At 37.5% G+C, this 72,089-nt stretch overlaps 2 protein-coding genes and 1 pseudogene across 4 annotated transcripts in view; 1 reads left to right on the top strand and 2 right to left on the bottom strand.

Moving 5' to 3' along the window:
• Positions 1-16,583: 16,583 nt before the first annotated feature.
• On the top strand, positions 16,584-18,278 carry LOC145780690 (kelch-like protein 25). Its single transcript, XM_082592310.1, has one exon. It carries the CDS (start codon positions 16,584-16,586, stop codon positions 18,276-18,278), a length of 1,695 nt encoding a protein of 564 aa, XP_082448436.1.
• A 6,386-nt stretch (positions 18,279-24,664) lies between these two features.
• On the bottom strand, positions 24,665-56,762 carry LOC145780689 (cytochrome P450 2U1-like; annotated as a pseudogene). The gene is made up of 12 exons (XR_014290667.1): positions 56,614-56,762; positions 55,075-55,220; positions 50,987-51,089; positions 46,161-46,270; positions 45,472-45,593; positions 44,200-44,314; positions 39,502-39,646; positions 33,865-33,953; positions 31,080-31,120; positions 30,593-30,699; positions 26,162-26,325; positions 24,665-25,157 (listed from the first exon to the last, which is right to left on the bottom strand). The product of XR_014290667.1 is annotated as a cytochrome P450 2U1-like (transcript).
• Positions 56,763-69,279: 12,517 nt separating this feature from the next.
• Positions 69,280-72,089, bottom strand: part of LOC145781335 (uncharacterized) — a 3,078-nt gene continuing 268 nt past the window's right edge. The window contains exons 1-3 of one of the 2 annotated variants that reach the window (XM_082593113.1): positions 72,005-72,089; positions 71,522-71,683; positions 69,280-70,860 (exon numbers count right to left, since the gene is read on the bottom strand). The exon at positions 72,005-72,089 is cut by the window's right edge and continues 268 nt beyond it. In XM_082593113.1, the coding sequence (XP_082449239.1) occupies positions 70,694-70,860; positions 71,522-71,666 (312 nt within the window). In that variant the 5' untranslated portion in view covers positions 71,667-71,683; positions 72,005-72,089 and the 3' untranslated portion in view covers positions 69,280-70,693. Of the gene's footprint in view, positions 70,861-71,521; positions 71,894-72,004 lie in introns of those variants that run through there. The other variant, XM_082593112.1, reaches the window with a different exon arrangement.

The following is a 72,089-nucleotide window of genomic DNA, read 5'->3' as shown; positions in this document are numbered from 1 at the left end:
TACTGTAATATGACCAGTTGGGGGCCGCTGACGAGCTGACCAAATGGTCTTTCGCTGCTCCAAGCCAATCAGATTGAATCATTCAACACAGAGCGTACTTATGCGTTCTTATGTTTAAGAGTTGTATGTCATTGCGATATAAGCTTTTTGTGCACCGTACTGTTAAAAGATGATTGGCAAATCAATTTATTTCTCTTTCTCCCTCTCTCTCATCGCAGTGAGATAACCATGATGTTTCACAAGAATTGACAAAACAGGAAAACAGATGTTCCCACGTATTCCATCTAGCTATGCAATTTTCAAAAATTTTAATATCTTGTGTTGCCACAAAGAAGTTGAAATATTAGAAAAAGTGGAAAATTTCCAACAATTTTATTTTTTGCTTTAGTTTTTAATCGCTTGTTAAGAGCGCGGAAAAGTTGTGCACTGACATTGTAAGCACAATGCAAACAAAAAACATTTAAAAATTTTAATATCTTGTGTTGCCCCAAAGAAGTCTAAATATTAGAAAAAGTAAAAAATTTCCAAAAATTTTATTTTTTGTTTTAATTTTTGATCGCTTGTTAAGAGCGCGGAAAAGTTGTGCACTGACATTGTAAGCACAATGCAAAAATAAATTTCCAAAAAAATTAATATCTTGGGGTGCCCCAACAAAGTTTAAAATTCAAAAAAGAAACGCAAATATTTAAAAATTCAATTTTAACACATTTGTAACTGCACTACCTCTCCCGAATCATTGTAAATTACACAGAAAATCAATATTTACAAGTAGAATTACAAGTACATGTAGGATACCAAACCTTTTAAGAACATAATCTAAAATCTTGTTCTGTATTGAGACGGGGCGTGTCTTTCCTGGATTGTAGCCGACTTCTGATGAATCCATCGTGGTTAGCGGCAGCACATACTGCAACAGAGGCCTCCGTGACAACCTTGATACCTCGCTCGTCTGCTTGCGTGTGGCAGGGAAAATTGAGAGAATGTTGGCTTGTGTTGATGTTTTTGAACGACCAAAGTTCTTCTGTTATCATTTTCATAATTATTGGAGGTTCGGTTTTGTCGTTATCGGTTTGCCAGCATATCAACATAACTGACAGCAGTAAAATCGAATTTTGGCAGTTTGAAGCGCCGGATTTCAGCGCAAACGGGAATTTCTCGTGCAAGCAGTGTACACCGTATTCTCAGGTCACGCACATGCGATTCTTTGTCTAACAGGATTGATAAAAGTATGTTTTCGCTGTGGCCAAAAAATTCATTTCTTTGAATAACAGGGTCGAAAATGGCCTTTACTTTATCCGACAGGTAGCGAGATTTGCTAATGGTTTGCCATAGATGAACTGCACCGCTGATACAGAGTGGATTGCACTTTATTTCGAACCACATAGGAGCATATACCTTCATGACAAAGGTAGCCAGCGTTTTTAAATTATCAGAGGGTTCTGTGGTCCCTATATACAATAGGGAGGGCCGTCAATGCACTTTTTTTTGTCAAATCACTTAGCAACTTGGCTCAGACAGGAGGCTTAGGTCACAAACAAATAATCTGAATTTTTTTTTTAGATCGGGCCGCGGGAAAACGCCGAACAAGAAAGTCAATATTACCCAAATAAAATAAAAAACATATTTTCTTAAAAAAAAAAGTTAGATAATTAAAATAATTAAAAAATACACAAAACGAATAAAACATTCAAGAACAATCACAGAACGTAACCTTTTTTTGTCTCAACGCTGTGAGCGAGCAGCAGTTCGCGTCAGCATAAGTTCATGTCTGCTGTCATGGCCGATGACTTCGTTGCTTACTTCGGTGACGAGTTTGATTGCGCGCTCAACTGCTTGTGTGCAGCACGGAAAACTGTCAATCGATATAGGAACATCGGTCTCGACGAAGAGCTCTGTGAGCTGTTGGATGCTGAAATTGCGTAGATTGGCGGCTCAGTGAGTTTCCGCTCGCTCCACCGGAGCAACGAGTTTGTTGTCAAATCTGTGTACCCAAAGTTTAGTTTAGGAATTTCGAAGCGACGTATCCTGTGTACTCATCCCTTGCTTTCTGGATCTCATGAACTGCGACCTTATGCATTGGTTTAGACTCGTCATGCAGAAGGGCCAACACTACATTCTCCGGATGAGCAGCGAAGGCCTTTGTTTGTAGGCAACTGTCGACGACTTTTATTGATTGGCCTGTCAGATAGCGAGTCAGCTTAACCAACCGATGGAAGGACCGAGCAGCAAAGTGACCTTCTTGGTTTGCTTGGTAGTAAACCACATCGGAGCGTAAACTTTAACGATGTACGTCGTCATTTCTATCAGCGCCTCTGTTGGTTTTGGCTCCGAGATATAAAGTCGGTATATCCTTGAAACGAGCGTAAGCCATCGTGCATGACCCTGTTTTCTTGGATCACGGAATCGAATGCTTTATGGAGGCAGACTTCCTTCGATGACCAACACGATATCGAGCAGATACTTTTGATCGCCGCTAATTTCCATCACCTCATCGACTTCCGTCAGATTGGATTTTGTCTTCACGAACTCGACGACTGCAAATTCTCCCATTTTGCACTTATCATTGACGACACGGCTGAAAAATCTTTTGAAGGTTTACGGTCCTGATGATCAGTGTTGGGCGCGATAACTCATTTTTCAGTTAAGCGATAACGATAATCGATAAACGAAAAATGCCTAAAGCGATAACGATAAACGATAAATCAAAAAAAAGTTAAGCGATAACGATAAACGATAAAATTATCGCCGATAATGTCCGATAACGATAATTTTTTTTCTTGGTTAACGCTGCCCTATCCCATGCAGCACGAGCTGTTTTCATCAACATGACGAAAAATCAAATATAATATACTGTAAAGGGACAAAACTTTTAGTAAGGTATGCATGAATAGAATCGCAACAGCGGCAGTGGGTATCGAACCTTCAACCTCTTGATCCAGAATCAAACCACTAAAGTAACCGCCGTGCTTATAATTATACCTTCAGATACCAGTTGGATGCTTTTATCAATTGAGTTACACTGCCGCTTACGTGCAGTAGGCAAAATAATTAAATCAAATGAAAATACCATAAAAAATTCCAAACTTTGTATTTTGCTGCTTAAAGGGGTGTTTACAGCAATGTCATTGTAAATCCACTCGCGATTACCGATTGCAGCAAAGCAACAAGAGAATTGTTGCATGCATTTCATTGCATTGCAATTTGCAACTCTAAAAATTATTGTGCTGTCAGGGCCGTCACTGCAGGGGGGGGCGTGCCCCCTCTCCTGACAACGACCTGTGCACACACATTTCAGGCTCTGTAGAAGAACTGGTTTCAATTTTAGTTTCACCAGGTGGCTAGTAAAAACATTACTTTTCATGTTCTTTCCACTTGTGTGTTGATCCGAAATAAAATTTATCAGCGATTATCGGCGATAATCAAACATTGCCTTTGGCGATAACGATAAACGATAACTAAAAAAATAATTGAGCGATAACGATAAGCGATAAAAATTTATCTCCGATAATTATCGCCGGTAAATTATCGCCGATAATGCCCATCACTGCTGATGATTTCCCGTCAGGAGTTCGTTGAGGTGAAACTGGCAAATCGATTATTGCACCGTACTCCCGACATGTTGCTCGACAATGGTAGTGTGTGCTTACCTGTATTGACAGCAGTTCCGTCGCAGCCAACGACCTGAATGCCTTTCACGTCAGTTCCCTTGACTTCAAGAGCAGCCAACATCGTTTTGGCAATCTTGTTCCCAGTTGAACGCCCTTGAATAGAAACTTGGTCGATATATTCAGATCATGGGTAGGCTATTTCAGCATCATGTAGTACCGTAGTGGGCTTTGATTAATTTTTGACGATAGCTAGTTATGCCATTCAATGTAAGGGTTTTATCCTTTTTGTCGTCAAAGTAAAGGCTATTGTGCCGAGCGAACTGGACGCGAAGTGACTCGTCACTAAACGGAGCCGTTTTCGTGCACGAACGAGCTTGTGTTGTCGACTATCATCGTCGGATTGAAATCATCTTTTGTGTCCAGTAATGTTGCGGTTGCGAGGGCAGCTGCTGCTAGACTCGGAATTCCATACCTTTCCGCCTCACGCGCAACTTTATGCAGATCGAAAGTACATCGCTCCAGCTCTTCTTCGAGTTCGTCTCTGACGATCGAGCACTCTGAAAGGAAGCGCCTTCTAGGAGTTTCTTCTGTATTGTTGTCATCTGAGTAGTGATTACATTCTTCGCGTTCTTCCGCTCGTTTCTCGTTTCTCTCTCGAAAGCAGTTGCTCCTTCCGCTCGTCCCTCTTCTTCTCAGTCTTCACCGCCTCCCAATCCAATAAAACCAATGCGTGCTCCGCGCCGGTCCTTAACGAAATTAACCTCGCGTGAGTGCAGCAATTTATCGTCAACGACGTCGAAAAGACTGTGGAGCTTACGCACGTGGAGGCAAAGACTGGCCTTCAATGAAGTTTTCCATTCAGCCTTCTTTCTCGCCCTGAGGATTTTATTCTTCGTCTTAACCATGATATTCCTTCAGGATCTTCTTGATCACTCCCTCACGCGTAATGATTGCCACTGTGGCAAAATCGCAGACACTTCTTTATTCGTCACTGATTCCGCCAATTCGTGCAGCTCCATTTCCTTCTTGTAATCTCCGGTGTCCTCCTTCTTCCTGATTTTTTTCTTTTACTGGGGCGTAACTTCGGAGAACGTCACCACTGGTGGGGGGTAATATCCCAGAAACGAGGTGATTTACTGATTAGTTGGACCGTGTTGTGCACAGGCCCGGATTTAGGAAGGGAAGAGGGCGCAGTTGCTCCGGAACCCCTTTTGAACGGTCCTCCGACGTGAAAAAATGTGATTTTGTTTTATTATAATTATTTTTTCTCAGCCTTTAAAATTTCTGCAAAATGCATCCTTTTTTTTCAAGGTTAATTTTTAGTCACAAGATGACGACTGAGCTTGGCGTAAAGGCATTAGCAAGGGCGTGGGTGACTTTCACGTTACCTTGTAAAGTTTTACGCGCCCTCGGCGCAAGAAACTTTTTTGCACGGGCCCCTCGATCTAAGAGTGCCCAGGGCTTTCATCAGTTAAACTCACCCCTGTTTGTGCACCGTCTTCCTGGCGTTCAATTAAAAAATGGTTTTCGATTTCGCCATTTACTCGACGAACCTCCCAAGAAACTCGAGTTGCTAAGCGATCTGTTTCCGACAGCCCTCCCTAATATACATCCGCAGAATGCGATTCCCGCAGTTAGCCAGCTTTAGTAATTAAGCTTACCTGGACTTCTTGTGGCGAGTGAACTGGAAATTTCTACTGTACAAACGCAATGACAAATGTCCCAGAGGTATCTTTGGTCTGTGCTTAAATCGGTCACACCCATATGAGGAAAATTACTTGGTATTGATTCAAATCGTCGGATAGGCATTTTATCACATGTAAGTAAAGCCTTTCCAATCTGTCTAGAATACCCACGAGGACCAGTTGTACTGCCATCTAAAAACTCAAAAAGATGCCGCAGGGATAATTCGTTTGCGTGGAGTTGACATACCAATCATTGCAGCGGTTTCGAAACTCTAATTCCAACAGTCGGATAACACCGCCTGCATGACCCGTATTTACCACAGTACCATCACACCTCACGGCTGTTATTAAGCTGGTGTCTGTTCATCTATCATGAGCTGCTGATATTATGGAGTCGGCAATGCTTCCGGCTGTTCCCGCGGTTGGACTTAGGGGAAGGTCGGTACCCATGATCATGGTGGGAGTCATAATCCACCCCCCCCCCCTTATTTTAATGTAAAGTATTCTTTTTGCATATTTTGACGTCAATATATTTTTTTATGCTTGGGTAACTTTCAAACAATCCTTTGGTCAAAATTGTACTGAAAAATGAAGGTGCAATGAGGATTTATCGGTTTAGTGTTAAAAAAGTAAATTTTTTTGACTGAATGTGTTTTAAAATAACTCATTTGTTATGCAAGAAATGTTCATGCACTTTTTTGTAATGGTAGGTGATGTATTTAAGATGAGATTAAGCTGAAAGTTTTTTAGATAGCAATGTTAGTTTTTCAGCTGTTGTTTCATTTCTGAAACATAAGGAAGGAGCCTTGAGTCACCTTGCGTTGGGACCTGCAAGCCATGACAAGTGCCTGTGATAGTAGATGTTAAAGTGTCATATGACATCATTTTTTTGCTATTCACACCTACCCATTAAGATATATCACAATTCTGACTTTTGTTTCGTTTGCAACTATTAATTATGCTATTTCACATGAAAATTCTGACAACTCATCCCAAGGAATCATTTGAAAATTCTTCATCGCTTATTTTAAAATTTAAAGTTTGGAAGCTGGCTTGAAGATTGATTTTACACACAAATAATACAACTATGTTTTAGAATTGTATTTTTGATATGGGGATTTCTTGGCAAAAATACTACCTTTTTTCGTATTGCAATTGTGGCTTATCGCTCCCGACACGTGTCTTATCGCTCCCCACCTGTGAGGTGCGATAAGACGCTTGGCGCGTGTTTATGTTTTTGAGCGTAAATAAAACATTCGCGTAAATAAAACATTCGCGCAAATAAAACATTATGGGAGGGGTGGTGACCATATCGGTCGGGTGAGATACCCCTGGGGTTTTATTGAATACCTTGGGCCCGTAGATGTTTGTTGGGGGTATGGCTAAACTCACAGCAAGCGAGGGCAAATCTTCAAAGAGATCTATATAAGATCTCGAGGAGCCTGGTTTCACTTTAATATCAGCTAGCTCGTCTCCCACAGGTTGCAATGGCCGGGAGCTCGGATGTTCAATTTTTACTTTTCTGTGGTAAAAGTCTCTGAAGTTTGTTGCAGTTGTTGAACGAAAGTCATTTTTGTGCCTCCGAGAGGGCAGCTTTGAGGATAGAAATTGAATTTTCTTCCCTCACTTTGAAAAAGTTTGCGGCTCTAACAAGCTTTCTTTCACTATTTTTAAATAAGCTCATGGTTGAGGAAACATTTTTGGGGCCGTCGGTAAAATTAGAAACTGACTGGTGGATTTCGGGGTGGGGGCGAGGTAGTGCTCACACGTCACTGTCTGTAGCCCTACTTTTGCCAATATTGGATGAGTAATTATCTTAATAAGGCATAGTTGATTTAGAATCTTTATCCTCGGACTGACAAAGCCTTTGATGGGTTAGGGAGTGATTGGCTGACTGACTGACAAAGCTTATTTAAATAGATTCTATTTGAATCAGAACCTTCTGATGATCTCCAATAAAAGGTGAAACAGGCTGTAGCGGTTATAAGAAAATAGAAACTGAATTTGATGTAATTTGATCTGCTTGACATTGAGCACTTCTTGTAGTATCAATAGCATTTATGGTTCAATCAATTCTTTATATTACATTGATCTTAGACTTTTGTAGGCTATTTGATAGACAAACTTTGAAACAAAAAAAGCTTTAGCAATGACAATGAACAGGAATGTCCACACTTTTATAAGCTACAAGTTGAAATAACATGAGCAATGGCCCAGAGGGTGATGTTATTGAATTCACTCATTTGACATGCTGCAAAATAGGTTAATTTGTTGCGATAGCACTGAATTATTATCAACGATTATTGCTACAATCACGCACTAGCAAACGGTTGCCGATGTTCGCACAATGCATAACTGAGAAGTGGTCTGAGATTGCATTCATTTGAATTCCACATGAGTTTTATCTGTTTGCACTTTGGACCATATTTGATCTAAAACTGTTGCACTGGTGTTAGTTATTCTGGTAGGTCTTGTGGGTAGAAAGCCTACAGTGATATTTTCATAGTCCAACAAATTATAATTGAAATCTCCCATTATGTAGCATTGTTTTGATGTCTCTATGCCATGTATGAATTGTTTGTTATTTAGACATGTATTGTTCTAATATGGAAAGGAAACGTTGAAGGAAAATAAAGGTTAGTAAATCAAATGTTATTTTGTGTTGTTTCAATATGCGTTTACTAAAATTTAATTGGGTTACGGTGGTTTTTGTAAATCGTTGTATCAAGCGATTTTGGGTTGCAAAAAAGCTGAAAAACGCTGGTTGAACCCATTCAACTGTTGACGGAAGAGGACTGGTTCAATCATACAGGAATGGTAATTGGAGCCTTTATTGTACTGCGAGGGCGATTCGAAATTAGACAAAAACTAAGTAGTACCCAAGATGTGACCAACTGACCATGTTCTGTACATACAACGTGTTACCAGGTTTTAGTTTGCAATGCAAACTTTATTCGCAGTAGCCCATTCCTTTGACATCCAAAAAGAGATACCGTTGATGTAGTATGATGTGCCTGCTAATTATTTATTTTATCATAAGTAGTACACGAGGGCGAGAAGCTTTAAAAATAATGCCAAGCTTATGGTACGCAACCCTTTCAAAAAATTATGTAGCCTATGTCGCTGGACACAGCCTGCTGTATTACGGATATTTCGCTTTTCGTTTGTTTTTGCTATTGCTTGAAAACAATTAAACGATGTCAAAAGCTAGCTGGTAGCTCAAAGAAAAACGATCAAGCTTCTAAAAAGATTGCTTTGTCTTATACAATGTAATGTAAGCTACAGTATAATGCAAAGTAATGAAATAAACACTCGTTGAAAAAAGTGTTTCTTCAATTCTTATCATATAGCTCAGGGGTCACCAAACTTTTTTTCTGAGGGCCGGATTGCTGTGAGATTAACAGCTGCCGGCCGGATGCAAATTGCGAAAAGATATACAACTATTTAGAATCTCCATTGACTTGAATTGAGCACGATAAATAACAAAGTCAGCGGTGGAATAGCAAAGTTGTGATGAAAATCGAAAGGTTGCTGGAAAAGTTATCCCCTGCTGTGATACACTACAGGGCATCGTGCTCTTGAAAAAACATTACATCTTTTCAAATTTGACCTAGGCTGTCCCCATTTGTGGTGGCCTAATGATGAAAACAGAATTATTAGCAGGTTGCGTGTAGCTCAACAGCAACGTCAGTCCTTTACAAAAAGTTTGGTAACTTTTTTTCCTAACAGTTGTAGTGCAGCTGTTATTTCGGCAGCACGTGGCGGGCCGGATGAAATCAGTTCACGGGCCGGTTCCGGCCCGTGGGCGTAGTTTGGTGACCTCTGTTATAGCTCAATTGCTTAATTCCGCCCCGATAACTCAATTGGTTAGCGCGTCACTTCTGGAATGAAGAAGCTTCAAGATCAAGCTGCGCTGGTTCGACTCTCAGGGTGTGCGCTTGAGCAACGCACGTTAAGGATTGCTCTCCATTCAGCGGCATCTAATGGATGGAATAATTCCCCGGCAACAAGACTTCAACAATCAGAAACTTCACTCTGTCAATTTTGGTGACCGTGCCGCGAAATTATTTTTCTCACGAGATTTCTGTCTCATTTACATATTTTGGTGAAAGTTTGTATTAAAACCTTGTGAATGCAAAATTTTCTCGTTGGCAAAGTTGGTTCAGTGGTTTCATCCTCTGCCTAGTGATCGTGAGAACGGGGATTCGACGCCCATCGAAGTCAAACTTTTTTTTTCTTTAAATTAATTTTTGCTGTGCACAAAAGCTTTTCAAAAAAAGTAGGGTTAGGAAAAGCTTATATTTTATTATCATTGCAGAATTTCATTGGCAAATAGTTATTTCGCAATCTGAATCAACCAATCTCTCAAAACACTTTCGGAAAATCTTACTTTTAGAGTGACTAGAATCAATGAGAAAGAAATCTCGTGGGAAAAAAAATTCGCGACCGGCCTTCGTCAGTGATTCAAAGCCTCTACCTACAAGGATGCGAAACTGCCAGGATGAAGCTCTGCAAGAAGCTTTCCTAGTCCTTTTTTGTTTTAGCTTGATGCTGCGAGTTCTCTGTGGTAATAACCAGAGATGAGCATGATCTTGATCTTGATCTTCAAGATCACTTTTTTTTTGGTGATCTTGATCTTGATCTAAGATCACTTTTTTTTGTGTGATCTTGATCTTGAAGAACAATAAGATTAAGATCACTCTACAATTGAAGTTTACTAACTAGACAGAGTCATTTTTTTAGAACTCGTACTGCACAAAGTAGTTAGTGGTAACTACTAACATTAAGCCACTGTTAATATGATATGTGTCCAACAAAAGACGATTTAAAGTCGCCATCTAATCTGGTCAGTGTTGCCATTTCAAAATTGAAGAAGTTTTCTGTGTTGGTCATAATAAAGAAGTCAACTTCCGTGTACTTTATGTTGACGTATAATAAAAATGATTTAACTTTGTTCACAACTTCCATGTGTGAATTAAAAGAAATGTTTGCTTTCTTTGACCCAATTTTAGATGTTTCAAAAGTCTAGAATGGCGGTGTTAAAAATCTGGACTCCAGCCGACTTTGGTCATGTAAAGTGGTTTATTGCAGCAAATCAACCAGACCAAGACTTGTTTAGGGTCTGAGTATGGAGCGGTTTGTCTGACCGCAAACCTCTGAACTTTTTTGATAGCAGACAACAGTATCAAGGTTGCAAGATGGATAAATCGTGCAATAAACATTGACATATTACAGTGCAAGTTAAAACTACTTAGTAACACATATAAAAATTCCCACATGAACCAGACAAAAATTTGGTAAAATATGATGTAGTTCAAAGTTTACTTATTTTTATTTATTATAAATAAAAAGTATACAACCAATTGCAAATTTTGGATATTTTCAGTAACTTACTACTGTAATTAACCTCGGCCTTGGGTGTGACGTTGCGATTCTACGAATACTACGTCAACAATAATTGATAAGCCTAATAGCAACAGTCACTAACTTATTACAATTCTTAGGCCAGCAATCGAGTAGTTAAAAGTAAAAGTTAGCAATACCAACTATATACCTTTACCCAGGTTGCTTATAGCAATTATTTTTTACTACATCATTGATCAAAAACTTCATTTTTTTTCAAGTACCGGTACACAAAAAGTGATCTTGAAAGTGATCTTGATCTTCAAGATCACGATCTTGATCTTCAAGATAACATAGTTTCGTGATCTTGATCTTCAAGATCACCTATTCTTGGTGATCTTGATCTTCAAGATCACCAATACTGGTGATCTTGCCCATCTCTGGTAATAACGAATTGCACTAGGTTTCGGAACACAGTTACTTAATCATGTGCTATAACGAATGGTGTTGAAGTCAGTGAGTCGTTGTTTAATGCGGCAAAGTTTTGTTTATAGGCTACATAGTTGATTAATAGGCTACATACATTGATAGATTAGGCAGCACGATCCGCCCACTCCACTCCCGCCTGAAAAAATACATCAGCTCAGATAAAAGTTCGGTCTTTGATCAACAACAATAATACCTCGCGGTACAATTACGCTTCAAAGAGGTAGGCTATATGTATGTTTTCATAAGTATACAGAGTCCTAAAATCAACAACCTTGCCGAAAGGGAAGAACTACATCACCTAATCTATTAATCAACTGATTCAACAAAATTGCACAGCAATAACGCCGAACAACACAAAAACTCAACAGCCAGCAGCCTCAAACCAAACAAAAGAGCCGCATTGAACAACGACTCACTGACTTAACACCATTCGTCATAGCACATGACTAGGGCACTGTGTTGAACGAAAAAAAAGCAGGGCTACTAGAATAAGAAGCAGGAATGGTAGCAAAACATACAATGTCCAGGAGCAAGTAGCCTACAATATCTCACTGATAGTGATACTCGGTTGAATAAATAATCAGTTTTGAATTATGTTCTGCTCTTTCTGGTTTTAAACCTATTTTGTAGTTTTTTCCTTGCATAAAAGGTTTATGCGCTACAGAATTTTTGTGCAACGAAAATTGGCCACGAAAGAAAAAAGGTTGAGAACCACTGGTCTAGACTAGGCTGTGGTTGTCAAATTTGTCAAAGAAATGTTTGTTTGCCAACTTCACTATGGAGAGGTTAAGCGGCTGACATGAATGAGCGCCTTGATTCCTGGACAGGAATGCTCGTTTAAAGAGCAAAACTAAGCCTTTATGTGGGAAAGATGATTTGTTTCTAGTGTTTGTCAACCAAAGAATAGAGTGTTTTTTTCGCTACGAAACTTATTTACAAAATAGGGATGGCGAAAGTAAAAAGTTGGAACAGATTGATGGTTCACCAACAGATACTACAAGCAATTTTCGTTACGCAACACCATACCTGCCATAAGATACAAAAAAAGTGGTAGATATTGTAGATCAAAATTAAAAGCAAGTGCTACATAGAAATTTTTCTTGTTTCGTAATGAGTCAGATTTTTTTAAGTTTATAACAGGTTGTAAAAGCCATGTTCGCCCCGATAGCTCAGTTGGTTAGCGTGTGACTTCATGAACGAAGAAGCTTCAAGATCAAGTGGCGCTGGTTCAACTCTCGTGGTGTCAGCTTGAGTAAGGCACGTTGAGCATTGCTTTCCATTGAGTGGCATCTAATAGATATATTAATTCTCCAGCCACAACACTTCAGCAATCAGAAAACTTCAATCTGTCAATCTCGATGCCCGGGCCTGCGTCAGTGGTTCAAAGCCCTACAAGTATGCAAAACTGCCAGGGTTAAGCTCTGTAAGAAGCTTTCCCAATCCCAGTCCAAAGATAAAGATTCAATCAATTCGTAGTGACTACCTCACGTCTGCAGCACGTTTAATTTCATATATTTGGCAATCAATGATGATAGTGGTTGATTTGTTTGTCCATCAGAGTGGGGTGAGCTATAGGCTAGATTAAATTAATTTTGTTTTGACGAAGCATTTCTTAAAAGTGTGCTATTATTGTGACCTTTTTAAAACTACAAACATAATTTTTGTCCGAAGACGCATTTAGTTTGGAGATAAGAATTTGACAGTCTGTCTTTCGGTATACTGTAAGTCGTTGTTTGGTGGTTGTAGGTTAACAGAGAGTCAAAATAAATATATACTGTACCATAGTAGGTATAATAATAAGGAGCCTATAAGTATACTATACTATGGCCTATGCATGGTCATATTATTTTGACGATGACCAGAAAAAGTCTTTAGCTAGCAAATTTTAACAATATATAAAAATTAAGAGTTAAAGTAGACTTAGAGTTTTAACAAATTAAAGTAGATTGTTTACATTATTACAAGAATTGATCAGTAGGCTGTGCCAAAAAATGGCGAGGTTCATGGATTTTTCCTTAACTTTCTGAAAATTTGTAGTGGACTTTTACAAACACAAACGTGAAAAAAAATTGAAAATATGACGTCACACGGTCGCGCTGGGCGTTTCTATGGTTACCAGTACCCATTTTCATGAAAATTGTCATATTTCGAAAACCACTGCAGATAAAAAGATGAAGATTACATCAAAAGCTGCAGAAGTGGCATGTTTATATCTGCTCTAAGAACACTTTTTATTCTAGGACTACTTGAAAAATATTTATAAGCAAAAAACTCAATTTTACTATTTTTTTGTAGTACTGTAAGGGAAATGCAGGCAGGAGTGACTAAAGATGTAAATGCAAAAAAACGTGGGCCAAAAAAAACACGCGTTTTTTTGTTTTTTTTCATATTTTTTTGGAAAAGTTGCAATTTTTTTACAATTTGCAGCTTAGTTTCAGTATAGTGCTCTTGAAAAACATTAAACTAGTAAAAATGGTTTATGGTTGTGCTGAAATTCCTGAGTGTTTGTGCTTGGCACCAGCATATGTTTTTTGCGTAGTCCTACGTTGTTTCGCTTTCTTCTTCATTCTCAGGCATGTTTGTGGCGGTAGACCTGACAAACATTAATGCAATTTGATGCATGACATAGTGTAGATGAGTTAATTTCTTTTTCCTTCTATGGAAGTTAGCCTACGATGTTAGTATACCGGGACTGGTTATTCTGGTACACACTCAATGGGTTGACGAAATTTTGGAAAAAACGAAATGGCAGTGTTCAGAACACACATTACCTTGTTTGTGGTAATTTACTAATGCAAGCTATTGCCAATAGCTTGTTTAAACATGTTTTTTATCAGATAGCTTAACAACGATGTTTATTGTATATGCTTTATAAATGTTGAAACATAAGTATTCTTTTCGTGTGTTGTAATTGTGAAGTCTTAGACATTTTGTCATTGATGCTTCTTGCAGATCATTTGTGACATAATGCAAGAGATCTTATCACTGATATTTTTAGCTGTCAAAAGTAAGTGCATTTGTCAGAAAAGGTTTAGGTTAATGTTCCTTTCAAATGCCCACCACCCATGTTGACTATTGCTAGTAACTACCAACCCTGAATGAAGAAATTTTCCCTTTAAAGTGGAGTTTTTCAGCACTGCTCAGTATTCAAATAGTGAATAAATGCTTCATAATACTTTTCCTGACAAGTGTAAAGTTTTACCCATTGGTTAAAAGAGTAGGGGCTCAATGCGATCCTACAATCCCTCCTCTTCCTGCCTTAACCATGCTTGCAATCGTTTCTGGTATTTTTATTTATTGCGTATGACTTGATTCAGTGAGTTGGGATAAAAGCTGAAATTTTGTACACACTTAATTCTAAACGATTTAACTTAAATCCAAAATCACACAAGTCGCGATTGTGTGATTTAACTTAAATCCAAAATCGCACAAATCAAAAAGCCATAAGCACCAAGTTTGCCTGTCTTGGTTGTAACATGCTCCGTCTAGTGGGAGCGTCAACCCTTGTTAACACTGAGAATCCACACTCACAAACGACAGTGCTTCCACACTCATAAACGACAGTGCGAAATTGTTTAATCATCTCAGCTGTTAACTAAACAAAGCAATTGTAGTTAATTGGGCCTAGGTTGGAACTCTGCAACGGGAAAGATGGGCAAAATCATTTAATTGTAGCTGTTGCTTGAGAATGTTGGGATTTTACCAGGGGGAGCACATTTTTTTTCAGGGGGGGCGAGGCCCCCCTGGCCCCCGGCTGGCTACGGGCCTGGTTATACGAGTTATGAGACTGTTTTTTTGTTGAAAAAGGCGCTATTGCAATGAGTTTACTCTAATTGCTGCATATTGTGACATTTAATGTCAAAATAGGTAAAAAAAAACAATAAAAAAACGAAAAAAAACAAAAAAAACGATAAAAAACAAAAAAAAAACGGACTCGTTTTAAAAACAAAAAAAGTTTTTTTACATCTCTATGCAGGACATATTAGACATTTTTTTTCTTTATGGACAGACATAAAACGGAAAACATTGTTGTCAGCGCTAAAATCTTGCAATTTCAAGCAATTGCAATATGTCTGCCAATAAAGAGTCTACATGAAGCAATACTTCGAAAATGTGTCTGGTATTTGTCACCTCAACTTCAGTTATAATCAACAACGGCAATGGCTTTTTTAGTAACCTGCTCTGATGATGTCGCCAAACTTTCAAACTTTTCTTTCACCCTTTTGAAATGAATCCTTGAAGGATCTATTAAACAGTAGGCCTAACGTCCAAGACCTATTATACAATGAGTTAAGGCACTTGAAGAATTAACTTTTGTACGTTTTAAAAATAAAGCTTACATTTCTAGCAACATTATATTCATGTACGCTCCAAAAGTTATTTCAACAAAAATAGTGAATTTTGGCCGTGGCGGAAAAGAGTTTAACACCCACCTTATGAAGACGTCTCTTACCCAGTTAAAAGCTATTTATGAAACGCTAATTAATCTTACTTTGGCAATTAAAATGTTATAAACACTAAGTATTATTATTTCACATTTTTATGTGCTTGTTTTTGCAATGAAGGTGAAAAAACATGTTATGTTTTTCAATGTTTGCATGTGTAGGCTATAATAGGTCCTGGACAGGACCGATGATACACTCTTCAAAAAAGTTTGTAGCCTATAAGCTTTAGCCTCACAAATTTGAATTCGATTGTCAAGATAGTTACACAGTCAATAAACATTGACCTTGACCGTATTCTCTAAAAAGTTGTCTTATTTTGATATAAGCTAAAGAAATGAGAGCAAAAAAGAAATATATGTCCAATAGGTCCTGCATCTCCCCTACTACAAAAAAATAGTAAAATTGAGGTTTTTGCTTATAAATATTTTTCAAGTAGTCCTAGAATAAAAAGTGTTCTAAGAGCAGATATAAACGTGCCACTTCTGCAGTTTTTGATGTAATTTTCATCATTTTATCTCCAGTGGTTTACGAAATATGACAATTTTTATGAAAATGGGTACTGGTAACCATAGAAACGCCCAGCGCGACCGTGTGACGTCAATATTTTCATTTTTTTCACGTTTGTGTTTGTAAAAGTCTACTACAAATTTTCAGAAAGTTAAGGAAAAATCCATGAACCTCGCCATTTTTTGGCACAGCCTATTGATCAGTTTTCGTCGTTGGATGCTAGTTGTGTTGATACTAGCAGTTTTGAGCTATACCGTATTTTGTACTTGTGTGTACTAAAGCTTCCTAAGCCATTAGTACTATACGCAGCTTATGTATCTCGCTCCTGCCTGTTATGTAGCTTATTTTGGCTGTTTGGATAGTATGTTTTTTTATTCAAAACACGATAGCCACAAAAAATGAATAATATGATATTGTATTTATTTCAGCTTTGGTAAAAAAAGTGTAACTGCTTGTTGCACTGCTACGCAGAAAGTGTTAAGGTTCTCATATCTGTTGAAATATCAATGGAGTTTTCTGTTAACGGTCGATTGGAAGTTAAAGAACTTGAACTCACAAGAGATGCAAGAGTAAGTGTGCTTGATTATGCGAAAATAAAGAGACTTTCAGGATCTTTTAATGATGTACAAGTTTGTTCAAGAAACGTAGCTCTGCCAGCTAATAAAATGGTGTTGTCTTGTTTCTCTCTATTCTTTGAGAAACTTTTCACTGCAGAAATGAAAGAAAAGTATCAAGATGTAGTTTTAATTGATTGTATTGACGGGGATATATTACAGCAGATAATAGATTTCATTTATACTTGGAAAATCTGCGTGAATACTGATAATGTATGTAAGTTACTTGCTGGTGCATATTACCTGAAAGTTGACGAACTGAAAGAAATATGTTTTAACTTCTTGGAAAGTGGAGTTACCCCTGACAATTGCTTTCTTATTTTGAAGATAGCTTTGGTGTATCAAAGTGATGATCTTATGGATACTGTTGAAGTGATGATTGGAGAACGTTTTGATGAAGTGGCAAGAAGTGATGACTTTATGAACTTATCAAAAGAAGATTTGATTGATTTGTTATCTGAGCAAGATCGAAAAATTGTACGAGAGATATCTTTTTACAATGCTGTGATTGGATGGATCAAACATGACTTAGAAAATCGCACTGCTAATTTGTTTCATGTTCTGCAACAAATAAAACTTCATCGACTTTCTACAGACGTTTTAAACGACGTCGTTGTCAAAGAAGACTTAATAACAAATAATCTTGAATGTTCAAAATTGTTAAACCAAGCGTTTGTGCAGCACACAAAGCAGTTGGAAATGAAAGCAACTGGTTCCAGAATACTATGTTTGGGCAGGATGCGTTCGTCATCAAAAGTAAACGAAGTTCTCAACTGCTTAAGTGAACCTTTTGAAAACTATCCTGACTTACCTTGCGAATGTTATGCAAGTTGTTGTGTCAATTTAAACAATGTTCTGTATTTTATTGGTGGAAGAAATGCAATAAGTAAAGAATCTAGCAATTTGGTTTGGAAGATGAGTTTGAAACAAAGCAAGCTTGAATGGAATGAGTTTACTCCTATGATCAGTCGGCGTGAAAGTGCAGGTGCCACTGCTTTTAATGACTGTGTGGTGGTGTATGGAGGCTGTGATGAAAAGCAAACCCTTCCATCTGGAGAATACTACTCGGCAGTTACGAAGATGTGGCGAACAATGCCTATGATGAATCAGAGTAGAGCTTGGCATTCATTAGTGACTTGTAGTGATCGCTTGTACGCAATCGGTGGGATCAATGAGGGTAATTATGAATCGGCTCGAAATTATTGTGAGTGTTTCGAAGCTGGATGGACAAATTGGGAATACATTGCATCAACGCTCACACCAAGAAGAAAAATGGCTGCCGTGAGCCACAATGGATTCATTTACGTGATGGGAGGAACAACTGGATTTGGACTTGAAACAAGATTGAACAGTGCTGAAAGATACGATGTTGCGAGCAATGTATGGAGCTCAATCAGTGATATGGCATTTGCTAGAGAAGGCTGTGCTGCTTGCGTCTTACAAGGGAAGATATACGTTGTTGGAGGAGCTGATAGAAATAATCGGTCTGTATATGAAATTGAATGTTATGACCTGGATTTGGATGAATGGAATGTTGTTGGAAGAGTTGATGATTCTACGCGTTATCATTCACTTGTTGTAGTTTGAGGTTTGGAAAATCAAATTTTATGAAATAGCCACTTGTGAAAAATATCTAACACCCAGTCGCATTTAACCATTTATCAACATGTACAACTCCAAAATACCAGTGCCACATGCGAAGACCTAATTAAGATAAGCTACTGTATATACATTGTGCATGCATTGTAACAGCCTGGTTGGACCGAATGGAGTTTTGTCAGCATAGCTTAATTAATTGACAGAAGACAAGCAAACAGTTTTTTTACAAAATTAAATCAACGATTTTTCAGCAATTTTTTCCATGAAATATTTGACTTAATAAATCAAATCAATGAATGAAACAAGCGATTATAAAACACTGCAGTTTGTACAACTGATCTGAACAAGGGGAAAAATGTTTTAATAATGATGATATCGTCTTGAAACGTTTCTGTAAAATTTAGTTTAATTATTTTAACGTAGGCATTGTTATGCTACAAATGTTATGCCGCAATGTAGGGCCACAAATGATCGTTTAAGAGTCGGGGCAATGTACAGCACGTGCACTATTGTTATTATGTATTATTGTTTGCCAGTCCACAATAAAAAAGTATTTTATATTTTCTTGTGTCTGCCTAAAGACCTGTAATGACGTGAAAAATTAATTAAATAATAGTTCAAATTATATCAAAATTAATACTCGCTTCATTTTGATCACTGACGTCACCTCAACAATTATCCAATCCAAAGAATGTAAAACTAAAGCAATCCTGATCAACTTTCTTTTACAGCATTAAAGAGATCTCTAAGATGTAAACAGTTGGCCTCTGTCCGCAATTTGTATTTAGTTGCCTTGTTAGGCATTTTCTTTCAAACTATAAAAAAGAGTTTGACAGTCATGTAATTTTCACTTCGTGTGGAGCTACATACTGTAATTACACATGCTTGAGAGGTTGCTGATCTTTTTTGTTATTGCTTGTTGAACGTATATAAATTAGGGTGTCCGACGTTTTCTTCGTAAACAGTTCTTCGTAAAACGCATGTTATGCTTGGCTTGGAGTATAGCCGTTTAGGGGCCTAATTATTTTTAGATTGTCAGCTTTTTTTAATATTCAAAAAGAAAAAAAATGGAAGTATTGCTACAGAAATTTGATATTCAATAGTTTACACCAACTCGCATTAACCAGTTTCTGCACCACCGGAATTTACCTTCGTCTAGCTAGGGTCTCAACTTATCTTTAGTCTGTCCAGCGTCTTTTGCTATTTAACAAACAATCACTCCATCCTTTTATGTGCCTTTTATCTATTTATGTTATTCCACTGTTAATACTTGATAGAATGCATGGTTTTATAATCTGGTCGAACAACTTAGCAATATAGAAAAAATGCATGTGTAATTCAATAAAGAACCACAATTGAAGGCTCAAAGAGCTGCACTTTGGTCACCACTGCCATAGTATATTCTGTTTGTTGGTTCTCGTGTTATGTGACTATCTTGGCTTGAGCGTTGCGCTAATAAGAAATGCATAAATCACTCACTGACAACTTTGCAGTATTCAGAAACAGCAATTTTAGTAATGTACAGTTTACTTTGTGCATTTACCGCCACTTAGTGTGTTGATCTTGTACTTGGCAACCTTATTTTGCATGTTCTTTGCTACAGGCCTAAGCCCTTTTAGGAGTGTGGTCCGCTCAGCATGAAAGTCCAAAGCTGTACCGTACGGTAAACACGCTGTTACTGAAAAGCAAAAGTTTATTGTTTGTGGGCCCCCTAAAATAGTAGATCCCGGAGCTGGGCCCCTCTTGACACGGCACTGTCCCTACCTAAAGATGTTTAGCACTAAAATAGTATTCCTATAACTTGATTTCTGTAAAGTAGGTTATCGAAATGTATGGATTGGTTGGTTTTGATTCTTTATCCTCGGGCTGACAAAGCCTTGATAGGTCATTCCTGGTAGTTTCGCATACTTGTAGAAGCTCTTGACGCAGGGCCGCTTACCGAGATTAGCAGAGTGAAGTTTCCGATTGTTGAAGTGTTGTTGCCGGAGAATTATTCCATCCACTAGGTGCTGCTGAATGGAGAGCCGTCTTGACAGAGTGAAAGCCGAACAAGCTTGATCTTTAGTCGAGTGCTTATCCACTGAGCTAACGGGGCAGAAACAAATTCTTTCGATTTCAATTTTGTTGTAAATATTCATAGTCTTAAACGAAGTTTCGTTAGATATCAAAAGTTTGAAATCACAAAATCAAACACTTTTGTCAAATATAAGTGTTTTTCACGTGAGCACTTAACATTAGTCCTGGACTGATGTAGCCTACTTTTAACACTTTTGATATGCGTTTGTACACAAAAAATAAAATGTGATGACGATGGTACAGGCCGCTTATGCACACTAGGGTGGATCAAAAATGGCAAAACATTTTTTTTTCTCAATTTTAATTAGCTAGATATGGCAAAAGTTTCAAATATATCACCAAAACACAATGTAAAAAATTGAAGAGGTTTGAAGAAGTTTTTGATATCCCCCCGCGACATACAAATTTAGGCACTCATAGATACAAGAACTGCATGGCAAATTTTTGTCGATTTTAACTCGCAATGTAGACATGGCAAAAGGTTTTAATATAACATCAAATACAATGAAAATGTGTGAACATAAGAGTTTTGACTTCACCTTCTTTCAGCATATTAATTTTAAAGTGACTTGGCGGATGGACCAGCCGCGATTCCAACAAGTAAACTCCTATTAACATTCACCATCAGATGGCCGAGTATAGACTCACAAGCTTAAACTTTATATGACAGCATTGACAAGACAGTGGTGAAACGTGATAACGATCGTACAGGCTACTTATGCACACATAAAAAAAGCTGTATATTTTGTTTGAGTATGATTCAGTTTTATTTCATATGTGCCCGAAGTTCATCCTCCACGCTGGCAAAGCACTGAAATCCTGGATGCACGCTTTCCTCTCCTCTTCCCTGCACCACCTAAAATATCCAAAACCTGGAGACGAGCAAACGTCATAGCCATACTAAGCCCAAGGATCTATTGTTCTATCTCACTCCTACGTATCCTTTATAAAATTCTCGAACGGCTCATCCATACCCGCGTCAATCCAATGATCGACCCGCTCTTACAACCAGAAGAAGCCAGTTTTCGCCGCGGTCAATCAACTGTGGAACAGCAGATCACTCGCATAAGCCAAGATATAGAGGATTGTTTTGAAAAAAGACAATGGATGGTGCCGTGTTCATCGGTCTCACTGCTGCATGTGACACGGTATGGCACCACGGCCTTATTTGGAAACTTTGTCTTTTTCCGGATAAGCACATGATTAGAATTATGGAGCTTGCCTACAACCGCACCTTCACCCTCACTTCTAGGCGCGGACAAAGACGCACTCCAAGACACCCCTAGAACCTCAGGGATCCTTCCTGGTTCCACTCCTTTTTAATTATTTACATCCATAACTTTCCACCAATTCTGTATGCCTATGCCGACGATCTGGCTATAGTGCACAACGCTTCGGAATGGCCCCCAGCACTGAAAAGGACTCCAACGCAGACTACTTTCACAAGTGAAAACTTAAGCTTAGCAAAACTAAAACGGTGTCGACTGCTTTCCATCTGAACAACAGGGAAGCAAAGCGTGAGTTGAACATCAACATCAATGAAGACTTTCTGCCTTTTAACCCCACATCTGTCTGCCTCTGTGTTAGGTTGGACAGAACTCTCACTTATCATCACTCCACAAGAAGGTAACATCAAGCGTTGCCCTTATTTGTCGACTGGTAGATACGAGCTGGGGTGCAACAGTAACAACTTTGAGCACAAGCCCGGTTTTTTTCCAATGTCCATTCCACTGCACCCCTGTATGGAATCGTAGTGCTCATACTCACCTGATCGACAATAATTGTCGGCAGCTGATTCTAAAGTGGCCCAAGTAAAAACAGTGATTTTGAGATAATCGAGTTTGGAGATTCGCGCTGTGGTGAACGTTGTCGCTGAAGGTTTGCAATCTTTATTAATCTTCATTAGGGCGTACAACCTTTATAAAAATAAAGATTGTAAACCTTCAGTGGCAATGTTTGTCGTGGCATGGGTCTTTGAACTTGGTGATCTCAAATCCGCTTTTTTAACTTGGGCCACTCTAGAATCGGCTGTTCCATTATTCCAATAACGACGCCTTGTGTATTGTATTGGGATGTTTGAAACCTACACCTAATAAGTTGTTAGCTGTTCTTTCAGGTACCGTATTGCTCCAGCCGAGCGACGCTGCATAGCTGCCACACTCTTTCTAACTCGCAAATTGCTGGGGTCACTCAATACTTACATTACCAGACCAGCAACAAAGAAACGTCTCAAATCAAGAAGCCTCTTTGATGCTCAAGCCCAATTTTTACTGGAGCATAACGCCAGTGCTTCATCTTGGATCAGTAACACCTAGAAAGAGGAATGCACACACAGCACCTCCAGACTCACTCCTTTGTTCCGACGCTGGACCCATGCCTTCAGGAAAGAATCTAAGCCGACATGCCTGGGTAGGCCTACGGCTGAATCGCCTCCGTACGGGCGTTGGGCGCTTCCAATGTTTGAGGTGCAGTTGGGGCCATTCAGCATCTGCGATGCAGAAAAACAGACAGCAGATCATATACTTTACCACTGCCCGATTTTTACTCCACCAAAAGCAAATGGTCTATCAACGCTGGAGGACTCTACCATCAAGTGGCTGCTCGAAGAATGCCCAGACATTTAACCAGGTTCAATTGTTTTCATTTTTGACTATCTCAGCGAAAACAATACACGTCAATGAAATGTAGCTTAAAAATAACTTCTCATACGAAAGAAGATAGAAAGACATTTGTTTCTATTGCTGTTATAAGTTTGACGAGAATATTACTTTACAATAACGCCATCCAGCAAAATCGCTCTGTCAACTTTCCGCCAGATAGCTCGGTTGTGTCAGCGACCAACGTCAAGAGGAAATGCAAGTTAAAGCAACGCTTGTCCGTCCCGTTAGTTCAGTGGTAACGCGCCCGGCTCAAGATCACGCGGCGCTGGTTCGACTCTCGAGGTGTGCGCTTGAGCAACGCACTTCAGGACTGCTCTCCATTCAGCGGCACCTAGTGAATGGAATAATTCCCCGGCAACAACACTTCAAAAATCGGAAAACTCCACTCTGTCAATCTCGGTAACCGGCCCTGCGTCAAGAGCCTCTACATTACAATTAAGTACGGTATGCGAAACTACCAGGAATAACCAGTCAAGGCTTTGCCAGTCCGAGGATAAAGATTCAAAAACCAACCAACGCTGGTTCGACTCGCGAAGTGTGCGCTCGACTATTAAGTACCGCATTTCAGGCCAGCTTTCTATTTAACGGGATTTTACGTGTTAACGGCACCCACTTTAGCCCGGATTTAGGGGGGGCAGAGGGTGCAGGTGCCCCGGGCCCCCTACGTGGAAAAAATGTGATTTTGTGTTATTTTTTTCTTTCAGCCTTCAAAGTTTCTACAAAATGCTGTGCAGTGCAGGATTAATGCTACTGTAGACATAGAGGTGGTTTTTCGAGCCGTAGGCGCAAAATTTTTTTTGCACGGAGGCCCCCCGATCTAAAAGTGCCCCGAGCCCCCCATCAGCTAAATCCGGCCCTGCACCCACTACATGGAACAATCAGCAGACAACAACAGTTTGATAACCAGCGGAAGCCTCATTCTGTTTACCTTGGACCTAGGTAATCGTGCCCGTGTTCAATGGTTTAAAGTCTCTGCAAGCATGCGAAACTGCCAAGATTAAGCTCTCTAATAGGTTATCTCAGTTAGAGGTTAATAAAAATTCTGGCAGTACCACAATGAAAATAAAAAGTAAGTTAATCAGGCTTAACTAGTTAGGAATTTGTGTTTCTAAAAGATGAAGAATCCCTTTTCATCAAAACAGAATTTAAAAAGTTTCAGTGATCCAGCGGATGGTGGGACAGGGACACGTAAAGTTTTTCGATCGAATTTAGTTGCAAACAATCCACCAACCATGCTAAGATAAGAGCTTCCAAATAAAACAAAACATTGTCTGACCAGCAAAAATTACGTATTTGTTTTCTATGTTTTGGTACAAAATAGGCCACTAGAACAGCCATAGCCTCCCATCTTGTTGATAATATACTGTACACAATGGGCCACTTGGCGTTGCAGCGTTTTTGCAGAAACAGCATTTAGGTCCACTTTGGTCTCTGACTTCGTGTTGGAAAAAAAGATAACGCTTAAATTGAAAACAAACCAGAGGACGTGTTTTAACGTCAAGCTACCCACACAAGAACGGAGGGAGTAGCCCTGTCATGTAAAGATATACTGGTATGTCTAATAGTTTTAGTGCTGCCACTTGGTGAAAACACCTGGGATGCAAGTGCAAAGGTTGAGGCCAAGAGTTATATGCTCAATTAGACAATTGTTATTCTTTTATTTTGGACAACTGACAACGAAAAATATAATGTTCACTTTTTTGAAACAATGTTAATAATAAATGACTGAAATTAATTACAATCTGCACTGAGCTAAGTGCAATTCTTGTTCTTGAGTTTTTGAAACAAATTTTTTAATTAATTCAACACGTTTTATCATTTATCGTTCCTTAGCGACTAGTTTGTAAGGGTGAGGAGCATGTAGAAATCCTTTTGATCCGTTTTCAATATCAGGAAATTTATCAGGATCAGGAAGAAATTGAAACTTTTGGACCATCCCAACAAGGAAGATAAATATTTCCATCCGAGCTAGTTGCTCTCCTATGCAATGACGTGGACCCATCGAAAACGTGATGACGTTGTTGGAACGAAAAAAGTTTCCTTCATCGTCTAAAAAACGTTCCGGGAGGAACTGTTCAGTTTTTTCCCAATATTTTGCGTCATTATGGACTGCCCATACATTTGACATGACCTGTAAAAGTAATATTGCTGAAGCTTTGGTAGAGAATTTGCTTTGTTGCACCATAGACAAACAAAACAAAGTAACTTTAGCGAGTTGAAGTTTAAGTTAAAGTTAAGCTTAACAGCTTAACGTTTAAAAGCTGTTTCCCGCCGTATAATTTACTCGTAATCATTCTTGTATCATTTGTTCAGTTTGTGCTTTTCAGCCCAGAGCGTCGTTACAGTTATAGGGCGTAGTCAGATTTATCTTACCATTTTTTGTTTACTTGTATTGCAGATTTAAGTTATTCCCGATGAGGACACACACGTCGAAAACGTCTAAGTTGATTTTTAATTATGTTATATCTCGTTGTAATAAAACATGTTAAACCCGCTGAAGTTACTTTGTTTTGTTTGTCTGATATTGCTATATATATTTCAAAAAATTCAGATAGACGTTGTACTGGAATAGAGCCATAACTAACAAATATGTTTTCTGTATGGCAATATGCAGGGCTTCTTAAAGCCAATGAAGTTGTTATCAGAGTTGTGTCCAGCAATGTATGTATGGGGGAACGGCGTATTGGGGCATCCTCCCCACCTTTCAAAGCTTTTCAGACAATTACGCATACGAGAATGTGAAATCGAACTAGAAATCCATCTCATTAGACTTGTTAGAAGAAAAAAATAGCTTCAAATTTTCACAGTTGATGTATACATACATGATGGTTACATTAGTGAAATGGGGTTAATTTTAATTTCAATTTTAGCCCTGATCTGAGGATACGATAGTATATTTTACGTTGAAGCAACGTTTTACTGAACTTTTAAAGTGAATAAAAAATAAAATAAAAACTTCAATGCAGATCAACAACAATGTTTGTTTTAAGTAAAACCAATTAGTGTTGAGGATAATAAGCAACTTGTGTGTCCAACCTCAAGTGAAATTGCTAAGGAAATAAAAGGTGCGAGGCAGTTGCGTTGGAAAAATCACACAAACGACTCAGTAACTCACACAGCTATCTGCTTATTTACCTGAGTTCCTTTTGGAAGAAAATATCCATTCAGGTGAGCGTCTTCTGAAACTTTATGAGGGATACTTAAAGGCACCACTGATCGAAACCGAGCTACTTCCTCTATGAACGCATTAGTGTATGGCATATCAGCTCGTTTCGACGTGGAAATCTTTCCATTTGAACCTAAAATAAAGTGATGTAGTTTCAACGTATTTGAAAAGTTTAATCAAGTCAGAGGCCACAGATTAGATTGTTAAGAATAAGATTGGAAAAGGTTGATTTCTCCAATGATATGTTTTGATAAAGTTTTCAATGTGACTTTTTTTTATCTTTAATTTCAGTGAAAACTGTTAGCAGGATCAGTGTTAATAATAATGTTATGGTTTTATTTATTGTCGCTCTACCACTGCTAAGGTCGTTTCGCGATAGGATTTAGTTTCAACTTTGAATCATATTACAGTAAGATATCATTATTGGCGTCGATTTCTTAATGAAGTAAGCAAATTTCAGGGGGGAGCAAGAGTTTCCAGCAAATTCTGAAAGCAATTTTTAAAGTTGCCGATTTTCAGCCCAAACGATTAAAATGCACTATTTGTGGACCCGCATGTCAGTCTGTCGCAATTGTCGTGCAAAGTTCTGAGCATGATTTAATTTGGCTGTAATTGCGTTAACGTTGATCAAAAACGAGTCCAGTAGCGGAAAGAAAAACTGCAACTCGCCATGTGAACGTCGATGACATTAAAAACGGGCGGGGAACTGCAGCTTTGAAAGATCAAAACAATTTAGTTCAAACAAAACTAGGTCAATGAAGTGCACGATGAAGACTCCCCATGACGTTCTTGAAACAAAGATACACGAAATGTGTGAGAATTCAATAAAAAAAAAAAAGGATCTTCAATGGTCTTGATCGCAAGTATAAATATTGCGGCTTTGACGTTCTCAACATTTGCTTCTTTAATTTCCATGCCGAAATCGTCGCACAATTTAAAAACACTTATGCAAGTTACCGTTGTTGGTGGGTGTGGTGCTTTAAAGTTTTTAAGCATTTTTACTTTATTTTCTCAGGCTTTTCTGTATTTTTTTTGTGTGATCAGCTGCCTGCGTTAACGACGTTTATTATCGCTATTATTACCCAACCAACCTTACACCATTGTTTCATGCGGCCGCTAAGGTTTAAGGTCGACTGCAACGATCATATATTGTTACGTGATGAGAACGATTATATTCGCAAAAATAATAAAAAAATGATCGCTTAAAACAGCTCTTTTTGCTTATTGAGTAGTGAATACTATTTTCCAAAAAGCACTTATTTTATTTCGTAAGCTCTGCATATTAAAAATCCTCATGAAGTTTAGAACCGACAAGAAATCATTACATCTGAAAATGAAATTTGCCGACTCCATTTCGCAATCCGTATAGTTAGGGCAATATATGACATATGGTACCCTTACCCCAAAAAATTGCAACAAAAGGTTTTTCAACTGATTTGATTAGTATTGGGTGTCAGTATTGACATATTCAAAATCTTAAGCGATTCAACTTCCGGAAAGTGGTTATTTTCAAGATGGTTTCCAAGATGGCCGACAAACCTTTAAAATAACAGTAAATTGACCATAACTCGGTCATCATATGACCAAAACATGTAGTTTTGGTATCTATATCTAGGTTTCTATATCCTGTGAAGTCAATGAGACCATTCTCAGAATTGTTGAATTGTCTGATAGCCTATAAATTGAATACCTGAAAATGAGAAGGGCCCAAGTCCACATTTTTGGCAAAATGAGTTATACTCACCATGCCTAGCGCTACCTTATGAGCAAAAGAAAGGTCCAAATCCACGCTTTGAAACGTGTTATCGAAGGCAAATAAATTTGTATGATTAGAAGAATGGCCCAAGTCAAGGACTTCGGCCATTCTTTCATATCATAAATGGGGCCAAAACCAAAATGATAAATGATTACGCGGAGTCAAGAAGGTAAACGTTTATTCTGACGGTTGCAAGGGCCAAAACCATAACCACACTGCAGTTTTTTCATACACTGGTAAAAAACGGAGATTTTGATGCTATTGATCATAATCTGCCAATAAGGGGTCACAGTTTTCTGCCATGTGACCGGCATTTTACTACGATTGAGAAAATGAAGCGGCGGAGAGAGAAGATGGAATGGTATGATGGATGGATCAACATGGTTGAAGAACAGTTTGAAGTGGTTCGAGTTACCCAGGACTTGATAAAAGACTATCGTGGACACTTGGCTCAATATTTCAAAAAAGCGACGAAACGGGGAACTAAGAAGTATCTCGTGTCAGAATATAAAACCTTCCGTTTCAGGAAGGAGCATTTGTTTGAAATTGACGTTTCAAAGAATATGATGGGACTCGTTCGAACTAAATTTCGGATTCTTAAGCCTAACGCTCTTCCTACCTTAGAAGCTAGTCAGTGCTATACTAGCCAAGTACCGATTAAGGCTGCGAAGAAGCAAGATGCTATCAAACTGAAAAAAGCAGTTTTATCACAAAGTTGATAATATATTTTAAAAAAACGAGGAGGCAGAGGTATCTCGTCCTCCTATGTCTTAGACCCGAGGAGGCGCCGCCCCCTGCCTCCGCGTAATCGACGCCTATGGATGTAGGGACGGTACATTAGGGGACGCGTAACTCCGTTGTTCCTTCAACATTAGAAGGGTCAATTGCCAATTTGACATTTTTTTTTACGCTTTACTGCAGGCTTGCTTTCAACTAAAAACCTTAAATTACTTTAAAACCAACTTAACTCTTCTTATATAACCCATAAAAAGTAATATATTTTGTAAATTAGAAAAAAACGTAACCCTTCTAGTGTTGCGGATAAGCCAAAAGCGGATGAAGTTTCGCATCCCTATAATCTACAATCCCTATATGGATGTCATCACATTATTGCCAGACTTATCCTCACTGCGTTATGCAAGAACACAATCGGTATCGATTTTAATGTCCTCGGTTTGATCCAATATGGAATCCAAATTAATTGCAAAATTAGTCTAATCTTGCTGATAGCACAAATGCAAGTCATTTTGGAGCTTCCCGGATTTTCGTGCCTTGTGAAATGCCGAGTTTAACATGTTAATAACACTGATCCAGCACTAAAACCGAAGACGATAATCACTCGGAAACCGAGCTGGTGTACGATCAGCATAGCCGTACGAGCCAGGGGGGCAGCCGCCCCCTCTGTTGTTTCAAAACGTCGCGAATTCGGGCAAAATCTTGAAATTATTAGGGCAAAAATTGCTATAAAAAGCGCTACAAAATTGCATAAATTAAGAAAAACTATAAATTAATATCTTTTACCTATCAAACTAAGTACAGCCTCTTATTTGCACAAGAAATGTGCAGCAAATTTTCATTTGGCACACCCATATTGATATAGCCTATTGTATTGCATGGTGATCAAACTGCAGTACGAAATGCATTTAACCAACTGCATCATGCCAATTTGGGCAACCACCAAAATATGTCTCTAATACTTTTGTGAAACTGCCCAATTCAAAACGCAAAATTTGCTATATAGCTAATTTTATTAATTTTCACAAATGCATCGTGTTGATTTGGGCAGCTGAAAACATGAAATTATTTGATGAAACTGATTAGTCTGTTTATGCAACTGCCCAAATTAGCGTGAGGCAGTTTCCCCAAAATGAACAAATTCATTAATTTTCCCATTTACATAACTGTATCGTTTAGATTTAGGCAACAAAAAAATATGAAATTGCAGTATCTGATCATAGTCTATTTATAAAACTGCCCAAATTGGCATGATGCAGTTGCCTCGGCATCAACATTTACAAAGTCTTTAATTTTTTTCATAATATCCATAAACGCATTATCTTGATTTGGGCAACTACAAAATATGAATTTATATAAATCTGGTAAATACTTTTATAAAACAATTCGGGTGGGGAGGTCACAGTACTTTTTCAACCATAAACGAACATAGCTAAGCAACACCACAAAATTTAACAAAAACATGTTATACCTGTTAAAAGTAATGTTAAGGTGTTGCTTAGCTTTGTTTGGTTACTTTTATAAAAGGTTCTGCTACTATTCGGCGAGTTCCCTATTCGGCGAGAGCCTTTTTCGGCGAGTTCTCTATTCGGCAATTTTTTGAAAATCCAACGACGCCTTCTGCAAATCCGATGATTGAATATTATTCAGTATTCAGACATTGAATCAATGTAAATACGTACTGCTAGGCTAATTGGGTTCTTTGAATCCTACGTCACCGTCTGTATGCAAACTTAGAATATATCAAGCTTAGTTATTTTTGTCATCAAATTACCTAGCCTCACTATATTTTTAGAAGTAGTGCTACCAGACCTTTTTATTTTTGTACTAAAATTCGTATCATCAAAACTACTTTAATTGATTGAACAAAGTTTATTTCAACAGAAGTAGTATGTCTGTGTTTTATTACATTTAATTATAATTTCCCAATTGTTATGTACTTTTTTCTGAATCCGCATGGTCCCCCTGAGCCGGTTTCTTGCAATGTTTATTTTTTGAGTCTTTATGACATCACAACTGAATATTTAAGTGGCGTTGTTAAAACAATGAAAACTATTAATACTACAAAAAGTGCTCAATGCCAAGCAAAAAGGCAAAGCAGAGCGAATTAAATCAAATATAGTTATTACTATCTGAAGCCTTTACAAATTGTTTCACCTAACAGATCATCAGAAGGTCTGAAAAAAACATGCAAACAGTAAAGAATCGATAATTCTGAAAAGATATTAAATATTACAACTGTAATTTAATCTGCCAAAAAAATCTCTAAACCTGTACTTCCTGAGAAGATATTAAATATTGCAACTGTAATTTAATCTGCAAAAAAAACCTCTAAACCTGAATTCCTGAAAAGATATTAAATATTATAACCGTAATCCAATCTGCAGAAAAAAAACCTCAGAATCACTAAGGACAACATCCATCCGCCACGACAAAGCTTCAATCAATTTGTCCCAATGGAAACCAAACAACATGATGGCAACATCTATGACATCACAAAGAAGCAAAATGCATATGTGATGATCAGCGCAATCTGTAGTAATCTGAACAAAATGAATAAAAATTGTTTTTAAACCTGTAAAAATTAAATGAGATTTATAACCTGTAAAAATCAAATGAAATTTAATATTTTCAAAATTATAACCTGTGAAAATCTCAAGGAATTGTGATGATGTAACCTGTAGTGACCCGAACAAATGAAATAAAATCTGTTTTTAAACCTGTAAAAACCTGTAAAAATTAAATGAGATTTATAGCCTGTAAAAATCAAATGAAATTTTTTAAAAAAAACCTGTGAAAATCAAAAGAAATTTATTTTATTTTCAGTTCCGAACGCTTGTTCAAAAGGTGGACACTATCAGCCTTCAGAATGGCCAGCTTTTCAGCCAAACATAGGCCACAATTGTTACGACCACCTCCACTATAAGGCCGAGCACAGCTGTGGATGGACCAAGTTATTTTAGGGTCAACACCCTTGTCCTTAAGGTCCCAAACTGCCTTAGATAGCTCGGTGCTGTTTCGTTTAGACCTATCCATGAAGGTACATTTATGGTTGGAAAAACGTTTTTTAAAAGTAGTTTCACAACAACCAATGTAATTAAGAACCTTCGGGCTGTTATCAATAGTAGCTTTGTAAACAACGGCCTTCTGCAAGCATTGCCCATTGAAAGGACAATCTGGCCTCACCCTACAATTGCAACCAGGCTGCGATGGTACATTATCAGCCTGCAATATTGCTTTATTGTGGGAGGATATGACACTTGCAACATTCGGAGTACAACTGTAGCTCAGCTTAATAGTATTACGGTTGAATATTTTGTGCAATCTATGATGGGGTGGAAAGTGTATGGAAACAAGATTGAAAAATTCCTTACCAATATTGCTATCAACCTGCAAGCTGAAAGGAGGGTTAAACCATAAAATTTTTCGGCTCCTTTTCCTAGATGTTCGTAAGTTATTAGCAGGGTTGTAGCAAACTCTCTCCGCAAAACCACTTTTCAAAAGGGCATCATTATAAACAGATGCGGTCTTATCAAATTCATTTTGGCCAAATGATGTGGCGGACAATCGCTTTGAAATCATGGTCGGGATTTGTCTCTTAATATTGGGTGGGTGATTTGACTGGGCAATAGGGTGGTCCTTAAAAATCATTTTTTTGAAATTTACTGCTCCTAACCCTTAAAAAGTTTCGTCCTTACAAAAAATGAGGTCTTGCAAAATTTTTTTAAATTTGAAGATAATTTAGAGGGTGCACAAGACCCCTCAAGTTCCGCATCCCCCTAAAAATGCAAAATTTGGATATCTCGAAAACCGCTTGAGCTAGAGATGTGCTTTTGGTGTCTAAAGATGCAGAAGACAAGGTTTTCTATATGCTTTCTGAACATTGAATATGCCTATCTAAAGTAGAAAAGCAGTTATTTTGAAAAAACTACTTTTTAAGGGTTTTGCGTGTAAGATTCTCAGTTAAACAATAGTGTAGACCAAAAAACACAATTCTGCAATTTACTTTTCTAACCTGATGTTACAAGTAAACAAAAAACAGTGTTTAAAGTGACTAGAAATCCAGCGACCTAGGCAGCAGATACACAATGTTCATAATCTTTAACCACCTGTAAGTAGGCTACTGTTTTCATGTCCCTAAGTCTAGCTGAGTTCCGAGCTAATGTAAAACTTCATGAAATTCATGTAAAACTTAAAGCTGAGTTCCGAGCTAATGTTCCTGTGGTTGTCAACTGGGATGGAAAGCTTCTCAGAGACTTGACAACCAAACAGCATGTCGACCGCTTGCACTTTGCAGATTATTGTAACTGGTAATGGGGTTTCTCAGCTGCTGCAAGTAGCAAAATTGCCAAACGGAACGGGATCAAAACAAGCAAAAGCTGCTGTAGAAGCTCTCAATGAATGGGGCCTAAAAAGAACAAGTGATTGCGCTATCATTTGACACTACTGCTTCCAACACAGGGCGAAAGCTTGGCTCATGTGTTCTCATTGAACAAAAGCTGCAAAAAGACCTATTGTATCTAGCATGCCGCCATCATATTCATGAGCTGCTAGTACAAACAGCTTTTACCACAATCATGAGAAGCATTGCTTCACCAGATGTTCTAGTATTTAAAAGATTTCAAACACGCTGGGAGTTTATAGACACGACAAGGTTCACCACAATAGCTGAAAACAAACAAATAGCTGCTACAGTCATCGATGTGGATTTAATAGCTTGGGCTGAAAAATCTTTGAAGGAAAGAAAAGAGTTACGATTTACTATTCCTCCGAGGGGTGTTCATTTTATGACTCCTGGCCCAATGCATAAAGAAATGTCGAAGATTTTGTACTCATTAAAAGTTTAGATGTTTTATGACCAGTTTAAACTTACAGAAAGAGAAAGGAGTGGGCTCTTGCAAATGTGTATTTTTGCTACAAAATTGTACCTTAAGGCATGGATAGAATCTCCTGCTGCGGCCCCGAATAACGATTTAGATCTTTTAAAGCATATTCCAGTATTAACACTGCAGTAGTGTCGAATGCTGTATCATCCACGTTTTCCTCCCACCTGTGGTATCTGTCTGAAGAACTAGCTGCTCTTGCCTTTTTTGATCATTCTGTGTCGGCCCAAACCAAAAGACTCATGGTTAAAGCAATACAAAAGCGGGAAGAAACTGAGGATGCCCCTTAACGACTGACCATCAATTCTGCAATGACTGATCGACTGGAGTTGTCTGACCAGGTTAATAAGGGGTCATTGTCACTGTTCAAAGAACTGGACATATCAACTGAGGTTATGGAACAGGATTCAGAAACCTGGGCAATCTGTGATGCTTACTGTGAGGCATCAAAGGTAGTAGACACTCTAACTGTCACAGATGACCACACTGAGCGAGGTGTAGCTCTCATAAGAGGGATATAACCGCATCCTCACTCACAATGAAGAACAGGTTCAGTATCTGATGCAGGTGGTTGCAGACCTTCGGAAACGATTTCCAAACTGCAATAAAGCCACTTTAGCTGACAAGCATGTGTTGGCAAACAATTAACAATGCGGACAGAAAAACTATGTGATTTTTATGCCAAAGCAATGCGAAAAGCTAGTTAATTTTGCGGTCAGTGATATTCTGATAAAGCCCAATAATTTGTCATAATGCTAAGCTTATGCTTTGTATGATATAGTTTACTGCGCATTTTTTTCCTATTTTTGGTTACAAGAAGTGATTTTGTAGCTTTTTTCAAAAACAAATTATCGAGTCTCAGAATTTAAGTGAATTTTCTCGTAAGGACCACCTTACCCGACCCTGTTATTTGTGCAAGGACCACCCTATTACCCTACAACACATGTTTGCAATGTTCTATTTGTTTACTTGTAACATCACAATTTAACAGGTTAGAAAGGTAAATTGTAGAATTGTGTTTTTTTGGTCTACACTATTGTTTAACTAAGAATCTTACATGCAAAACCCTTAAAAAGTAGTTTTTTCAAAATAACTGCTTTTTTACTCAAGATAGGCATATTCAATGTTCAGAAAGCATATAGAAAACCTTGTCTTCTGCATCTTTAAACACCAAAAGCACACCTCTAGCTCAAGCGGTTTTCGAGATATCCAAATTTTGCATTTTTAAGGGGATGCGGAACTTGAGGGGTCTTGTGCACCCTCTAAATTATCTTCAAATTTAAAAAAAATTTGCAAGACCTCATTTTTTGTAAGGACGAAACTTTTTAAGGGTTAGGAGCAGTAAATTTCAAAAAAATGATTTTTAAGGACCACCCTACTGGGCATGAATATAAATTGGGTCATTATTGGGTTTTCTATAAGGCCAGAATTTACCAGATAGAAAATTCAAAGTGACGTCAAGAAAATCAGTTTCAATTAGTCCAGTATCCACAGTAATATTTAAGCCATGTTGTTTAAATAATTGAATGACATTTTTTCTCAAACGATCAATTTTAGGGCCAGATAAATTACGCAAAATAGCCAGACCATCATCACGATATAAGCCAAGCATGTTTCTGTCAACAATAGCAGAAAGTTCGTTCAAAAGAAACAAGCCGACCAACTCACAAATCTCAGCACCATCAAATGAGCCCATTGTAACATCAAACAAACCATCTTTCTTAGCCCAAGTTTCACCACCATCAAAAAGCAACGATTTCCTAGCATGGAAAATTGTTTGTATGATACAATCATCCAAATCCATAAATGGTTTGGTAAACTCAATTGCTTTACACAAAAGTTCATCCGTAATGGATGGATAAAAATCAACAATGTCAAATTTCATAAAGGTGCATTGACGTTTAGATGGAATAGCCTTAAACCAGGATAACACAGAGTCTGTGTTTTTCCATTGATTCAGTCGTGATGCATCACGGATGGTTACGTTAATAGAGTCCAAGTATCGATTCTTTACTGTTTGCATGTTTTTTTCAGACCTTCTGATGATCCGTTAGGTGAAACAATTTGTAAAGGCTTCAGATAGTAATAACTATATTTGATTTAATTCGCTCTGCTTTGCCTTTTTGCTTGGCATTGAGCACTTTTTGTAGTATTAATAGTTTTCATTGTTTTAATATTGCTCCTGCACTGAACCAGTTGAGCACTTTCTTTTGATGCTACTATCCAGATATTATGAATTTGGAAAAGATTAACTACGGTTATTCTTTAAAAAACATTGCTATTCCAAGTAAGGATCGATATTTGAAGACGATGTTAGGTAAGATTGAAAATTTTATTAAACGTTTACGTTGGAAGGCCTATTTTTTCGATCTTAACCAGCAGGATGTTTCTCAGTCTGAGCATTTTAATAACTTTGGCTTTACGACTGAAAGAACACCTCCACAGCATGGTGCTTTGATACCATTTGAGAATGGTTTATACGAGACGGTTCGTAATATTAAGTTCAAACCCATTTACAATTCTTTTCAGAGAAAACTAACTAATGACATTAAGAACATTATTAACTCTCCGGATCTGTTGATATCAGCAGATAAAACTACTAACTTATACAAAGTTAAAACCCAGGATTATAAAAAATTGCTTAATGATAATGTATCAGCAAAATACAAAAAGGTGAATCCTGCTATCAGTGACACGATCAATACTGAGGCTAAAAAGATTGCTAAGGCGTTAAAGGTTGATGATCGGGTTGAAAAAGTATCAAGCAACCCAGCGTTTATTACGCTAAAAGATCATAAACCAAACTTTACATCGAACCCTAAATGCAGGTTGTTTAACCCTTCCAAGTCCCAGATTGGCCGTATAAGTAAACAATACTTGGACTCTATTAACGTAACCATCCGTGATGCATCACGACTGAATCAATGGAAAAACACAGACTCTGTGTTATCCTGGTTTAAGGCTATTCCATCTAAACGTCAATGCACCTTTATGAAATTTGACATTGTTGATTTTTATCCATCCATTACGGATGAACTTTTGTGTAAAGCAATTGAGTTTGCCAAACCATTTATTGATTTGAATGATTGTATCATACAAACAATTTTCCATGCTAGGAAATTGTTGCTTTTTGATGGTGGTGAAACTTGGGCTAAGAAAGATGGTTTGTTTGATGTTACAATGGGCTCATTTGATGGTGCTGAGATTTGTGAGTTGGTCGGCTTGTTTCTTTTGAACGAACTTTCTGCTATTGTTGACAGAAACATGCTTGGCTTATATCGTGATGATGGTCTGGCTATTTTGCGTAATTTATTTGGCCCTAAAATTGATCGTTTGAGAAAAAATGTCATTCAATTATTTAAACAACATGGCTTAAATATTACTGTAGATACTGGACTAATTGAAACTGATTTTCTTGACGTCACTTTGAATTTGCTATCTGGTAAATTCTGGCCTTATAGAAAACCCAATAATGACCCAATTTATATTCATGCCCAGTCAAATCACCCACCCAATATTAAGAGACAAATCCCGACCATGATTTCAAAGCGATTGTCCGCCACATCATTTGGCCAAAATGAATTTGATAAGACCGCATCTGTTTATAATGATGCCCTTTTGAAAAGTGGTTTTGCGGAGAGAGTTTGCTACAACCCTGCTAATAACTTACGAACATCTAGGAAAAGGAGCCAAAAAATTTTATGGTTTAACCCTCCTTTCAGCTTGCAGGTTGATAGCAATATTGGTAAGGAATTTTTCAATCTTGTTTCCATACACTTTCCACCCCATCATAGATTGCACAAAATATTCAACCGTAATACTATTAAGCTGAGCTACAGTTGTACTCCGAATGTTGCAAGTGTCATATCCTCCCACAATAAAGCAATATTGCAGGCTGATAATGTACCATCGCAGCCTGGTTGCAATTGTAGGGTGAGGCCAGATTGTCCTTTCAATGGGCAATGCTTGCAGAAGGCCGTTGTTTACAAAGCTACTATTGATAACAGCCCGAAGGTTCTTAATTACATTGGTTGTTGTGAAACTACTTTTAAAAAACGTTTTTCCAACCATAAATGTACCTTCATGGATAGGTCTAAACGAAACAGCACCGAGCTATCTAAGGCAGTTTGGGACCTTAAGGACAAGGGTGTTGACCCTAAAATAACTTGGTCCATCCACAGCTGTGCTCGGCCTTATAGTGGAGGTGGTCGTAACAATTGTGGCCTATGTTTGGCTGAAAAGCTGGCCATTCTGAAGGCTGATAGTGTCCACCTTTTGAACAAGCGTTCGGAACTGAAAATAAAATAAATTTCTTTTGATTTTCACAGGTTTTTTTTAAAAAATTTCATTTGATTTTTACAGGCTATAAATCTCATTTAATTTTTACAGGTTTTTACAGGTTTAAAAACAGATTTTATTTCATTTGTTCGGGTCACTACAGGTTACATCATCACAATTCCTTGGGATTTTCACAGGTTATAATTTTGAAAATATTAAATTTCATTTGATTTTTACAGGTTATAAATCTCATTTAATTTTTACAGGTTTAAAAACAATTTTTATTCATTTTGTTCAGATTACTACAGATTGCGCTGATCATCACATATGCATTTTGCTTCTTTGTGATGTCATAGATGTTGCCATCATGTTGTTTGGTTTCCATTGGGACAAATTGATTAAAGCTTTGTCGTGGCGGATGGATGTTGTCCTATGTGATTCTGAGGTTTTTTTTCTGCAGATTAGATTACGGTTATAATATTTAATATCTTTTCAGGAATTCAGGTTTAGAGGTTTTTTTTGCAGATTAAATTACAGTTGCAATATTTAATATCTTCTCAGGAAGTACAGGTTTAGAGATTTTTTTGGCAGATTAAATTACAGTTGTAATATTTAATATCTTTTCAGAATTATCGATTCTTTACTGTTTGCATGTTTTTTTCAGACCTTCTGATGATCCGTTAGGTGAAACAATTTGTAAAGGCTTCAGATAGTAATAACTATATTTGATTTAAGTGGCGTTGTTTATTATTTGTGGTGTGTAAAACAATATTTGTTACTCCTACTTACCATGCCAAAGTGCAGAAGCATCGAGCAATGCACAAGCAAGGTATCTTCAAAGATGAATTCAGTTGTTCTATCTTAAATACTTTGGTAAGAAATTCTAGCTAGATGGTGATCAGTGGCGTAGCCAGGGGGGTGGGTGGGTATTGCAAAGAGAGAGTTTTGCCATTACCAAACATTCAAATATCTCAGCCAGGAATTAACAACAAGAAAACATAGAAAATTGTAGCTTTATTTCCGAAAAATGCCGAAGAAAACATGATCTTATCCTTTTGCTATGCCACCGCAGTCCCTAGCCACCGCACAGTACCATTATACAGGAATATTCATAACCACATTTTTGTTGAAAATACTCTCAGAATGCACCAAATTCAAAGTAATTTTTCAAAATTTTCTAGGGGAGGCCCCCCAGACCCATCGCTGCTGGATGTCGCCATAACCGAAACACGCCGTCAAAACCCCCCCCCCTTTTCAAAATTACTGGCTACGCCACTGCTAGTGATCTTGTTATGTTAGTTTTTCACTGTTATCATGCACCGCATACATTATAGCCTATTTGGGCAATTTCTATAAAAGCGTGCACATTTGGGCAAATTTACGTTCTGCCCCCCAAAATGGTTTGGTCTCGTACGGCTATGACGATCAGTGTTGTAATTGGGTTACTTTTTCCATTTACATGATTTTGCTACTACTGTACAGCCTTTCGGGCACAAATTCTTAATATTGAATGTTTTTGCTGTAGTTCCATACGGGCCTACGTCCATGTCTACCATGGAGGAACACGAGCACGAATAAAAAGGCGTTGATTTTTGTAACTTTAGCCTACTAGCTTACCAATAACCAACGTGCAGCAAACAGTATTTGTTGTACTAACCTATGACTTCAATGATTTCCTTGTAAAGTTTGTGTTGAGATTCCGGGTAATGGATCAAACATAACAAGCTCCAACTTAAAGTGGTGGATGTTGTTTCAGTTCCTGCTTCAAACAATGATCTGAGGTAACAGATAAGCTGGAAACGCTGTTGAAGATAATTGCGATGTCACTAGCAAAAAATTACCACCAACGATTTGATCAGCTGCAAACTCACAGTATGTTGCGTGTTGCCGTATCAGCGACGTAGCCAAGGTTGTTGTGACGATATGTCTAATTGTCTATTTGAGGTATGTTCAGTATATTTTAACCCTCAAAATGAGTCACCATAATCAGAAGCGTACGCAGGATTTTATCGAAAAGAACGTTTTAAAACCTTTTTAGTCAAAACAAACGCCTGTTTAGTAATAATAACCAGCACAGGATAACCATACTCAGCTCACGCTGAAGATACCAAATTTGGAATTTGAACTAGTTGGACTACTTCGGATTGATTTAATTAGCCGCAGAGATGTTTTTTCTGTTAGCCTCGTTAAGAAGAATTTGAGTGGCTGGCACGAATTGATTTCTTGGCCTTGATTTTAGTCGACGGGGCTGCTCAGTTAAAGGAGCAGAGGTCTTAGATTGGAGAAGATGATTTGGCTCCAATGCTCGACGACATAGATACAGTTTGGCTTCTTTGCGATAGATGAGGGAAAAAGCCAATGACGTAATTTATAGAAAAACGTTCTCCAGTAAAACCAGCACAAAATTATTCGGAGTTAAAAATAAATATGTTGAGACCTACGGTATAGCATTGTCAGAAACCAGAAACAAAAAGATGGTTGTACATGGCTTTAATGTTTTAGAAAAAACAAACTATAAATGGCAAGGGTTAGGAGTTAGTTTGGCAAATGCCCAGAGTTGGCTCAATTAAAAAGTGGTCAAATTTCAAAATCCAATTTCTTACAAACAACGCTTTGGTACCTTTTGTACGAATCAATGAAGCACTGCATAGATAAGTAACGGTATTGGTTTTAGTTTTAATATGCTACTGGCAAGTTTTTGGAATTTTTTAAGTGTTGTTATTCAAAAACCAGCCAAACCGTTGATTGAAAATTTAATTGTCCAATAAAGCTTTTAAAGGGGGAGTGGGGGCATGGTTCCTCTGCGCACGTCACTGACCATGATCTTCTGCAAAGCTATAATGTTCATAAACATGAACAAAGAATTTTTCTCGAGTTGGGTGTTTAACCCTATCAAAGTGCTCTTTTAACTCTATTGCCTGTGTTTCTCGGCAGTCGAGTGGCATGAATTGACAGCGATAGAAACGTATTTCAGCCATGAGGCTAGCATTTTATTGCCATCTATTGCCTATCGTTGATGTAGCCAACCAATGCAACTGGAAAATTAACTACCAAATAAAATTTAATTTATATCGAGATAAAAATCATTTGGAGCTATGGCAGTTTATGGAGCGAACATTGACCGAACGAGAATGCATCAAGACGCCAAGGGCGTTAATTGAACTGAAGTTATTTTCAAATTTTTATGAAAAAAAAAAACTGAGTGAAGGTATTCCCCTCCTGGTAAAAGTAGATTCCTCTTCGACGAAACCTCGCTTGGTAAGTAGGCTGGCTCAAAATCTCGAAAAAAAATTTTTTTTTTTTTTAAATCTTTCGTCAGTTTTTAATATTGTTCCTTTTGGTAAATGTATCTCCTACACCAAATTTCACAAAAAAATATTAACGTTTGACCCTGATTCACCTGGTTTGAATTTTTTCAAAATATCGAGTTTTCGCTTATCTCTGAAACTGCTCACTCGCTATCTTCTAATGCATTCTAGCATCTTAATGGACACAATAAGAGGCAGTAACACAAACTTGTAGCAAGCAAAGTGGTTTAATTAGCAACTCCATGAACACTGACACGTGTATTACTCTCAAACTGTCGAATTCTACCACATTTCAGACATGATTTTCTTTGTGTACCGTTCACCGTAGTAAATATTTAGGCCTACTGCTTTCAGTTTCTTGAATCATTTGATGATGTTTATCGATTATCACAGGCCAACAAAAAAAATATATAAAGGCACGACATGTGAGAGTCATTTTAAGGTATTTCGAGGTCCCTGATTGTGAAAATGCACTAAGTTTTCTCGAATTTTTGTTTTTCACTAAGTTTTTTTGGAATTGACTCTAGTTTGTGAGATACAGCAAAAATATTTTTATTGCAATTTTGAGCCCCTAAAGCAGTGTTTCTCAATCTTTTTTGGCCCAACGCCCCCTTTATAAACTGGCGAAGTTTTACCGCCCCCCAACAAAAACGATCAATTACGAAAAGCAAATATACACTCATACAGTATATTTGCAAGCATGTGAAAACAGTAGCTTATACTGGTAGTAGTGGTTACGTCATAATGGCACTCACTAGATTTTGTGATATACTGAAAAATTACTGAATTTAAATTTTAAATAGATAGCGTTTGGTAATAAAACGGTTGGTCAATCAAATACGACGATGGTGTAAGAGAAATTGTTTGGCTATCGTGCGAGCATGTAGAGTAGATTATCCAGACAATGATGTGACAAAATCGTTACGCTGGTCGGTAGATGGGTAAACCAGAATGCCCCCTAATAATTAAAACGCCCCCTGGGGGGCGGTACCGCCCCCGTTGAGAACCACTGCCCTATAGATTTAACGTCGTGTCGTTTGCTACATAGACAAAACTGGAAGTAATCCCAACCCAGGCACATTTCTGAGTTGTATAAACGCCATTTGGAACCAATCACGTTGATTACAACCCAAACAAACAGCTATTTAACGTTTACTGGCCTAGTAACAATCAAAATATGATGTGAAGTAAGCCCGAGGACACAAGATGTAGAACCCAGGACTTATCTTGATCACCCAGCTTCATGTCAAAGTAATAATAATGCTTGTTTTTATATAGCACTGTATCTATCGCAGAATGTGTTGCTCCTCTGCGTTGCCTCATGCAGTAAAATATATCTGAGTTGTTTGTACAGCATCCTACTAGTCAAAGGCATGTTTTATTAGCCTATATGTCATTTATTAGCCTATAGACCAGAGAAAAAAAACTTCTTGCAGCAAAGACTTGGCCTTAGCAAAGGCTTAGAATAAAATTTCATTTGTACAAGTATCCGTTTCAGTAGGCCTACCTTTTCAATATAAGGCTGCATTCATAAACACATGACTTTCGGGCTATTTTTCTTGTGATGTAGGCCTACTGATTTACAACTGTTTTCATTGAGTATTCATCTATCCTTTACGTTAATCACAGTTCATTTCAACCCTTGCTTGCGTTTTGAACTTTCGTACCTTATCAACCAATTGAACTGGACAAGTGCAATTATGACATCATAATGGTAAACAGAGCTGAAAATAAGTAACTTGTTAATTGAGAGTTTTTAAGTAACGATTTCAAAATTATTTTCATTGTCGGATATCTCAAAAACTAGAGCCAATTCGAAAAAACTAAGTGCATTTTCGGAATCAGGGGCCCTGAAATACTCTATAATGACTCTCTCCTTTTGTGCCTAAAATTTTTTGTTGGTCTGTGATTATAGATTCACTGACCCCGAAAAGGCTGTAAAATCAACTAAAATGACACTAAAAGCATGCCCTATTAGTGACTCTCAGACTTGGAGCAGGGTAAAGATGTTCCATGTGGTAGTTAGCAGGGGAAGTGACGTCAAAATCACGTGCTCAAATTTTGACAAATCCCCTGTTCGGATACTGCTAAACCACTTCGAAATTTATTAATTTTTTGGAAAAATTCAAAATTTCTCCTTGGGTGAACCAGGGTCAAAGGTGAAAACCCAACAAAAATTTTGGGTTTGCAAATATCAGTGAGCAAAATGGAACATTATTCCAAACTGATAAAAATGTTCAAGAAAATCAAGGAAAGTGAGCCATAGGCGTAGCCAGGGGGGGGCGAAAGGGGCCATGGCCCTCCCCAAATTTTCAAAGTTTGGATTCTGAAGTTGAACCCTTTGCTGAAAATATGGTATAATTTGTATAAATTTACATCGTTTTCCAAGACATCTGGCTATTATCACCCCCCAGGACTTGTTTTAGACACACAGAAAGACACTAATACATTTTGCAAATCCTAAATCGCGCAAAGTTTACGCGATTTACGTTTCTTTTTTAAACTAATCTGTGGAAGCAATTTTAGAATCGCTTACTCTGTTGGGTTTTTGTGTAGCTGAGTTTTTGTGTTCTCTAATTTTTGCCCGTTCGTGTGTAACAGCTACCTTTAATAAGTTAATAGCTGTTTATCTGCCTATAAATTTCATACAAATATTACCCTAAAAGTGTTTCCAGAAAGCGTTATAACCCAATATTTGAGTGTAATTTTGCAAAAATTTTCCGGGGGAGCATGCCCCCGGACCCCCCTACAATACGCGTGCCTTCGGCACGCTCTAACCCCCCACCACTTTTATTGCTTTCCTTGCTCAACCCACCAGGATACGCCACTGCACATCAGGTGGCGATGTCTTAAATCAAACACTTTGTTGTTCTCTTCAATTTGTACCGACAGCATTCATAAAATATTTGGCCCCCCCCAAATTTTTTTTCTGGCTACGCCACTGAAGTGAGCCACCCTATTGGTAAGTCGTGAAACAAATTAACTTCAGTGAACTGCCATGCCAGAATAATTGCTTACACAGAACAAACGTCAACAAATCAACTTACAGTAAAGCTTGGATCTTCGTTCTTTTTCATCTCTACAAGAAAGGCGTCAATAAAATCTCTCACATTTTCTGCATCAAATGTTCTTCGTGTTCGTCTACAATTTCAGACAACATGTCTGCAAAGAAAACTTACGTTGAAAAGTTAAGCATTGTTTTTTAATAAAACAACCGATAAATAATAAGGTGAAAAGAAGATTTTCCAAGATTTAGCACAGTTGCACTCTAATTGGTAAAATATATTACTGTGCTTTATAGTAAGCAAACGGTCGTTATTGATAAAACGGAAAATGTCGTTGGAAGTTAAGAAAATACGGAATTTGACGAGCCAGAAACATTAGTTTAACGGTTTTTAAATGTGATTTTTAAATTTTCTGGAAATCGTACCGAGCCACGGTAACTTAACTTCATGTAAACTGGGCATTTTTGTACCTAGGCCGAATTGTGGTGAAGACGAGGATTGGCTGATAGTTTTAGAAATTGTCGCTGTTCAAATTGGCGTAGAAATTATTCACGGTGTTCAAATTACCATTTCGCTTCATAGTTGAAATTTTATTCACCTCAGAATTTAGTTTGCAATCTGAACACATGTTAATTAAGTGTTCTGTGCGAGTCAAAGTGAAAGCGAGGTTGATATTAGGTTCAATTTATTTTTCTTCTTGCGACAAGTTCCTGAAGTGAGTCAGAAGAAAAGAAGTGTAGTTTCGAACAATAACAAACTTTCTTCTACACATATCAAAGTTCTGTACAACAAATGCTCTGATGAATAATATTCTTTGCTATTGCAAAACTGATGGAAACGATGCTCACCCTTTATTTCCTTCGTAAGATAACCGAAACATCGCGAAATGATTAATTTCTCAGTTTTATATTAAGATTAAGAATCCTGCTTGCTTTGTTGACTGAGTTATTTCTGCTTTCAAAATTTATAGAAACATGTCGATTTTACAGCATGCCTTTTGTGCAAAAATAGTCAAGAATGAATTCATTTTCTGTTACATAGCCTACAAGATACTGTCAGCAGACAAGCTAACTTTCACCATAGCGTTAGACTCAGAGCAATCACAAAGACAAGTCAACTGCCTTTGAATAAAACGCTGATGGCCAAAACAAGTAATAAAATAATGCAATCGTTATATCGGCCCTGCTAGCGACCAGCAAAAATGATTGATAGAATGAGTGACTTTCCTTTCAGCTTGGGAGGAGCAATGAACGTAATGTACGAAAAAGGTGCCAAATTTTATATAAGTGGACTAATGCTCAACAAATACATCACCGATTGAAACTTGCATGTTCTTTACATTACGTTGGTTGTATTTTGATAAAATAGGAACTTTCATGAGAAAAGGGATTAATACAAACAAGCTCATCATGAAATTTGTGATTGGATCGTTGACCCTGCAAAATATTAGAAAGGTATATTTCAAATTTCTGCCGATCTGTTCATTACTTTAGCTGGGGATAATTGGTAGACTTGAATATCGGGTAGCCTATATATAAATCGGAGATTTACAAAAGAAATAAGATGTGGTTGTGTGCAGCAGTTTAGCGTGACAACCTTTAAATTTCATATTCTTGTAAAATATAGACAAGAATTTCAAAGGCTATACCATTTTCACCATCGTTATATAGGCTATATTTACTCATGTAGTGATGACGTTTGCAATGGCCTTGTGACTAGCTGTTTGTAAAACCGCAAACATAATATCTGAACAGAACAAATTCGACCAGATCATTCTTGAAAGCATTTTTTTCATTCATTTGACTAACTTTGTTCTTTCAGACCACCATGAAATAATTCCCTGGCAACAACAATCGGAAAACTTCACTCTGCAAATCTCGGTAACTGGCCCTTCTAACAAGCCTCTACATACAAGTATGCGAAACTACCAGGAATAACCTATCAAAGGCTTTTGTCAGTCTGAGGATAAAGATTTAAAACCAACCAACCAAATATATTTTCACCTGTTCAAAAAGATGCGCAATATCTTCGTAAACTTTTCGTCGTCGTAATTAAACCGCTTTCCCATTACAAACGAACAGATAATATTAGAGACAGCATTGTGAAGAAGAACCTTGAAACAAAAAACATAAACAAAAGTTGATTAATAGTCCATACAACATTAGCATATTGAGCCTTTAAAGTTACCCACATTCATGAATAAGAATGCTTGGCATGTATCGTGCTTCAATATTGTATATGAAAATTTAACCGTATCTGTCACTGCTTCCTTTTGGCGTCAAGAGTTACTGGCCGAGACCATCAGGTCTACGTCTCTCTTATTGATAACACTGGCCGACACAATTTTTGGTGCCGGCGGTTTTTGAACTGATTTAGACTAACTTTGGGGCGCTGAATCCGAAAATGCAATCAGTTTTTCTCCATCAGGTCAACTTTTTAAGTTACAGTGATTCCACTGCATGAGTGAACTTGTGCATAAGGGCCATTCCGTGTCGATTCACACAGTCAAGAGATTCAACCTTTCGATTTTCTTTAAATTTTACACACCTTTTTACTATTCTATATGATGAACACTTGCAAAATTTGAGTGAAATATATTGAGAAACACGAGAGTTATGAACCATTTAGTTTGGGGGGGTCTGCTGAGGGGGCACAAATTTTTTTTTTGGCCATGTTTGAGGCCCTATTACTGCTAAACTAAATTAGGTAACAACCCAATTTTTTTACAGGTGATAGTACTTCTGCCAAAAATTGAAAAAACAACATCGTTCACTCTAAAAGATCAAAGGTCATAGACTCTCAAATTTGGCCGTTTCCAGCTCTCGGCTAAAATTTTCCAAAATTTGAAAAGCTCACCAAGACCCCATTTCTGATTGGTTTTGGCTGAAATTTGGTGGAAATGTTGTTTACAGGATTGTCTATCAACTAAAAAAATTTTAGTAGAAAATATGAAATAGGTTGGGAGATATTTTATATGAAACATGAGTCAAAATGGAAAAAAAGCTAAAAGTGGGGTCCTTTTAATATCCCGGTTACCCATGACCCCAGAGAAAATTTGCACTGAAATTTTATCCACATATTCACTAAGATATGACAAGTCCACCATGCAAAATTGATCCATGGTTCTCAATGTTTTATAGAAAGTATGCGTCAAAGTAAATCCAATTGTGGCAACCCTTCAAAAACAGGAACAGGAAGTTCAATCAATCAATCAATCAATCAATGTTTTATTTGTCAGTAACAGGAACATAGGTACATGTTTGAAATATGCAATATACACAGTACAAAAGTTACACAAGTTCCCATACCGACAGGGAGACAACGAGACGACCATACGGTCTACTAGTCAATTGCCACCCTACGAAAATTACGATTTTGCCATTTAAAATAAGCTTACAAGAGAAAAATAATAATTGAAACGTTCCCGCGCTTCAACAACAGCATACGCACAAAAAAAAAACAAAAACAAAAACATATTGATGATAACGTAGGCCAAAACACAAAATTCCATGAAGCAAGCAGAGAATAATAAAGTTTCCGAAGCAACTGACAAGTTGGTTTCCATAACATATCACTTACGATGCACTGTAGCTTTGTAAAATTAACGTTTTGATCTCTTTTTTGAAACAATGAAATGATAAGTTTTTTAGCCTGCTTGGAACCTCTGACCAGAGCATTGGTCCCAATACCTGCATGGACTTCTTGCCAAATTCTGTGTTTGATCTGTTTATAAAATAATTGTTGCCTGTTTGATATCTTGTGTTATGCTGATGAATAGATGAAGCATTTGTAAATAAATCACAATACGTAGACGGATACTCATTCATATGAACTTTGTACATATGTTTTTTAATTTCAATGTTATGTATGTCTTTTAGTTTCAAGATGTTCATTTTGAAAAATAAAAAATTAGTGTGAGCATAGTAATTTTGTTTCGTAATTATTCTTATAACCTTTTTTTGTAATTTTATTAATGGATCCAGTGCACTTTCACAGGCCTTTCCCCAGCTTGAAATACAATATTGCAAATGACAGTAAATCAAAGCGTGATACACATCTTTTAAAGTGTCTGTGTTGACATAATTTCTGAGTTTAAGCAACGCCCATGAGCCTTTTGCTACTTTTCCGCAAATTTTATCTATGTGGTATTTCCATGTTAATTTGTTATCTATGTAAACGCCAAGGTATTTTATTTGATCTTTTTGTTGAATGCTTGTGTTACCAATGTTAAAGTTCTTCATTGTGTACAAGTGTGTAGCACTGGCCTGATTGCTGCAAAGCTAGGTTTGGATATTGCAAGAAAGTCCTATTTTCCTGTTTATGCCTTTTGTGTTTACTGCACAAAAACAGCAGTCGCTATTATGATATTTTAGCTCATGCCACACCATTAGACTTCTTTTGTTTCGTCCATTGACGTAAATGTTCTTTCAAAGTTTTGCAAACAATGTGGGGAGCCCAAGACTTATCTTGATCCCCAACTTCACTTTACAGTAAAGTAAGCAAGAAAACTTTAAAGTAAACTTTAAAGTAAACAGTAGTAAAGGTGTGGATACACAACACCTTCAGACTCCATACCTTTACTTTACTGTAAAGTGAAGTTGGGGATCAAGATAAGTCTTGGGCTCCCCACATTGTTTGCAAAACTTTGAAAGAACATTTACGTCAATGGACGAAACAAAAGAAGTCTAATGGTGTGGCATGAGCTAAAATATCATAATAGCGACTGCTGTTTTTGTGCAGTAAACACAAAAGGCATAAACAGGAAAATAGGACTTTCTTGCAATATCCAAACCTAGCTTCAGCAATCAGGCCAGTGCTACACACTTGTACACAGTGAAGAACTTCCTGTTCCTGTTTTTGAAGGGTTGCCACAATTGGATTTACTTTGACGCATACTTTCTATAAAACATTGAGAACCATGGATCAATTTTGCGTGGTGGACTTGTCATATCTTAGTGAATATGTGGATAAAATTTCAGTGCAAATTTTCTCTGGGGTCATGGGTAACCGGGATATTAAAAGGACCCCACTTTTAGCTTTTTTTCCATTTTGACTCATGTTTCATATAAAATATCTCCCAACCTATTTAATATTTTCTACTAAAATTTTTTTAGTTAATAGACAATCCTGTAAACAACATTTCCACCAAATTTCAGCCAAAACCAATCAGAAATGGGGTCTTGGTGAGCTTTTCAAATTTTGGAAAATTTTAGCAGAGAGCTGGAAACGGCCAACTTTGGGAGTCTATGACCTTTGACCTTTTAGAGTGACAAAGTGAACGATGTTGTTTTTTTCAATATTTGGCAGAAGTACTATCACCTGTAAAAAAATTAGGTTGTTACCTAATTTAGTTTAGCAGTAATAGGGCCTCAAACATGGCCAAAAAAAAAATTGTGCCCCCTCAGCAGACCCCCCCAAACTAAATGGTTCATAACTCTCGTGTTTCTCAATATATTTCACTCAAATTTTGCAAGTGTTTATCATATAGAATAGTAAAAAGGTGTGTAAAATTTAAAGAAAATCGAAAGGTTGAATCTCTTGACTGTGTGAATCGACACGGAATGGCCCTTATGCACAAGTTCACTCATGCAGTGGAATCACTGTAACTTAAAAAGTTGACCTGATGGAGAAAAACTGATTGCATTTTCGGATTCAGCGCCCCAAAGTTAGTCTAAATCAGTTCAAAAACCGCCGGCACCACAATTTTTTTTTTTTTTTGTCGGCTAGTGTAATTACTCCGTCGGCTTATATCAAATAACAACGGGAAAAAGTATGCCGTTGGTCAAAAGCCTCATCTATCACTTCAATCAATTTATTTTGCAAAATATATTCGTGATTGTGTATTTTTGGTAGAAAAGGTGATAAAGACTCGGTTTTTGACCTATTTTCGCCATTTCTTGGTCAAATTTCTCAGTTCACATTTTATTTTGAAAGTCCTCTTGCATAGAACACAGAATTTCATCAATTTTGTTTTTCCGTTTCTGTACAAACAGTATTCCATGCACTTTTTGCACTACAAAGCAATTTGCGCAAATAATAAATTACCTTCCTAATCATTGTCTGCCAGTAAAGAATGACTCATATCGCGTCAAAGACCAACTCCCTACCCAGACAGAAAAATCGACATTGAATCAATGTAATAATGACGGATTTTGCTGCCTGGGTAGAGAATGGAATTTTAGCGCTGTTGCGTAATGAATAACAAACACAAAATGAAACCGCACGCTAATAGTAAACTGTCAATCAAGCTATTGAATATCAGGAAATTTCTTGCATTTTATAACTGGCTGTGACAAAAGGTTTATTGTGAACTTCACAATTATCCGATACCAACATAATCGGGATTAAAAGTTGGGGCAAGAAAAAAAAGTAAAAGTCAATAAATCTCAGGTTTCTAGCGTCACTGCTTCTATGTGAAATTGCTGAATTAGCAGAGGGCTAGACCATAAGGTCTACGCCAGTAACAGATACGGTTAATCGCAGAAGATTCACCAATATGACTTTTTTTTTCACAAACTCAGTTACGCCGTGGTGGGACGAACAGCGCGCTTCCAATCCGCGCCAGATCCTTTATCGCGATATCCACAATAGAGATTTTATTTGATTAAAAACGTGAAGTTGTAATAGTTTTGATACAAAAAATCTACGAAGAAGAGGGATGCGTACAACACTACTTTGCTTTGAGAAGCGAAGAAACTAGACCGGTAAAAGACGAACAAGACAAGCAATTGACTGATAAACTTGTATCGAGCCTATCAAAATATAGGATAAGTTGAAGGAACTTATTCTCGCAACGAACAATAAACTGATTTATTATTTTGTGACTCACTGATACGTTGAATGGTTTTCCATTTTCCGATCTAATGGCTTCGTACAAGCAGGAAGACTCTTCGACCAGTCCCTCTTCCATAGTACGTTTCCCAAACCCAAACCTAACCAAAGGATTAAAAATATAATGCAATTAATTGAAAACCATGGACACTGTCCTGTGCCAACTTTCTGATACAAGGGTGTCCTCCTGCATTGCGTTCTCAATCGTTGCATAGGCTATCTTGAGAGAAAAGAATGTTCTCAACTGTTAGAACTGAAAGAACTGCTTTATACGTCAATTAGAAGAACGAAGACATCCTACTTGACACACTGGAGAATTTTATCGCTATTCTGCCTGTTATTATATATCTAACTTTGTTGGTTTGTTTATTTTATTTTCTTGTTGTAGTGTCACAATTAGAGATGTAAAAAAACGTTTTTTTTGTTTTAAAAAAAAACGAGCTCGTTTTTTTTGTTTTTTATCATTTTTTTTGTTTTTTATTCGTTTTTTTTGTTTTTTTTACCTATTTTTTTATTAAATGTCACAATATGCAGCAATTAGGGTAAACTCATTGCAATAGCGTCTCTTTCAACAAAAAAATAGTCTCATAACTCGTATAACATCTTTCAAATGAGACAATATGTCTCTCAAGTCTCAACACACGAGCCATAAAGGTTTCTCATCGTCTCAAATAGTAACACAGTGTCCTATGGTTGGCACATCTCAAGTATTGTCTGTAATTTGGTTCAGCCAGTTGTTAAATGCAGTACCGCACTCGTGTACAGTTTCGAAGCCACCTGGGATTTTGGTTAATGGGCAATGGGCATGTTACGTTAGGACCAGGCGGTCAGGGTCCTGTTTCTCTACTTCACAAAGGCACTTTTCACCAGCACACCACACCATTACCAGTACAACGTCAAGAGATTGTTCCAGTTGATGTGCATTTGGTGCAAACGTGATGAAAATCACACAAGCGGTTCTCGAGTTATAAGTGAAATAACCTTAGCCACTAAGTGGCTTTATAGATAAGGAGCAATAGAAAAACGACCATATCTCATGAACCGCTCAACATATTTACATAAGTTTTAGCTCTACCCCCATGTTTTATGGGGTGGGCTATCTGTTTATGAATATTAAAACAAGTTTTGGCTACTACTTTTTGAGCTAAAAAGAAATTAACCTCTTGTCGTTACGCACCAATAAAACCATGGTGCGTAAATTAAAAAAAAAATAATTGGGTAGAAGAAAGATTGATGACAAGTTTGGCAAAAGCAGTGTAGTGCTAAAGTCCCAACTTTTAGCCCAAATCACATTTAAATGTAGTGAAAGATGGAAACGTTTTGATGTTTTTTTATTTTCCCTGAAGAGATTCAATAATCTTTTGTGACGTCATAGTCATGTTTGTTTTCCCTTAATCACACCATTGTGCTGTCATAGACATGTTTAAAAGAAGTATGGTTATTGGTTGCACTTAATCCATCCAATTTGAACTAGTTTGCAGAACTTTGAGACTTTAGCACTTTTTTTGTTTTTGCCTAACTTTTCGTCAATCTTTCCTCTGCCCAATAAAAAAAATTAAAGTTTGCATCATGGTTTTATTGGTGCGTAACGACAAGAGGTCAATTTCTTTTTATCTCAAAAAACAGTAGGCCTAGTTCCCAAATAAAATAAGTTTTCATCTTTGATGTTTGTTTTGTATCTTTATCCTGCATTGTGGGAATATGGGTAAAACTTTATTCTTGTCAGGAAAAGCATTATAAAGCATTTATTCACTATGTGAACACTGAGCACTGAGCAGTGCTGAAAAACTCCACTTTAAAGGAAAAATTTCTTCATTCAAGGTTGGTAGAATGGTAGTTACTAGCAATAGTCAACATGGGTGGTGGGCATTTGAAAGGAACATTAACCTAAACCTTTTCTGACAAATGCACTAACTTTTGACAGCTAAAAATATCAGTGATAAGGTCTCTTGCATTATATGTCCCAAATAATCTGCAAGAAGCATCAATAACGAAGTGTCCAATCCAAGATCTTACAACACACGAAAAGAATACTTCTGTTTCAACATTTATAAAGCATATACATCGTTGGCAAGCTATCAGTTACGAAACATGTTTAAACAAGCTATTGGCAATAGCTTGCATTAGTAAATTACCACGTCCACAAACAAGGTAAATGTGTGTACTGAATACTGCCACCTTGTTTTGTCAAAATTTCGTCAACCCATTGAGTGTGTACAAGAATAACCAGTACCACAGTATACTAACATCATAGGCTAACTTCCATAAAAGGAAAAAGAAATTAACTCATCTACATTATGTCATGTATCAAATTTCATTAATTCGATGTTTGTCAGGTCTACTGCCACAAACATGCCAGAGAATGAAGAAGAAAGCGAAACAACATAGGTCCTCATAGGACTATGCAAAAACATATGCTGCTGCCAAACACAAACACTTTGGAATTTCAGCACACCAATAAAACTATTTTTAGTAATTTAATGTTTTTCAAGAGCACTATAATGAAACTAAGCTGTAAATTGCAAAAAAATTGCAACTTTTCCAGAAAAATATGAAAAAAACAAAAAAAACAAAAAAAAACAAAAAAACGAGTGTTTTTTTGGCTCAGGTTTTTTTTGAAAAAAAACACGTTTTTTTTTAAAAAAAAAACGGTTCGTTTTTTTGCATTTACATCTCTAGTCACAATCAATGTGCAGTGCCTTGCGATGGGCTGCTTTGTATCTTGACCGAACGTGCTGTTTGATTGTAAAATTCTTGTGCGATGTGTTATTATCAGTTATGATCTGTAATAACCTTTGATTGTGAAATCGTTGTTATGTAACGTATTTCTAGATCATTCTGTAAGATGCGAACCTCAAATGTATTCTTTTGTTTTTCACAATTGCCAAACGTCGTTTGTCATGACGTCCTAAGGATGTTTATCAGTGGATCTGTGATTGCGAAATCTTTATTACGTGACGTGTTTCTAGAACCTACTACCCTACGTGCGAATCTCGAAGCTTCTTGTGTTTGCTTTTCACGTTTTGCCAGGTGCAGGGTTTATGACGTCACAAAGTTGTTTACGTTTAATGCAACCTGACAGAACAATGAGTTCTGTAACATTACGTAACCTTCTCGAAGTTACAGGACCAAACAACCTGCTATAAATAGTGGTCTAATTTGAGAATTTTATTATTATGATTTTGATTATTATGAGTTGATTATGAGAGATCATTATTGTAGCAGTGGTAGATGGTAATAGACGCAAAGATTATTATTGATCGACAGTTGAAGTTATTGAATACGAGTAAAGCAAAGTTGATGCTAACATAATTTCTAATTTGAATAAGTTGCCGGAAATGCTGAACCATTCGTTAAAGTCCTTAACAATTTTCATTATCATTTCACTAGTAGAACTATTCGACATTAAATTGACTGCTTTTCGGTTATAACCCTTTAAACTACGTTATTGAACCTTTCCAAGTCTCTTTCCTGGTAAGAGATAGAAAGAAACTGTGACATGTAGGCTACTCTTCTTGTTACTGACTCTTCTTTTCATAGTTTTTCTTTTATTTGCATGAGGATGGCGGCTGACTTTGTTGGCCCTGTGGTCTTTTGCTGTCATCCTAGTACCAGCACCACATTCAATGTACGGTATTTGTTTATGTATTTATATATTAATTGATGTATACCTACGTGCTGTAGCGCTAAACCAAATAAAAAGAATCTGAAATCTGCAGCCTAGTTTTGGCAGCTTGAATCCTTTTCTTGGCACATAGGACAGATGGAGCATTTCTAAGCAGCCATAATACAGATCGGATTGACAACAGAATGCGTTTAAATAACATGACCGATCAGTAAGGTATGAGTGCGGTAAGCAACTGTACAATGGTAAAGACATTTTCCTGATGCTCAAACGGTCGTTCGACACCCATTTGGTGAAGAACGCAGTAGCGTTCCGTCAAAACACAATGACGTGTTAACTTAAATGGAAGTATCAGCATCTTGGCATTTCCGTCGCTTTCAAGATCTTCAACTATCAATGAGCTTTGGTTAAACAAAACATAAAAAGTAGACTTTCATTTTTTGTAGTAGGCTATTATATACCCTCGTAGTGTCGTTATTCCAAATTTCCGTTGCGTCTTGAATCGTTCAGAGTAGTCCATGAATGTAATACCATTTCCTTTGTTGAGCTGATGAAACAATGGGATGATCGGTCTGCCAGAAAACTTTGTTTGTTGCTTCACAAATGCCTAAAAGACATGATAGAAAAAATTAAAACTTAATGCTTGTATAGTATGGAACTACAAGAAACACACTTATTCTTCTGATAATCCAAAATTTCATTTTATCGAATTAACTTGTTCAATTCTAATTGTATTATCGTTGGCTAGTTGTTGAAATATGTTGATTATTTGTTGTTCAAATTACAACATGTTGATAATTCGAGTTCTAATGATAAGGGGTTAAAGCAAGATTGATCAAAACCCGGGGTACAAAACTCTTTACTGATATTATGGTTAACGTCGTTGCAGATAGCAAACTTCTGAGACAGTTCAACAGCTGAAGAAAAAGTGTCCAAAGAAATGGCTGTACCCTTTAGTAGGCTAATGTTTACAATATTTTCTGAGTAAACAAGTAAAAGAAAGGTTGGTGTTACGCGTTTCAATTTTTGAAGTAAAATTATATTTTAACTAGCTCAAATTAGATCTATTCTTTACGAAAGCAGATAAATATTTTCCGGAAAAAAATCCAACTTGGTAACTATCCTCCAGGAAAAAACACTCTTATAAATATTCCTTTGAAAATATTTCTAGTAAATATTTCCACTTGCAAAAAATTAAAACTATTTAACTTGGAGATACTTTTCTGAGAATGTTTAAGAGGGTGGATTTTTACCAATTAACATGCTTAACTTCCAAAGGCTATCTGTTAATAATATTTTAACAACCAACACAATCACAATATTTCGTTTAACTCGTCATTGCAAAGTTATGTACGAATTTACGGTAGGTTAATTAGTTTGTAGCCTATACTGTAGCTTACAACCAGAAAAACAATTACAAGATAATCCACTGTGCAAGTAAATTTTAAAATATATATCAGCTGACTTGAACATTTAAGTGTCAATTGACAACTGCTTAGTGTAGGCTACTGTAATATTAGCCTAGATTGTATTATTTGTATTGCAAATTATGTTAGTAAACTTAATTTACAGAAACCTACATTGATTTGACGCATAGTTAAAAAAGAAGGGTGTTTGATGAATTCGGTGTGGTTTTACATAGTTTGAGCTATAGGTGAAGTGAACAAGAAGGCTATTAGTCAAATTTCAAGTTAATTGAAGATATAGTTTAAATAACACCTGATAAGTCGTAAAACTGTAGCACAACCACCCTATTTTCGTTAGCAGCTTGGGTTGGATAACATCGACTTTTTTATTTTTTGATGATTGTAGCCTAAGTATTCTTCATCATAGTTAACAATAGCTGATACCTAGGCTGAATAGCTGTTGCTTTGTTTCACTTTAGCAGACATTTGGAAAAGTACGGTAGCCTAATTGGTATACCGTGGTTTTAATTCACTTGAGTCAAGAGTGATCTAATAGTTAATTTCAACCATTTTTATGATACACCAATGCCTCACCTCATGAATGGATTGAAAATCATTGAGTACAACAATGTCTTCGAGACCCATTCGAACTGATATTATGGGTCCATAGGCTTCGCTCCATTTCTTCATAGTACGCTCAGAGTATTTTCCAATAAATGGCACAACCCCTAAGATAGGGAATCCCCTTGGCCCCGGGGGAAAGTTGGTTGGTCTTCGATACCATATAAAGAATAAGAATGCTACAATCGCAACACCAACCCAAGTAAACTGTGCAGCTTGAGAAAAGCCATCAAGCATGTTTTGAACATCCATGCCTTCCCAATAGTATCAAAGAAGTGAAGGTTAAGAAATAATAGCGTCTTAAGCTATCCTATGCTGCAGCATAGAATAAAAACATCTAGCGGTTAAAAATATAAGGTAAGCATAAAGCGTTTAGCCTGTCGATGGTTGAGCTGTAGTCTGTGTATGCGCATTTACACAGTGAATATTTGTACATTTCTTTCCCACAAAACATTAGGTTAATGTGTAGGTTACAAATGTACGATTCTTTTAGTTTTGTTCTGGGTTACGGCACTCTAAAATTTAGGACACTCATGATTGCTGAACTGAAGCAAGACATCTTTTCTATTGTGTTATCTAAATAGGCTGCTGAAAAGCCGGTAACATACGCAAAGCAACTACATAATCGTCAATTGATTCTGCTGGGTTTTGGGCTGTTCTTCGCAAGCGTACAGTTGCTGCAATTGGATTTTCTTTGAGTTTGAAGCATAGGTTTGAAGTGATTCTCTGGTAGGCCTATTTTGATTGTCTTGACTTAGTCTAGGCTATACATTATCTTCAAACATTGATTCGTCCACCGCTTTCCTGAAAAATTCATTGACCTTCTTTGCCAAGGCAGTGGTAGCCTACTAGGTAGTAACATAGCTTTCTATCAGCGTTGTAGCCTATTAGACGCTCCTGAGGCCGCAACATAATTTTGAAACATTTGTTTCCACGTATTCTTGGTAGATAGCAAATTGCCTGCACCAACTAAAAATGGTGGAGGTGATTCTATTTGGATGCAACCGATTTCGTCCCCTGCACACTTCGCCCCCGATTTCATCCCCTGAAAAGATCGAGAAAAAATACAGTAGAGCCGAAGTTGCTGATCGGAGTGGCCGCAAATATTTGAAACTTCTTCCCTTGAAAAGGACGAGAAAAAAAATACAGAAGCGCGGATGTCGCCGAAACAGTTGATTACGCTATCTTAAAATAATAGGTGATAAACCGAATTTCGGGTTATTTTGATAAACCGAATCGCACTTTCGGGTTAGGGTTATCAAATTAAGATTGTAGCCCTCCATTCCAAATCATCATGAGCTGCCACACTGGAATGATCTATTCACTTCTAACCAACGTTTCTAGACAAAATTACTAAGAAAAAATCACGCTTATTTTGTGGTGGTCCATAAAAATTCAAGGGGAAAATTTTTAAATGTTTGCGTGAACTCCGATCAGCGATTTGGGCTTTGTTCTATTTTTTCTCTAGATCTTTTCAGGGGCCGAAATCGGGGAACGAAGTGTTCAGGTGACGAAATGGGTTGCATCCGTTGCATTTTTATCTTCGTCATCAATGTAATGTACATTCTACGAGACGTGACCGCTGCTGAACAATCCGCATTCAATCTGTGCCACCTTCTAGCAGGCATGGAAGAACCACGTAGGCCTCGGTCCAACTAGGCCTACTTTATTTTCTGGGTGGGCCTGGCCCACCCACTTTTGAAAGCCAAGTTTCCTTGAAAAGGGAGCGAAAACGGCAAATCAGAGACGGAATTCCAAAATAAGGTCTTCAGTCTTCAATCGATTTGATAGGCTACTCACTAGTTTGATTATCTTTGATAGCTCAATGATGAAATCCAATCTTCAAACTTTTCTGTTGGACCCACTATTGATGGGTGTGGTTGCGTGTGATTGGTGAAGCAATCTATCAATCAATAACTTATAATTATTCTCTACAATTGAAACAGTAATATTGATTAGAATTCAGGGGTTACCAAACTACGGCCCGCCACGTGCTGCGGAAATAACAGCTGCACTACAACTGCTAAGGAAAAAAGTTGCCAAACTTTTTTAAAGGACTGACGTTGCTGTTGAGCTACAAGCAACCTGCTAATGATTTTGCCATATTGTTTCTTCTTATGACATCACAAACTTTGTTTTTATCATTAGGCCACCACAAATGGGGACAGCCTAGGCCAAACTTGGAAAGATGTAATGTTTTTTCAAAAGCACGATGCCCTGTAGTGTATCATAGCAGGGGATAACTTTTCCAGCAACCTTTCAATGTCAATATAAACAAGACAGTAAGCTTAATCAAAAACTATTTTAATTGAATAAAATAGCGTTACGGTTATGACGTCATCACCTTCTCGCCCCCCAAGGTTTTTTTGAAAAGTCGGCACCGATGCATCCAGAAGTTTGTTTTTGTATCTTTTGGTGATATACTGCTTGGCAGTTGATGTAATACTAATATGAAGCAAAACATTCCATAAAATGCACTTTTTTTTACCCTAAATCAGGGAGCACCAAACTATAGCCCGCCACGTGCTGCGGAAATAACAGCTGCACTACAACTGTTAAGGAAAAAAGTTACCAAACTTTTTGTCAAGGACTGACGTTGCTGTTTATCATTAGGCTATCGCAAATGAGGACAGCCTAGGCCAAATTTGGAAAGATGTAATGTTGTTTCAAGAGCACGATGCCCTGTAGTGTATCACAGCAGGGATAACTTTTCCAGCAACCTTTCGATTTTCATCACAACTTTGCTATTCCACCGCTGACTTTGTTATTTATTGTGCTCAATTCAAGTCAATGGAGATTTTAAATAGTTGTATATACAGTAGAACTCGGTTAATCCGGATCTTCGCCTTATCCGGATGAAACTGGAAGTACAAATGATTTGTAATCTTTTTCTTGAGAAACAGCTTCGGATTATTTAATCCGGATCTTCGCCTATTCCGGACAAAAGTTGCGCTTTCTCTATCGCTTTATCCGGATTTTCCCGACAGTTTTGCCATTTTATGCTAAAACGTAACGTGGCTTATTGGAGAAATTTTTTATCTATTGTTCCATTAATGTGACGCAATAAATTATTGCGGATTTCTTCTTTTCATGAACAGTAATCTCCCCTAACGCAAAATTCGTGCGCAAATGCCCAAACTCGTACTGTAACTTGAAAAGATGTCGGTGGAATTTTCGGCGGTATGTCGGTGATGTTTTTCCAATAGAAGACTTTGTTTGATTTTTTGTAAGTTTTCCAAAGAAACTCGTCTTCTGTAACTGTTTTCAAAAGTTTTGAGTGACTACAGATTATTCCGACACGCATGTCTGAAGATATTTTTGCCAGTGTGTTCTTGCATTAGACGCAGAGTCTACAAATACATTCGTTTTACATGCATACTGCATTTCAAAAGAATTCTATCGCTAATATGGTGATCACGCGTCTCGGAATTGACAGATGACCACACTAATGCGTTCAATTTCGGTGATTTTTACCGATACCCTTCTATCTAGGTAACGTCAGGCTTGATAGAACCGTCATCGGTTAATCCGGATGGAATCGCCGGTCAAATCGAATTAACCGAGTTCTACCGGTACTGTATATCTTTTCGCAATTTGCATCCGGCCCGCAGCTGTTTATCTCGCAGCAATCCGGCCTTCGGAGAAAAAAGTTTGGTGACCCCTGCCCTAAATCAACGAAATTTATTGGTGTAAAAAAAACACCTCAATGATAATCTACACAAACATTTGGAAGCCCCAGTCTTTGTTGCATCAAGTAGCCTCACAACCACAACATAGTACTTACAATATAACATTTAAACATTCACACTACCTATCACTAAAACTGAGCAAAAACCTTTAATAAATTCCTCCGAACCTTTGTTTGCACCCTTCGCTGGCCATATTTACTCTATTTAACATACCGTATTTTACGGACCATAAGGCGCACTTTAAATTCTTTTTTTTCCTCATAAATTGATCGTGCGCCTTATGTATGAACAAAAAACTAATCAAAGCAATTTATTGACAATGCGCCTTATAGTCCGGTACGCCTTATGGTCCGTAAAATACGGTATATATCCCTTCTTTGTCAAATCCAATCGTTTTCCTCTACCCCTCAAAGTATACACCAGAGACCACTTAAACAAAACTAAAAAAGTTGGGTGAATATCTAGGCCTACTCATTTTAGATGTACAATGGTAGCCTAAGTGTTTTTTTACCCCAATACCCCAACTGTTTTTTTTTATCCCACTTGACTATATAATTGACCCTTTAAACACGTCATGTCACCGACTAGTCGCTTCTACTTTTCTCTGACTCTTGTCCTTATGTTGCAATTCCTGGTAAGAAAACAAATCTATTAAATCAACATCTAATAATGTAACCTACAGTAAGCCTACTTGGCTGCGCCTTTATACGGACGCACTGACCAACGACCAATTGACAATGCCTGCTTTGTAAAGTGCTGAGAAGCAACACATATCTGCCATGGATACAGAGCTATATACAAACACACATTGCTATTATTATTACTGTAGACTTTGAATCAATGTAAATAAGGTCGTAACTGCTTGGTCCCTGAAAACCAAAGCACAGCCAACCAACTGTCTCAGCTCAACAGCGGACGCAAGCAATGAGTCCATTTCTTCAATGATTAATTCATTGCTAACATCGTAGTAGGCCTATACCACTAACTTGACAAGCAATAAAAGCGCCAGAAAGTAAACGATCCAAAACCTAGCAAACGATATTTGCCTACGTTAAAGTAACGTAAATTAGGCAAACTAAACTTCTGCAATCCAGCAAATATAGGCCTACCATGCACAGATGCAGCTCAAAAGCATAAACTGAAGCGACTATAAGAAAATGATTGCATCTAAGTTGTTGAGCGAGAATGTACTAACCAGAACAGCATGACCATTGACCAAGTGAAATACCGGAAAACCAGAAGAGCGTTGGCAACTGATATTAACAATCAAAGTTAACTTCACAATGTCGATTTTAACGATCTGTTTCAGCCTGATGCTGCGAGTTCGCTGTGGTAGTAGCGAACTGCACTAGCTTTCAGAACATTGTTCCCTTGTCATGTGCTGTGACGAATGCACATGACTATTGACTAGGGAACAGTGTTCGGAAAGCTAGTGCAATTCGCTACTACCACAGCGAACTCGCAGCATCAGGCTGAAACAGATCGTTAAAATCTACATTGTAAAGTAAACAACGATCATGTTGCTAAAAGCGAAACTCAATCAATTGCAATCAAAGTTAATTTTTAACCAAACGCATCGCTAATAAACTATGTGAAATCGTGAATAGAAAGTTTCATCCTGACAGTATTGCATGGCCAATTTGTGCAGGCTTTAAATCACTGATGCATGACATACCGCCGAGGTTGACCGTGAAGTTTTTTCATTTGTTGTTGAAGGGTCCATGCAATAAATGCCGCAGAAACGGAAAACAGTCTTTGAAGTGCATTTCTCAAGCGCACACCCCGAGCCGAGAGTCTAACCATTTGAATTTGGCTGGATCTTTTCTCGCAAAGTCGGCTTCGCAACCGGGAGCGTATTTGTAATCTGTAGGTCGCTGCAGTAGCTGGGGTGTTTTCACCGGTAGACACTTATTCAACATAGGACAAGTTTCCCTAAGAACCAGCTAACTGTAGCATTGTGACCTTTCTAGTATTCAGCCAGGGAGTTGATTCTTGCTTTGACTCAGCACACAGGCATGGAGGAACCATTTTGAAAGTAGGTGGACCCAGAAGCGCAGCAGTCAATGTCCATTCAACTTTTGGGGGGCTTCTCCCCCCAGACCCCCTTACCATTATTGCATTCCTTATATTTGAAATTGTTTGTACATTGTGTTTTCATGATTGACTTTCGTGCCAACAAGCGAAAATTTTCCATGTTTGGGCCCAATTTGGCCAAAAAAATTACAAATTTGTTAAATTGCTCTAGCCTATAGCGCTGTACAAAATATGGCGATGAACACACAAATAAAAAAGAAACAATACACACACAGTTATACAGTGTAATAGGCTACAACCTGGGATAAATAATCTGCAGCATTATACAGTAGGCTGTGCGCATATGTAACAGCCGCAGCACCAATATGCAAATATAATACCGGCATCATTATTACCACAAAGTTTCAATACCAGGAGTACCGGTACTGCTATATACTCATATTTAACAGTTAGCAAAGTTATCCGGGAGTAACAGCCTGCAGTATTATGTGCATACACAGCAGCTGCACCACCAATATACAAATATAATAGGCCTACTGGTATCAAACAACAACAAGGTTCCTTCAACTGCCACCATATATAGGTGACTGCTACTGTATTACACTTGAAATTTTTTCCTAAAAATGTTAGTAATACGATCATTGAAAGCAATAAATTCTTGGCAAATTGAGGTGAGATCAAGCTGATGGATCAAGTTTTTGTTAATGTGTTCAACTATTCATTCTATGGTTCAAGTGCTCTTCGGTTAATTTGCTTTTTAAGTAATTTTTCACCAGTCTGTGGCACGAAAAAGACCTTTTTGCAGTAGCATTAAACATAGGGATTTTCAGGTAAAACTGTATCAGTTTGATAGATTTATGTAAATTTTTTATCTATTTTAACAGCTTGAGTTCGTTTTCGAGAGAATTAACATCAATATCCCCATCTAGCTTGGTTTATATTAAGTGCCTTCTTTTAGAGACAAAGTTGCAGCTAAAATTACTTTCTCTATAGGTCTATCACAATAAAACTGCAGGTTATTTTGGTCAAATCTTTCGCTACGTTTTCAAAAGTATTTGGCTTTCAAAAGCGGAATGGCCCGTTTCGGCGAGTCCGATTCGGCGAGTCCGATTCGACTAGTCCGATTCGGCGAGTTCCCTATTCGGCGAGAGCCTTTTTCGGCGAGTGTCCTATTCGGCGAGTTTTTGAAATTTTTAAAATGAAATTATCGGGTACCGTAGCCTAATTACAATTGCCGTTTTTACATCGTTTTAACGTCGCTAAACGTTGAAATCGTGTGAAAAAGAGAACTTTGCTGACTAGGATACGTTGAAACTGAAAAACATTCACAGAAGCCCTACGATACGTTGCATTTTTAAGATAATGTATTCAGACGTTGAATCAATGTACAAATGAAATGTTATGCTAAATGGGTTCTTGGAACAATTCGAAAGGCTTCTGTGATTTTTATTTTTGACCATCATATCAAAAACAATACACGTCAACATAGCAAAAGTCGAGAAAAAGGTAGAAGCGACAAAACGCGAAGTTAAAACGTGCTTGTGACCGAAGTAAGTTATTGAGTTGAAAGAAATTTGGCACGGTCGCAACACCTTCAGAAAAATTTAAGATATGAAGGAAAAATAAAACAAAGACAATGTTACAAAAAAAATCATGTTTATGTCTATAAGTTAGTACTTTTGAATAGTTAAAATGATTAGTTTGGATCAACAAATGTGTGACCTACAGCTTAGATTGAAAGGAAATTATCGGGTACCGTAGCCTAGTTATCCCGACCAGCAAAAATTTGTTCCAAGAACCCAGTTAGCCTAACAGTTCATTTTTACATTGTAGTAACAGAATAAAAAGGCTAACCAAATGTGTGGCCTATCGTTTTAACGTCGCTAAACGTTGAAATCGTGTAGAAAAGAGAACTTTGCTGACTAAGATACGTTGAAACTGAAAAACATTCACAGAAGCCCTACGATACGTTGCATTTTTAAGATAATGTATTCAGACGTTGAATCAATGTACAAATGAAATGTTATGCTAAATGGGTTCTTGGAACAATTCGAAAGGCTTCTGTGAATGTTTCTCAGCTTCAACGTATCCTAGTCAGCAAAGTTCTCTTTTCTACACGATTTCAACATTTAGCGACGTTAAAACGATGTAAAAACGGCAATTTTTGCTGGTTGGGATAACTGGGCTACGGCACCCGATAATTTCCTTTCAATCCAAGCTGTAGGCGGCCTACAGTAGGCCACACATTTGGTTAGCCTTTTTATTCTGTTACTACAATGTAAAAATGAACTGTTAGGCTAACTGGGTTCTTGGAACAATCGAAAGGCTTCTGTGAATGTTTCTCAGTTTCAAAGTATCCTAGTCAGCAAAAGCTCCCTTTTCTACACGATTTCAACGTTTAGCGACGTTAACACGATAGGCCACACATTTGGTTAGCCTTTTCATTCTGTTACTACAATGTAAAAATGAACTGTGTTCTTGGAACAAATTTTTGCTGGTCGGGATAACTAGGCTACGGTACCCGATAATTTCCTTCAATCCAAGCTGTAGGCCACACATTTGTTGATCCAAACTAATCATTTTAACTATTTAAAAGTACTAACTTATAGACATAAACAAAATTTATTTTATTTTTTTTTGTAACATTTTCTTTATTTTATTTTCCCTTCATATCTTAAATTTTTCTGAAGGTGTTGCGACCGTGCCAAATTTCTTTCCACAGGCGCCGACTTTTCAAAAAACCTTGGGGGGCGAGAAAGGTGATGACATCATAACCATAACGCTATTTTACTCAATTAAAATAGTCTTTGATTAAGCTTAGTGTCTTGTTTATATTAACAAATAGGTCGCAAACCGAATTTATTAGAAGCGCTGCTTGAAAGGATTAGTTTTACGCATGCAGTACGCCTAGTCGTAAAAATTTTAATATTGTTAGCTCATAATTGGAACTGTTGGAAAACAAGCCGATTCATTTCCTTTTCGTGCGAGTGAATAACAACGATCAAGACAGTGAAGTTATCGAAATAAAACGCAAAAAATCATGACCTCAAGCAGAGTGAAAACCCGCTATCAGTTTTATTAACCTCGTTTCGCTAATTACTTTCAAAGCGTTGACAACGGCGAAGTGTTTTCTCTTCTGTTTTTTATCGAAAGTCTTTATAGTCTTTTATTGAATACAGTAGGCTATACTCGAGTAAAGGTCGAGATGTTCGCAAGTGATTTTCACCTCAAAAAGACAAGTTCAACTAACACGGGACAAGCTGTTGTCTCCAGCTCGGCAATTTTCAAAATGAACGCACTAAAAATCATTGTCGACGTAGATTACGGAGTGTGAAATCGCGTCGGCCTAAGTAAAACTTTTGAATACGTTTATTTGCAGTGATTCAAACTTAATTTTCAAATTCAATGATTTCTTGTCAATTCTAAACTTTATGCACTTGTTGAGCAATATGCAAAGCTCACGAGACAAAACAGAAAGAGGAGATCATTTTTTTATTTTTGCTTGTAGGATATAATCGTTCTTATTATAACGTAACATTCCATGATCGTTGAAGTCGATGTCAAACCTTAGCGGTCGCATAAAACAATGATGTCAGGTTAGCTAGGTGATAATGGCGGTAAGAGACGTCGTTAATGCAGGCAATATCTGCGACCAAGACCATTAAACACCTTTTCTTTTATCGGTTTTCGATTTAATTCTCACACATTGCGAAGAAAACAATGCGTTCTGTTGAATCATAATTGTCTCACAGCGGGAAGACCTCGTTGAAAATAGCGCGTCTAATTTAGCTGGTTTACTTAATATTGCAGTGAATAGTTACGTGACTATTCCAGCAGTGCAAGTTACTCTACCATCTACTTTGAAACTTCCATACCGTATGAGAAAGCCATGCGATCAGCTGCTGTTTTGCGGGCAAGAGCAACGTAGGCTTTTCTTGCTTTCGGCATTCTTTAAGTCCGTTTAAATTATCTAAATCTCTTTCACGAAGTGTTTTATCTTTGAAACACCACTTGTCATCACCATTTTTGTTGCCCTTCAACCATAAATTTACGGGGGGCGCAGCCCCCCGGAAGTCGGCGCGTATGTTTCTTTCAACTCAATAACTTACTTTGGTCACAAGCACGTTTCAACGTTCGTGTTTTGTCGCTTCTACCTTTTTCTACACCTTTGCTATGTTGACGTGTATTGTTTTTCATATGATGGTCAGAAATAAAAACAACTGAACTGACATGACGAATTGTAATTTAATAGTTTAAACATTTTATTTTTATTCCTTTCTGCACGATTTCAACGTTTAGCGACGTTAAAACGATGTAAAAGCGGCAATTGTAATTAGGCTACGGTATCCGATAATTTCCTTTCACAAATTTCAAAAACTCGCCGAATAGGGCACTCGCCGAAAAAGGCTCTCGCCGAATAGGGAACTCGCCGAATCGGACTAGTCGAATCGGACTCGCCGAATAGTAGCAGACCCTTCAAAAGTGGGTGGGCCAGGCCCACCCAGAAAATAAAGTAGGTGGGCCCAGGCCCACGTGGTTCCTCCATCCCTGGTAAGGATACCATTGTTTTAATCATAGAAACCCTACAGTAGAGAATAATTATAGCCTATTGATTGATAGATTGCTCCACCAACCACACGCCACCATATAGGGGATGGTTCGGACACTTTTTTGAAAGTTGGCCGTAAAAATTTTTTTAAACTTTTTTGAAGCTTAAATTTTATGTCAACTTATAGCTATGTCTTTCTTGAAAAAAGGGTGCACAGCATAGATTTCTCAACATTTGTTTTCTTATTAATTTTCCTAAAATGCATGTCGGACAAACCAAAATATGGTTGAAAATAGTCTTGAATAACATGTATAGTACCAATAATATTTACAAAGAAATCCTGTAATTGTTTCATGTTGAAGGGAATAACAAGATATCAAAAAAATTACAGAAGGTCTATAGCCTAGGGCGGAATGGCCCGTTTCGACTAGTCCGATTCGGCTGATCCGATTCGGCTATTACCCTTTTCGGCTACAGCCCGATTCGGCTAGTCCGATTTGGCTGATCCGATTCGGCTAGTTCCCTATTGGGCTACAGTCTTTAGCGGTTAGTTCCCTATTCGGCAATTTTTTGAAAATCCAACGATAATCCTTCTGTAATCCAACATCGTTTCTTTTGCATTCCGACAAATTTAGCGAAAAATGTTTGAATAATTAAATTTCTTTTACAGTTGAAATTATCGAAGCTTTAGATGAGTGGGGTTTTGACCTAACCATTGAGATCTTAAAACTAAAAAGCGAATTAAATTTATTTTTGAACTATTACTGTTTGCTCAGATGAAATTGACATGTATCATGCGTCGCCGTCTGCATGCAAACTTAGAATATATTAGAATCCTCAACTATTACAAAATTCTAAATCCAACGACGCTTTCTGTTTATTTACTGTAGAGAAATGTGTATTTTGATCTCGAAGCTTTAGATGAGTGGAGTTTAGACCTAACCACTGAGATCATAAATCATATTTATGACACCGGTTACATCCCTAGTGATATGGTACGTTCCATATTCATAACTTTACCAAACCAAATCGGAGCAACAGAATGCTCACTCCACAGAACAATTAGCCTTGTGAATTACGTAACAAACAGCTTACTCCAAATCATGTTGATGCGATTGAGACCAAAACTACAATCGGAAATTTCAACAGCACAATTTTTATTTGTTCCAGACAAAGGGACCACAAAAGGAATTTTTACATTAAAAATGATAACAGAGAGATGTGTCCGATCTCCAGATCTTATCAACGCTTACAGTGAGATGATTTTGAGAGACATCGAACATATGAATGGAGTAAAGGTTGGGGTACAAAATGTAACAAGCTTGAGATACGCTGATGAATGATGATACAGTCCTGATAGCAGAATCTGCAAACGATCTACAGGACTTATTAAATTGTGCTGTCAATAACAGTACACGAATGGGTAAGAGTTAAATTCAAACACAGAATGTATGACCGTATCAAAAATGAAAACTTATCCAAATTGCAACCATACATTCAATGGTGTGTTGCACTCAATGGTGTGAAACAAGTTGATAAATTGAAATATCTTGGGTACACTATAACTTGCGATGGCAAAGTGACACTGAAATTAAAAAGAGAATCGCTATAGCAAAGGATACTTTCAGTAAAATGAGCGTAGTCTTCAGGAATCGCAACATGACAACAAAGACCAAAATTAAACTTTTGAAAGCATATGTAATATCAATTCTAACCTACGGATGTGAATGCTAGACAATAAGTAACGATATGATAATAAGAACAGTTAGAAGGCGCCAGATGCAATTTGTAGGTCATATTTACAGACAGGGAGATTTGGGATGGGAAAAAGAAGCAGTGGCCGTCAAAGATTAACTTATTTAAACAGATTGAATCAATGGGCCACAAACACAACAGTTAAAACGAACGATTTTATACGAATGGCAAATGACAGAAAAGATTGGAAGACCATGATCGCCAACGTCTGTATCAGATGAGACACATAATCAATCGTTTCTTTTGCACTCCGACAAAGAAAAATAAATTGAATTGAAATTTAGCGAAACATAAAAAGCGAATTGAATTTATTTTTGGACTATTAAATTAAAATGTTGCTCACATAAACTTGACATGTATCCTGCGTCACCGTCTGTATGCAAACTTAGAATATATTCGAATCCTCAACTATTACAAAATTCCAATCCCTAGTTTAACAAGTCAATACAATCAATACGGTACATAACAAGTAGGGTGGGTCGAAACGGACTTTTTCTCCGATTTCATTGCTACAAACTTTCTTTCTTGCGAATAATCATAAAACGACATTCCTGAAAGTTTGAGCTTGATCGAACATCGTCTTCATTTCTAAAAATGCTGATTCTTGCCAGTGTTCACTACCTGTGAAATAAGTAGGGCCAGTAAAAGTCATTAAAGTCATATTTTTTTGGTAATGCAGAAAGTTGTCAAACCGATAACAGTGAAACAACGACGTTTCTACGGTGTCTATTTAAGAAGTTATAAAGTCATAAAAAGTTATATTTTCTGTTTTAGATCATAAAATATGACTTCATTTTTACTTCAAAATACAAAGATTGAGCCGGAGTAACTTTGTAAATGCAGTTCAAACAGCTCCTGTAGACATTGAACTTTGATAATAATTTGTGGAAGGGAGGCAATGAGAGTTCTCACGCTGAGTCTCACTTAGCATTGGAAGCAACATTTTTATTACTTTCTGTAGCCTAGTAATAGCGCTTGCTGTTTGATGTTAATTTGCATTGTGACATCATCTTGACACATTATTTTGCAACACACAATCCAGTCTCTGAACATTATAAACACTTGCAGTAGGCCACTACGTCGCTAATAAGCTGAACCGTCGTAACTCCAAAAATGCAGTTTTGAGAAAATTGAATTTTAAAGTTCACGCTGTGTTTGCTGTACATTGTTTGATCTTTCTAAAAGTTCTCTAACGGAAAAACATGAAAACTATATATACATTGTCTTTCATGGAGCTTTGTTGTTGAAAAAAAGATAATTCTTTTTTGCAAAAATTGAACGTTAGAAAAATGAGTATGGACATACGATAGTTTAAAGTGCAACTGCACGATTGAATTAACATAGGCTAGAATCCATTGCCAAGACATCTGGAACCTGTTTAATAACTCACTTCCTTACAATTGAGGCCCACAGTCGAGAAACCGACCCTTTTCTCACGCTCTCTAGCGCTTGTCTCTCACGCTACCTGGAAGTAGCAAACTCGCCAACGCCACCTAGCGATATGACGTCAGTTGGAGTCGAGACCAAACTAGCCGAGATAGGCTTGGTTGCTACTGAATGCGCAAATTTATAAGGCATCCATAGTGAAGACGCATCTTTCAGCCAGCATTATACAAATTTAGTTGTTCATGCTTGTGTGCCAGGAATGGTTTGCGAAGCCCATCGCCGAAGGCTAGTTTCGTAGATTACAACAGCCAAACTTGGTTATATCGAAAATATGTTGTATTGTAGGCTACGGTATTGCAGGACATAATACAGTCGACTATCATGCGATAACGCTTTAGCATTCATTGGGACTGTCTTCGGCGGTGTTGACATCTACGTTCTTTAAAAATAATCTAGATGAAGCTAAGACTAGAATAAGCCAAATTGAAACAGAAATAAAGTAAAAGGATAAACCAACATACAATACTGATGATAAATCGCATTACGACACATGAATCGAAAACAAACCAAACCAAAAAACACCAAATCGAAAAATAAACGAAACGGTTGCAATAAACCAGGTTAAACCAAGACTAAAATGTTAACACTGGTCTTTGGAACCCAGCATAGTCTCCATCGTCACTGGGATACTTTCTGCGGATAAATGACACAATGCAGGATGGCAGCACGACTCTGTTGGACTTGCCCAGAACTTCTCCATCCAACAGCCACTCCAGCACCTGCCTATAGGCGACCAGCCTGAATTGCCTGGGAAATGTAACAGCAAGTCGTTTAATAATGAATGGAACAACTACGCAACCAGCTCTTGAAAGGCTGTTGAACAATGAACAGTAAACCAGCTCAAGTGAACTCACTCATAAGAAAAAGAGATGTCAATAGAAATGTAAACCTAATAGCCTACAAGGCGATGAAGGAACATACTTCATATACTGGTTCCACCCATATGCAAATGGATATGTTTTAAGAGCATACTAGATATGCCGGTTATAACATGCAATTGTTACACTACTAAGGTAACTCTACAATACTCCACCAATCTTTTTGACTATTTTTTTTCAAATATTGCTGCCCTTCAATTGTTGTGTCCCACGACTTCTCGGATAGTTCATATTCAGATGACAGATAGAAAAATGAAGAATGAGCAGATGCATCTCTATTTTTAAGTGGGGTAGAAGATGTAACTGGCTTAACCGGACTGGAAAGCAACATTGTTTCAGTGTTCGTGCCCACGGTATTTCGTCCAAACCACGTTTGGGTACATGTTGAGAACTAATGCTGTAGTAGTGGCACAATAGACTGTTATGAGTAGTTGTAAATAAGCAAAAAGAAACATTTTAACATTGACTGCAGAATCAATCAAACTTTAAAAAAAAGATAGCAGATAAGCACTTATTGATAGGTGACTCACCAACAGATCGCTTTGTAGTCTGCTCCTGTTTTAATGAAACCTGACAAGCCTTGGATTGGAAAGATGCTGTTTCACACCGGGTGGAAACATCCGAATGACTCACTTGAAAACTCGCAGCTAACCATTTGTTTGTCAACATCCGCATTCCGCAACCTCCAATACCTAATATGTATTGTAAAGTACACTTTGCTTTATTAACAACCATTGAAGATTATAACGTTTTGAAATTGGTACCATGCCAGTATTAGATGCACTTGGATTGTACATAAGAGATTAATGCAACAGCATTATGCGGTGATTTTGACTACTGGGTAATTTACAAAAAAAGAATGAAATATGATAGAACGATAAACCCCTCGGCCACCACCAGAGATAAAAGAGGAGGACATCACCCGTAACTGAATACAAGCAGCACATTAAATTGAACCTGTAGCCTATATTAATTATGTTGGTTCATCAATACAACAATGCAAGGCTACATACTGTCATCTCATCATGCATAGCAACGTCAATGGAATCTTCAGCAGCAGTCAGCACAGCTTGCTGAGATGCAGTGGTTATACTTTTC

The sequence above is a fragment of the Aplidium turbinatum genome, chromosome 12, assembly GCF_918807975.1.
Source record: "Aplidium turbinatum chromosome 12, kaAplTurb1.1, whole genome shotgun sequence".
NCBI classification, from domain to species: Eukaryota; Metazoa; Chordata; class Ascidiacea; order Aplousobranchia; family Polyclinidae; genus Aplidium; species Aplidium turbinatum.
This window is presented reverse-complemented; position numbering and strand designations above follow the sequence as displayed.

Excerpts from the sequence above, each read along its gene's own strand:
- LOC145780690 (XM_082592310.1), top strand. The coding sequence starts at position 16,584 with ATGGAGTTTTCTGTTAACGGTCGATTGGAAGTTAAAGAACTTGAACTC.